The sequence below is a fragment of the Corvus moneduloides genome, chromosome 11, assembly GCF_009650955.1.
Source record: "Corvus moneduloides isolate bCorMon1 chromosome 11, bCorMon1.pri, whole genome shotgun sequence".
In the NCBI taxonomy this organism is placed as follows: domain Eukaryota; kingdom Metazoa; phylum Chordata; class Aves; order Passeriformes; family Corvidae; genus Corvus; species Corvus moneduloides.
In genome coordinates this window covers 20,028,862-20,085,989 of record NC_045486.1, presented here as the reverse complement: position 1 = coordinate 20,085,989, position 57,128 = coordinate 20,028,862, and the positions used below count along the sequence as shown (strand labels likewise).

At 46.0% G+C, this 57,128-nt stretch overlaps 4 protein-coding genes across 10 annotated transcripts; 1 reads left to right on the top strand and 3 right to left on the bottom strand.

The window, feature by feature from the left end:
• The first annotated feature begins 6,818 nt into the window (after window positions 1-6,818).
• Window positions 6,819-21,730, top strand: RAB43 (RAB43, member RAS oncogene family). Its single transcript, XM_032120778.1, has 3 exons — window positions 6,819-7,086; window positions 15,372-15,555; window positions 16,408-21,730. The coding sequence occupies exons 1-3, from the start codon at window positions 6,877-6,879 to the stop codon at window positions 16,659-16,661; spliced, it is 648 nt and encodes a 215-aa protein (XP_031976669.1). The 5' UTR covers window positions 6,819-6,876; the 3' UTR covers window positions 16,662-21,730.
• A 2,107-nt stretch (window positions 21,731-23,837) lies between these two features.
• On the bottom strand, window positions 23,838-34,754 carry LOC116449520 (haloacid dehalogenase-like hydrolase domain-containing 5). The gene is made up of 8 exons (XM_032121138.1): window positions 34,641-34,754; window positions 32,477-32,686; window positions 31,711-31,823; window positions 30,919-31,012; window positions 29,719-29,752; window positions 28,642-28,816; window positions 27,435-27,623; window positions 23,838-26,112 (listed from the first exon to the last, which is right to left on the bottom strand). The coding sequence occupies exons 1-8, from the start codon at window positions 34,752-34,754 to the stop codon at window positions 25,716-25,718; spliced, it is 1,326 nt and encodes a 441-aa protein (XP_031977029.1). The 3' UTR covers window positions 23,838-25,715.
• A 2,506-nt stretch (window positions 34,755-37,260) lies between these two features.
• On the bottom strand, window positions 37,261-46,627 carry ISY1 (ISY1 splicing factor homolog). 3 transcript variants are annotated; one of them, XM_032120551.1, is made up of 11 exons: window positions 46,540-46,627; window positions 45,248-45,270; window positions 44,533-44,584; window positions 43,649-43,714; window positions 43,180-43,222; window positions 42,902-43,014; window positions 42,590-42,707; window positions 41,761-41,883; window positions 39,819-39,922; window positions 39,193-39,279; window positions 37,261-38,053 (listed from the first exon to the last, which is right to left on the bottom strand). In XM_032120551.1, the coding sequence occupies exons 1-11, from the start codon at window positions 46,540-46,542 to the stop codon at window positions 37,946-37,948; spliced, it is 840 nt and encodes a 279-aa protein (XP_031976442.1). In that variant the 5' UTR covers window positions 46,543-46,627; the 3' UTR covers window positions 37,261-37,945. The 3 variants fall into 3 exon arrangements, with proteins under 3 accessions (XP_031976442.1, XP_031976444.1, XP_031976445.1); XM_032120553.1 differs by lacking the exon at window positions 46,540-46,627 and adding an exon at window positions 45,820-45,856; XM_032120554.1 differs by lacking the exon at window positions 46,540-46,627 and adding an exon at window positions 45,551-45,565.
• Window positions 46,628-47,507: 880 nt separating this feature from the next.
• On the bottom strand, window positions 47,508-56,857 carry CNBP (CCHC-type zinc finger nucleic acid binding protein). Of its 5 annotated transcripts, none has more exons than XM_032120555.1 (5): window positions 56,738-56,857; window positions 50,236-50,355; window positions 49,872-49,967; window positions 49,492-49,693; window positions 47,508-48,576 (listed from the first exon to the last, which is right to left on the bottom strand). In XM_032120555.1, the coding sequence occupies exons 2-5, from the start codon at window positions 50,336-50,338 to the stop codon at window positions 48,459-48,461; spliced, it is 519 nt and encodes a 172-aa protein (XP_031976446.1). In that variant the 5' UTR covers window positions 50,339-50,355; window positions 56,738-56,857; the 3' UTR covers window positions 47,508-48,458. The 5 variants fall into 5 exon arrangements, with proteins under 5 accessions (XP_031976446.1, XP_031976448.1, XP_031976447.1 ...); XM_032120557.1 differs by having other exon boundaries at window positions 49,872-49,964; window positions 56,738-56,855; XM_032120556.1 differs by lacking the exon at window positions 56,738-56,857 and adding an exon at window positions 54,592-56,208.
• Between the last annotated feature and the right edge of the window lie 271 nt (window positions 56,858-57,128).

Sequence of the window (57,128 nt, the reverse complement as noted above, 5' to 3'; positions counted from 1 at the left end):
CCCTTCCCAGGAGCTCTGGGCAGCTCCAGGAGGTGGATGCATGGCATTTTCCTGTTCTGACAGTCCTCTTTTATGTGTAAGTGTAGGAAGTAGTTCTGAATTTACTCATCTCCATGAGCTCACATTCATATCTAACCTGGCAGGATTTTGACTGTAAACCTGTCCTAAGGTGTGCTCAGCAACCTATTTAAATTAATTCACACTAAATTCGTACTAGAGACTAAGCACAGCTTTGCTCTCAGGAACAAAATACATTGCAAAGGTAACGAGCTTGTTCTGTATTTATCATTTGGCTAAGCAGCTGTGCATTTAAGGATTCAGATTTAGTGCTCGCTTTCAAAGTATTTAACTATGCAGAAAATGACTAATTCAAAGTAAAATATTTCTTTCTGTTCAGTTAAACCTCAGCTACGTCATCAGACATGTGTCACATAATGACACTCATTTTCCATTTTAGCTGCACACCTTCTGCTTGCACTGCCCAGCTATGGAACTGCATTAATAGCTACCAGAGTGACTCATCCAATAAAAAAGAGAAAAAAACACCCAAGACAAAGTTTCAAACAGCAGAAGACCAAGGATATTCCTAGCCTAATAGGACTAGAAAAAACATAGGGATTCCCTCAGATGGACAGGAAGTTTCTTCCATTTTTGAACTAGTAAACATAAACTGTAAGAACTAAACACTAATTCAATGTACAAAATACATGCAGAACGCAGTGAAATAGGCTGGTCTGAGCTGCCACTCTTGTATTCTAAATCAATTAGCCAATACACATCCATTCTCATGCTGGCTTATGTTTAAGTGCACTCTTTGGGGAATTATTAAAATAGAATTTGAGGCTTTCACAAAACTGCTGTTGTTCCTGGATTCTTAAGGTCCACACACCTGCATGTCATGATTTATGCCTGAATTACATGGTTTTACTTTCACTGCCAAGAGGTGAAACGCCTGCACTGAAATATTAACAATTCCTACTAATGGCTCCTTTGATGGTGCTAAGTTTCCTGTAGTGCTTAGTAAAGCTAAGTTTATCTCAGCAATGCAGTTTATCTCAATGCCTTTTCTCTCCAGAGCACAAAGCAATTTCCCACAGTGCTGTGGCTCTGTTGCTAGAACCCATGTAAATATTTTGCCATTACATTGACTCCAATGAAATTTAGATTACACTCAATAAAGGGGGGGTGACAACAAATTGCTCCAATTGCATAATGGCCACATGGCTGCTATTTATACTGAGCTCCTGCCCAGGGGCAACTTGCTCCTGACTCCGAGTGCCTTCCCCAGAGCACTTCCCAATGTTTATCCCGCTGATGTCACTGCAGCAGGTGCACAGCTACTGGCTGAGCTGGCATCTTCATTTTGGGTGAAAGAAATGGGATGTGCCTGACAGGAGTTTGTTCAGATTTCATTTGGCTTGGCTTGTTCGACCAGCGAGCATCGAGCTCTCTAACAATCTACAGTTATTAAAACTGAATGGTGCTGCTTTGCATCAAGACATTCCCTGGGAAAAGTGAATTGAAACCTCTTCCCTCAGAATAATATCAAGGAATAGGGCTACAGAAATACAGAACATTCATCTTAGTCCAAGGGGAAAAAATTCAAATGAAGGCCTTTCTTAAATGACCTTGATCTCTAGGGAAGGGAGTGTCAGCAGGGACGGATTGCAGCCTCCCTTTTCTCCCTGAGTCATTTCTCTTGTCTCCTCTTCAGGGGTCAAAAGGGTTTTACCTCTTAACTAATAATTTATTTCATGACAAGGATTCATAGATTGCCTCTTATGGCCACGGAGAAGGACTATGGAACCTGAGACATCCAAATAAGCTCGACCTTTGCAACCCTCTCCCATCAGCGCAAAGCAGAGGAATGCCGTGGCAATGGCCACACCACCAAAGGTTGCCCTCAAGACAGCAGAGCACTTGGAAGTGAGGGTATTTTTGACTTCCCTGAGTTTGCAAGGACACTGCAAAACCCACTAATTTAATTTTCAGATGCACTTATCAACAGCTGAATTATGGAAAGGCTAAAACTAAACCAGCAGCAGTTACAGCCTGAAGGCAAGGGGCAGCCTCAGTCCGTGCAAGGACACAAACTGTGCTCAGCAAAAACTCCGAGCCCCGAAGGGATTCTTTTGCCTCCAGTCACTGCTTTGTCCGACTGCTCTGAAACTGGACCAACATTGGCACCTAGTGGCTGCTAAAACCCAACAGGGACAGAAGTTCCCTGAATTTGTCACCCTTTCCAAGAGCTCAGTATCGGGCTGTGGTAGAGCGATTTTCCAGACAAGCTGCCAAATACTGCCAGCTCCTTCCAGAGTCTCCGTACAGGTTTTCTGTCCTGAAGTGTCAGAAGGTGCAAGACATAAATTGCTTTCTATTGACAGAAACCTGGGGTTATTATAATTCTGGGCACTGGGCAATACAACCTTCATTTGCTTTCTTCACTGGGATTAATCATTTTTAGACATGCCTGGAATTTTCTGCTACTACAACTCCCGAAGTCACAGTTCAATATTTATTTTGAAACTTGACAGAAGTTTTATTTTTTCTGTTCTCCTAAAGTGATGATGAACTTCCATGTAAATTCAAATTAGACTAACAACTTTGTACTATGGCTTCATCCTATCAAAGTGCAATAAAATAAAATAAAATAAAATAAAAATATATATATTAAGTAAAACAAAATAATGAAACCAAATCCACTTATTCCCTGCCCCTGCACTCATGAAGGTGCAGCTCCAACCAAGGTGATGCAGGTCACCAGGGAGCTCAGGGAACTGCACAGATACCCAAAACAAGGGGATTGGCTGTGAGGATTGGCCATTGGGTTTAGTTTCATCAGCCACTCTTCAGTGTTTGAGGCTGATTATCAGCTGTGTTTAAGAAATCAGTTCTGTAACTGGCATGGCTCTGAAGTGGTGTGTGTGTCCTCACAATCTGTGAGATAAAACCCGTGCAACGACTGCCTTTCACCCTCTACAGAGCACAGACAAGGAAAAAGGATGGGTGACTAAGATTGATAAAAGCCCTTAGAAGCCAAGCAGAGGAGGATTTGCATTGCATTCATTCAGAAGATGATTAAGCTCTGTATATGAATATAGTATTTCAGATGACAAAGAGGCCACTCTCCACAACTGAGTAATCTGAAAGGAGCTGCAAAGAGCTTATGGCATCTAACACTCAAAATGCGCAACTTGGAAAACTTCATGAATACAATTACAACTTTTATTTTATTCCCAGCTTGTTCTGAAACTTGGCTGATAACAAATCCGACACCCGCGCAGGGTAAGGAGCACGTCACACATGACAAAGTCACACACTTTGCTGAACAACTGCAGAACAGAAGCTGTTTCATTGCTAGGGGTCACCACGAGGGACACATTTTCAGTTTTCCCATAGCAAGGGTAGACTCTGCTGGCTTACAAGGAGAAGTACTCAGCACAAATCCTCGGTTGGAGAAGTTCTGGACTCTGATTTTTTCCCCATTTATTTGTCAGCAATTTCCTTATAACTTGACAGTTCTGCTGCCTCTTGTGCTACTACAGCAACAGAACACCAGGCAGAGGCAACATTTCTGCTAGAGTAGGTCCAAGTGGCACCACTTTCTGAGATTCCAGGGGTCTTCCAAGTGCTGGGACCACTGCAGCTCTGAAGGACAAAGGGTTGAGTGGAAAGGAGCACACAAGGCTCTCCAGGAAAAACCTATTGTTCCCATTTAAACACAGTTCTCACCATTACCTCAAAGAGCATCTCCATCCACGTGCTGCCCCCCAGTTCCTGCTCACACAGAACACAGACATGGGAAGGAGAGGCTGCCAGCAGGAATTGCTGTGTTCCTGTACAGCAGGAACATCTGTTCACTGGTGACGGGCTTCAGAACACCCATCCATTTGTGTCAGCCTTTGTGAGTTAAAAGGTCCACGCCCCATCCACAGAGAGGACAAAATGTTGTCTCTCTTAACCAAAACCTACCCAGGGAAAGGCTGTACCACATAAAGAGCATTACCACAGCAAATAACATGCCTGCATTGTAAATACAGGGACAAAATGTTGAAATTTGCTGGAAAATTTTATCTTGGAACACAGTACGAACAATGTGCAAGCCAGGCCATAACTCAAGTCATCTTGGTTTTCATGAACAGTTTTGGTGATTGTTCTACATTCCCACTGGAAGTTACTGGGAACGAATGCTTGCTGCTGCAGAGGGTTCAATAAATGTACTGTGTCCTCAGAGAGTTACAGAACTGACTTAGAACGCCTGCCCTCGGCTCCTTCAAACAGTGCTGCAGCAGAGCGGGGAACAGATTTTAGGATCTTCCTTGTGTTTTGTCCCTTTCATATGAGACCACTGCAGAAACTTATTTAGAAAGTCAGAACTTAATTAATTTCCTTTTTAACATCAAGTCTTCAGCAGCTGCTTTGAAACACAATCCAGTCCCACCCGCCCCAAAATCCAGTGTGGAAATTGCCAACAACCTGCACCCAGGGCTCTGCAGCCCAACCCATTTGGTGCAGTTGAAATTTCACTTCCCCTATTGAACTGAGAGGAAAGGAAACTGTGACTAAGGCCCGTTTAGGGGGTTTTCTACCAGGTTTTAGTGCTGTTTTCTAGGTACTACTAGAGCAGTACTAAAAGAGAGACTACTCCAGAGTGCTTCTAGCACTCTCTACTCTTCTCTGATGAATCAAGCCAAACTCTCAAATACAGCCAGATACAAACTGGAATTCACTCAAACCCATTTTGTTTTTCCTGATCTTTGCATGAAACAGGTGTTAACCCTGGTGGAGCCTGGGGATTAATCAAAGAAAACCAAGTATTTCAACACTCAAACCACTACTTAGAGCTTTCACGACGTGAGAGAACTCATCACAGATCCCTCACAGAAGCCTAACAGTATAATGTGACAATTTGCGGGTTTTGTTTGGGGAATTCTTTATTTTGAAAGCAGTTAAAGGCTCATGATGAAAAGCAGCAACAACAATAGCTCATAGAAAAATGTTTGCAATGATTTCTAGCAAGAATAATGAAATACCTGATTTATAATTATCTTCATAGAAGTAGCACCTTTAGTTTTCCATTAAAATGAGGTGATGCAATGAATTATAAATATTAAAAGCTGACATCTCTAGCACTGCTTCCTCCTAACTAACCTAAATTTCCTGAAGTGTTTTTCTCAGCTCTGAAAATATAATTAGCATGAAAGCATACAGACAGTGATGTCTTATTTCCTCTTTAACAGCTTTTCTTTCCTGGCTGATCAATATCTGAGGATTCAGTGGCTTAATTCAGAGTTGCAGGCTACCAGGAACAGAAGGCCTTTGGTCCAGCCTGATGGACTACTTAAACCTCTGCCCTTGGCTGGAAGGTTACCATGGATGACCAAAAATATATATTCAGACTTGAAAAGGAATAATCATGGAGCCACCCAAAAATAGATTGATTTCAGAGGCAATTCAAGCCAAGCTGGCCTAGTTGGCTGTGCTGGCTCAAAGATAATCAGGTTGCTCTCCTCCTGCACAACTACCTACGGGACAATTTAACTCTCACTCTTTGCCATAAAACAGTTTCATTTCACAGTTTTATAACCTGAAACGATGAGGATGGAATTTAGCAAAATTTACCAAATCTTTGGTAAAAATAACAGAGTAACAAAATGTGCTCTGACAACATATTTAATTAGTAAAGCTTATTTTTATTAGCATCTTGATTTACCATGTAACCTAAGGGAGAGTACCTGTTAACGAGCACTTGGCTTTGTAGACAGCAGTTAAAACACAAATAATTCTGGACTCTTGAGACACCCTTAACACATAGAACCAGTCTGTGGTGTAACCCAGTCACACACATACACGTGCATATGTCAGACACGTAGCAGGATGTTAACAGCTCTAAAGCCGTCTCTCAGCAGCACAGGACCTTGCAAGGGTGAAAAACCATAGCCCCGAGCCTTGGCCTGTGCCTATGGAAACAAACCACACCCAGCTCAGACCCGAAAACGAAAAGCCAGCAAGGCACGTCAGCTGCACTTCCCGGAAGGCTGAATGGCAACTGCACCTGTTTATTTCTGTAAAGGGAACACACAAACCCAGGAAAACACAATGCAAAAATCCGTCACTCCAGCAAGGATGCGGACGAGCACTGGCATGTGCAGGTCCTCGGCGATCAATGGCTCATCATCACCGCCAGAACCGCTACCGCTTCTTTGCCCACACACGATGCCTTGTGTTGGTTGGACCGCGACCCGCACAGACCCCGCGGACACGGGGGACCTGCCGCCGGGCCGGGGGTGCCCCGGGCGGTGACCGATCCCCGCTCGGTGCCGCCGGGCCGGGGGTGCCCCGGGCGGTGACCGATCCCCGCTCGGAGCCTCCGGGCCGGGGGTGCCCCGGGCGGTGACCGATCCCCGCTCGGTGCCGCCGGGCCGGGGGTGCCCCGGGCGGTGACCGATCCCCGCTCAGACCCGCCGGTCCCGGGCGGTGACCGATCCCCGCTCGGTGCCGCCGGGCCGGGGGTGCCCCGGGCGGTGACCGATCCCCGCTCGGTGCCGCCGGGCCGGGGGTGCCCCGGGCAGTGACCGATCCCCGCTCGGTGCCGCCGGGCCGGGGGTGCCCCGGGCGGTGACCGATCCCCGCTCGGTGCCGCCGGGCCGGGGGTGCCCCGGGCGGTGACCGATCCCCGCTCGGACCCGCCGAGCCCGGCCCGGGGCGGTGCCGGGGGCGGTGCCGGGGCGGTGCCGGGGCGGTACCGGGGCGGTGCGGGGCGGAGCGGGGCGGTACCGGGGCGGAGCGGGGCGGGCCCGGCGCGGTGCCGGGCGGCGGGCGCTGCGCAGAGCCGGCTGCCCTCGGCCGCGGGCGGAGGCCGGAGCACACCCCGCCATGCCCGGAGTGGCCGCGCTGGGCGCCGGCCCCGACCCCGAGGAGAGCTACGACTTCCTCTTCAAGCTGGTGCTGATCGGGGACGCCAGCGTGGGCAAGACCTGCCTGGTGCAGCGCTTCAAGACCGGGGCCTTCGCCGAGCGCCAGGGCAGCACCATCGGCGTGGACTTCACCATGAAGAGCCTGGAGATCCAGGGCAAGCGGGTGAAGGTGAGCGGCGCGGCCCCGGGCCCGGCGGGGCTCGCTCCGGCCCGGCCCCGGCGCTCCGAGCCGCGCTCGCAGCGAGGGCCGGCGGCCGGCGCGGTGCCCCGGGGTGCTCCGGGCGGAGACCCGGCTGCCCGGAGCCGCTCCCCGAACGGGCCGGGAGGGACCGAGCGCATCCATCGCCGGGCTGGCTGCGGCGGGAGCGGCTGCGTAGCCGGATCCGCCAAAAGCCCGCTGCAAACGCGCCCGGGGACACGCTGAGCCTGCCTTGCGCTGCAGCAGCAGCAGCACCCCTCTTTCCTCAGGCTTCTGGCCGTGGTCTGTTTACAAGCCAGAAGAAAGCTCAGCTGGGCTGTCGCGTTTCCAGAAAGGGATGTGGAACTGGCAGATTGAGAGAAGGTTCTTAAATTAGGCATGTTATTATCTTAAGACACTGTTTACAGGGTGTCACAGGAAGTGCTGTTTTTACAGTTCTTCTTTATAGAACCAATGAACTCTAAATTTGACATCTGCTTTTCTTATGCTGGAGGGAATCAGCTGACTGTCGGGGTTAGAAAGAGTCTAGGACATGTACCCAGTGGATGTTTGCTCAGATTCGTAGTGGCACAGATTCCCTACAACTGTGCTCACCCTCTGAGCACAGAAGTGCAAGTAAACTGTGGGGAGAAAATGTTTAAAGCATTTAAACATGCGGTTTATAAGGGGCTGCGGGGATAAATCCCATCACCAGCCCCTCCAGGACAGGGTCGTACAACTATCCTTACCCACAGTGAGACTAAAGAGCACTTAATCCAGTCACTGCCTGGAGAAAGATGACGGAATTGTAAAGCTCTTGGTGACACACAAATACAGCAATTGCAGTTAAGTTTTGGCCTGTGTTTACCAAAGTAGGTGTCAAAGTCCTCTGTTGTTTTTTTTCTTAAGAATGAACTTTGGTGGGCATAATATTAAGGTGAGAAAGTTGCAGAAAATGGAAGAAATGAAGGCTCACATTTCTTAGGAAAAGAGAGGGATGAGCAGTTCCACACCTAGCAACAGTGTTTATTTTCTTGGTAGTATCACACCTTCTCCTATCGCGTCTGGCTGGGGCTGAGGAGCTGAAAAGGAAACTCGGGTTTTCTGTTTGAGCTGTCAGTGCCTCTTCCACACTTTCTGGCAAGTGAGGAGTGGGGGTTCTCCTTTAAGGTCGAAACCCGCCTCCATTTAAATGCCGCGCACATAGAAAGTGACAAACGTGTCTGTTCCTGGTGCCAGGGGTCTCAGCCAGGGACTTGAGGAGCAGGGGAGGAGTACCCCAGGAAATCAGCCCAACTTCCTAGGTGTGCTTTTTCATATTGCCAGTACTCACACCCGAATATCCCTGGATCAGGAGGCAGTCTGTAACAAAACCTGTGTGTTATTTCTCAGTACTTCATGAAGAACAAGTAAGAAAATGCAAGGTCTTGAAGCTTTCTTTTTCTTTGGGTTGTTCTGTACTTCCACTTAGAAGAAAATTAGGAATGCACATGCTGAAGAAGAGTATTTTGAGCATTACTTTAGGGAAATTAATCCAACATTGTTGCTGATTTACCTTACAGATACTTTTGTCAGCTGCTGAGGCAGGGACACAGCTTGAATATGAAAACTTTTGCTTGGAGGGTTTTTTTTGTTTGGTCTGTTAAGGTGCAGGGGGTGTGTGAAGTCTAAATCAGACTTTTCCAGTTGGATTGAGATTTCAGAGCAGTCCATCTAATCTGGGTTAGGTTTGCTCAGCCTGCTACTGGAAACAGGAAATAAGGAAGCATTTTCTTACACTTTTTTGAGCTCCCTTACACACACTACGTGCACTACTTGCCTTACAAAAGCAGGCCAGGTAATTGTCTGCTGCTTTGATTTCATTAGGGGTTTATGCTACTCAAGACACTACTGTTTTCTATTTAGCAAGTGGTGCAGAAATGAGAAAATTCCTGTTTTTATAACGTTTTAGAAGCTCATCTTCAGAAGTTTCTTCAAAACAAAGTGTCTACCAAAAAAAGAACCAAGGAGCTCTTGGACACTACTTGTTCCACATCCCCAGTGGCCTAAGCTTCATTTTTAGTCTGGCTGAGGGTAGTGCTGCAACCCAACACCACTTATTTTGAGATTGAAACAAACAGTTTAAGGTTAAATGTGTTAGTGCCCCTTTCTGCTTCAGACTTCAGACGTTCCCGTTCCAGTTACATAATGCTGCTGAAACATTTGGAGCCCAAGGATTTTAGGTCTCACTTTCTTTTGATGTGTGTTTTTGGATAAGGGAAAAGATGCATGTTGGAATTCTGACGGTTAAGGTTCTGCAAATAACTTTTTTTTCTTAAATTATTTATGAAACTTGTGGTTTTCCTTGCACCTTGAAGCTGTATTCTTCCAGGCATCTCACGTGGTATTCCATACACTGCTGCTTCATCAGCTACTGAAGATGACTAAACTTACAGAGATATTAGTGCTGGAGAAAGGAGCTGTTCTGGACAGTCCTGACAACTGAAGCTTTCTCTTCAGAAATAAAGCAGTTTGCTGGTTCGAAAGGTTCCCCAGAGTGTGCTCACCCTGACTTGCAGAGATTTACCACTTCCAGGGAGGAAGAGTGTGTACTCTTGGCTGTGCCATCCAGACTTCTGCTCAAGACCTCCAGCTGCAGTGGGATGCATTGTCCAGGGGGATATGCAAGGGCCATGGGCTGTTGGAGATGTTGGAGCTGAACTGCTGCTGCCATGGAGCCAGGCAGGGCTTTGGCAGATCTCACACCCTGGGGTCCAGTGGAACCTCAAAGTACCTCTGGTGACCACCTTGATTTTCATCACAAAGGCCAGTTCTGGCCAGCATATATCCAGAATTTCCCCATCAGCTTTGTGAAATGTCTGCAGTCTGTGTACATTTAAAGAAATGTTCTAGCATACGCTGTTTAGCTGGTTGAAGTTGTGGCATACTGCTTCCTCTAAAAGACATCCTTCTTAGCTGGCTAAATCCTGGAGTACAGACTGCAGTGCCCAGAAGTTGGTCTTGTTAATCACTCAAAAGTGTTTAAAAGTGGTGTTAATCACTTAATGCATAGTGATTAAAGTCCTATTGATAAAATAATAACTTGTTCTTTGAGTGATAGAAAAAAAACTGGCAAACAGAACAAAGATGTTTTATAACTGTTATGTCACTGTAAGAAAAGATATTTATAAAGTCCTGGAACCAAGATTTTACATAATGATAGGCAAGGACATTCCTAAGTCCACGTCCATAAATCATGGTTAGTAGTAACAAAAGTCTTTTTCTTTCGATGAATTGCCTCCTGTGAGCTGATTAATTGTCTTTAATGTCTACTTTATGCTGTCATTTTGTAGTGTTTTACATAAAGTATTTTTTCCTCTATGTCTTAGTTTTTCTCTCTCAGTATAATGTTCAGAAAGTAGCAGAAGAACAGTTGAAAACACGTTCCTTTTATAACAAATACTTCTTTCTGTGCTGTTGCACTTCTTCGTTTACAAGCTTTTTCAGCCCATATGTTATCAAGATTATTGGCTTTGATTCAGGCCTCATGGCTGCAAACTGTATTCCTTTCAGAATGGCCCAAAATATAATGTGTCATGATCTGGCCAAATTGCAAGTAATACAAAGCTGTGACTTGTTAACTCTCTTGTCTCCTGACTGGGGGTTTAGTAACACTGCTACACAAATACAAGCAGAGCTATTGGAAGCAATATTCTTTGATATCCAGAGGAAAGTGTAGCTCTCTGTCAACTCCTTTGACACTCATAACCTGGAGCAAACGGGAATACTGCATTCCCATCAAAGAGGGATTCCTCATTCTCTGAAAGTGGTGTAGGGAAACATTTGAACGGAGCAGTTTATCCCTACTGGTCTGTGTATGAATTATCACTTGAAGTTGAAATACCCTGCCACAGAGATGTTGCTTTTGGCAAAAACTGCGTGGATTAAGTTGCAAGACCGTTTCAATAAATGTTTTTAGGAGCAAGTGGTGTGATTTGCCAGCCTACAGAAGTGTATATTATTGTTTGCCCTTTGAGATGACAGGATTCAGACACAGTTGGTCAAGATTCATTTAGCATAGTCTTTAGGTCCAGGATTTCACTACTGGGAAATCTTATGGAGGTTGTTATATTGCTGCAAAAGTGGCATTTCCATTTTTGTAAAGGAAGGTGCCAGCTGTAGGATGCACTTAGTCGTTATTTATGCTGCTCCACAAGCGAAAGTACACCCGAACTCCTGTGATACTTTAGGAGAAGCAGGAAAGTACTTAATAAATTATGTAGGAAGGAAGGGAGGGAGAAATTATTTAATGTGTCTTGTGGCCATCTGTTAAGCATTAACCTTTGATAAACAATGTGTTTATCAATGCAAGAAGAAGCCACATTTGATAATGGTCACTGACGGTGCTCTTTGGCCAACCTGTCACTCACCATCTTCAACATTTTGTCTATTTCTGTAGTTCAAAATCTGCTTCTGAGCAGACATCCCAGAATGATCTTCCAGAGAACCTCCATGAATTTTACCACCTTCTGTTTTCCTCCTTACATCCTGTTGAAACACTCCTTGTTTCAGTTTTTTTTCTGGTGTCTCTCACTGCCCTTTATGTGCCACCACGAAGAGCGTGGCTGTCCAAAAAATTCAAAGCTAAGAGCAGATCAAAATAACCAGCTTTTGTAAGGAAATGGGTATTCAGTAGTGAAACAATTAGCTCAAGAGAGGTGGCTCCTTGCCTTTGTTCCCTTTGGCTGTTCTGTCATATTTCTCCTGAGCAATGAGTGTTTATTCCCTGTTCTTTATCCTGGCCTCTTGTTCCTAGCAGTGGTCCCCCTGCAGGCCTGCCACCAACCTCTGATTTCATAGGTGTTTTTAATGAATGATCTCAAATGAATTCAGCACAATTCTCCAGCAATCCTGACTTCTCTCTCTCTTTCTTACTCCGAAGGAGGTGCCAAAGTAATTAGAAAACCAGGAACTGCTTTAAAAGGTTACTGAGTGACAGACGTGGCTACTACCATCATGTGATTTACAAAGCTGAAGCACTCAAATCAAGGAAATAAATAATTAAGAACTTTGTGTCATTTACAACATACATGTTACACTTGTACAAAAGAATACATGAGCTTATCTTTTTTAGTAGCCCATGGCTAGTACAGTCCTTTTGGTATTTAACTTTTAACTTACACTGAGGGACTTTGGAAGGAGAAATACTAAGACTACGTTTTTTTTCCAAAGAGTTTTCAATTGTTATTTCTTGTCAAGGCTTATATGCTTGTAAATATAGTTTAACAGAAATACTATATAAAACTTTTACTATGCAATAGTTGGTTAAAGTTATAGTTGTGACTGGTATTTTTACATAGTTGTCATGGTTCTTTTTCAGTAGAATTCTGTGAAATTTATCTCTGTACACAGGCTGGAGGAAATAGTATTTACTTAGGATCAGAAGTGATATTTTTGTAATTTCTTCAATTATATTTTTAACCATGTGTCAGACTGATTCATGTTATATGGAAATATTTTTCTTAGAATTTTCCAAAGATGCTGTCAAGCAAACCAGGTGTATTTTTCCTTTAGAAATACAACTTGCTTTACGTTAAGTAATCTGGTGCAGGATTTGCTTGCTTTGTCCTTGCTGACAGAATTGCTATAGCTTGGCTTCCTCAAGTCATTAACCCATGGCAGCATTAACTGACTTTGCCTGAAACAGGGGGCACTCCCCTGGCTCCTGCTGCCCCCAGAAGTGATGGAGCAGTGACAAATGTGTGTACATGCTGGTGCACATGTCTGCAAAAAAAGTGTTTAGGGTCTAACGCGTACTGGAGCCTCAGTAATGGAAGCAAAGCACCACAAACTGGAGATGGTGTGAAAAGCTGAATGACTCGGAGTCCTTGCACAGGAGGAGGGATAAGAAGGGGAACACGAGCTTGCAGTGCTTACCTGGAGGATGTGTGCTGGGAGGAAGAGTCCTGCTTGAGCTCCTGAGAAGGTCTGACCTGTGCCCTGTGCTGTTCCCAGCAGGACACTGAGGGCTTCAGCCACGTTGTACATTCAGTGCTGCGAACACAGACACAAGTGTTTGAGTAAAACATGTCGGGGAGTGCTCTGAGATCCTGCTGATGACATTTTGAGGTTGTTCTGTCAGTACTGAGAGGCTGTAGAAATTAGGAAGGACCCAAGAAAGGCAAATGTTGTACTCATCTTCAGAGAGCACAACAAATCCAGGGAGCTGCAGGCTGGTCAGACACATTTTTGTCCCTGGGAAAACCATGGAGCAATTCTTTCTGGAAGTAGTAGGTTCTGAGCCCACTCTGAGCAGCCAGTTGGCTTTGCCACCTCCCAAAATCTGTCCTAACCTCAAGGATTCTGTGATTCTCTGGAATGTATTGGTACAGGGGGTCTCAAAATCCACCACAGAGCACATGGCCCAGGACAGGCTTGCTCAGTCACTCTGCACTTTTATTTACACCACTTGAAAAGTGTAAGTGAAAACAGTTTTATTTTTTAATTAAAACGTTTCTTATTTGTCTGTATGCACAGAATCCCTCAGGCCCTTCCTAAGAGCTGACTAATCATCATTAGCCTTTTCTTGCACTTGACCTAATCAAGCATTGAGATTTAAAACTACGTAACAAACACAAAGGTCTAGTGGGAGACTCAAGTACAGAGATCATCCATAAACCTGCCCCGAATTTCCTTGCCTCTGGTAATTGCTGTTGACTGCTCTGAACCATTATCTGTTCCATTAATAATCATTGCTTTGTGGTTTTCTGAGTCCATTACAGTCCTTTCCCCTTCTCTGAGAAAACTCTTACCAGAACTGAGAAGTACTTTTTCATTGGATTGATTCCTTTTAAGCTGTGTGTATATCATCTGGGATCTAAATGCTTGCTTAGCACAGGAAATGAGATCTTATCAGCACAGCCTTTCCCAAAGTGAAATTTGCTGCTCAAAAATGCAGCGGAGTCAGAAGATACAAACAAAACACTAATGTGCAAAAGAAATAACAGGGAAAACGATTCTATATTGTTTGGTGCAAAATACCACTGGCACATTGTATTAAGCTGTTGACAACACTTTAAAATAAGGAGGTTCAGAGAGAGAGGAAACCATAAATAAAAGGTCCATACTATGGGAGGATTAAAAACACCAGAAGGATTTGCTTGTGTCCTGTTTCAGTGGAGGTGCAGAACATAAGGAATGGCACAAAAAGACAGGCACTGGTCTCTCATTTATCATTTGGCGACAGAGAAGTGAAAGTGCAACAGAGTATAAATGTATGAAATTAAATTCTATAGGTTCATTGTGACTTTATATTGAAGCCAAGAGCTTTGAAAGATTCAAAAAGGATTAGAGATTTATATGGAGGATGAGAACAATGGATGGTAGTTTAGATTAAAAGATCCTGGAATATAAGGCATAGTGTTCCAGGACATTAGACAACCTATAAAGCAAGAGGATTTACAAAGAAATTCCCTATGAGCAGGATATTGTGTTTGTCCGCTCTGAGTTATTGGGTTTCTTCCTCTGGAACATCTAGTACTGGGAACTCAAACTCTGACACCAAACCCAGAATTCTTATGCTGCTGGATTTAGGCAAAAGTATGTGAGCCAAGCATTTCTTCTTCCTGCCCAGATGTAATGTCTATTTTACCACCCAGAAAAGGACAGGTGATTAGACTTACCAGATCCTTGACTGACTTTGTTGAAACCTGGGATTGCTGGCATTTTGTTTACATGCTCTTTTGTCTGTATTCTTTTAATTGTCTCGTATTTCCTTCTAAAACAGAATCAGTGCTCTCAGATTATGTGGCCACATCCTGCTCCCTTTGTTCCTGCCCCTGGAGCAGAGCTGGCAAAGCCACGTCAGTGCCACAGGTGATGTGGTAGTGAAAACCCACCTGCAGTTTCAGTGACACACCAGGTGACCTTGGCTGCAGGCTGGCATCTTGTTCCACTGGCTCTGCTGCAGAGGGTGACAAAGGGCGAGGGCTGGGCACACAGGAGGATCTCAAAATCTGCCACAGAAGGAGCTCGCTGGCAGGAAACCAGTGAGATACAAACTTGCAGCAGCCAAGTTCTCAGCACAGATTACATGTATATGTGTATAAATATATATGTTTATATCCAGGTTCTCAAGGATATAGTCTCATCCTTAGATCATGAACAAAAGACTAGATAACCACGGGGCTGGAGTGTACTGCATATACAGGAGCTTTGGATCAAGGCTCTTGGATCACACCCTCTCTCTTGGTTGAGGAGAGCTGCTCCTGGTCTCACTCTGTGCTGTTTTCCTTCAGCTGCAGATCTGGGACACGGCTGGCCAGGAGAGGTTCCGGACCATCACGCAGAGTTACTATCGCAGCGCCAACGGGGCCATCCTGGCCTACGACATCAGCAAGAGAGGCTCCTTCCTGTCCATCCCTCGCTGGATCGAGGATGTCAGGAAGTATGCTGGCTCCAACATAGTGCAGTTACTGATCGGTGAGTTAGAAATGGCAGTGCTTGTTTAGTATGGCCACAGCTTTGGGTTTGGGATTGGGTTTGGGTTGAAGTTCAGGTGTCTGCAATGGACCTGACTGGAAGCCTTACCAAAAGCGCTGGTTCACCAAAGCAGGAATGTTCTGCTTTGGTTGGCTTCTGTTAAGAAGTAGACAGCTTCAAGTCCTTTGCATCTCCCTTAGTGGAGAAGTGGGATGCCCAGGATTTCCCAGTCCTGAGGCACAGCTGCTGTGGAGTATTTCAATATAAAGATCTTCAGGTTTCCAGGGCCCAGGGAGGCTCCATCATAGCAAACGGATGTGTTTTGGTGAGTTGGAACACACACATGCTACAGCAGACAAGGAATTGTGGAAGGACTTTGGGGCAATCAGGATCTGTCACTTCTTTGCTAGAAGTTCTGCTTTCCAGCCCAAGTGTTTTGGACTCAGATGTGGCTCTTGGGGCCTGTAGAGCTGCTAATACAACAGCAGTACCACTGTAGATTTCCCTGGGAACCAGCAGACAGCTGCTGTTTTCATGGAATGGTTTTAACTTTAATTTCTAGCCCATTCTCTTCTGTTAGGGTCTACAGCCACCACTCCTCAGTTACTTTTTCTGTTCTTTATGGGTAATACAGAAATACAGGTTGGAAAGGGCTGGGGAGATTATCCAGTCCAACCTCCTGCTCGGAGCAAGGCCAGAGTCAGGTTGGTCAGGGCCTTTTCAGTCACATTTTGAAAATGTACAGAATGGGAATTCTGCAGCTTCCTTGGGCAGCCCGAGAACCTCCTGCCAAGCACCTCCTGTGGCATAAACAGCCATTGTGAATTGCTCTGTTGTTTCCTTTTCTTCCAGGGAACAAGTCTGACCTAAGTGACCTTAGAGAGGTTCAGCTGGAAGAAGCTCAGAGCCTGGCTGAACACTATGACAATATCATCTGTGCCATAGAGACCTCTGCCAAGGACTCCAGCAACGTGGAGGAGGCCTTTGTGAAGATGGCTACGGAGCTCATGATGAGGCATGGAGGGCCCATGTTCAGTGAGAAGAACACTGACAGCATCAGGCTTGACAGCAAAGCCCTTGTAGAAGGCTGGGGGTGTGGTTGCTGATAAGAGCTAGGTGATACCCCTAACTTTACTGGAATTTAGACGGTGCTTCACCCTAATGCTGAGTAGCATGGTAGCCATATTCTCCTCCTCCTCCTGTGAAACCAGCAATTTTGTAGAAGTTAGACACAATCCTGTTTGCTTTGGTGTCTTATTTTTAAAAAGGGGCTTTTGAGAGGTAGTCCTAAAAGTCAAACCCTCTGAGAAACTTACTCAACGTTTGTCCCCACCATTTTATTTTCTGTAACCTTCATACGAGTTACAAGAACGGAGGAAATGACTTTGAACTTGGTATTTTGGGGTGGGAAGACATTTGGTTGGGGAAGAGACTGATGCAAACCCAAAGGTCTGTAAGCATTTTTAGCATGGAACTGCTGGCAGAGGAGGTCACTTTTGGAACAGGCAATCTTGATAGTGTCTCTTCAAATCCTGAGCACTCCACTAGTGACCAGAAAGTGACAGTGTCTTTGGTAAAGCTATTTCAAGGGCCGTAATAGCCAAGGTTTTGATTACAGGACCAAATAGCAGTCACCTGTCCTAGGCCATGTGGATTGCTAGTTACTACTGGGACAGGCCCAGGTGGGGGGAGCTTCTCTCAGGTTTTGTTATCATTTGAAGTTAGTATTTTAGCAGAAAGCAAAACCAGCCTGAGCACTACCACGGGATTTGCTGTCAGGCAGGATTAGACCAGGGCAGTGATTTAAAACAGCCTTGAGGAGAGGGTGGATGCATTTCATTTGCTATTGTTTGCACAGTGATAACTCCTTTTTCCAGGTGGAAGTATCACTGAGATTTTGCCCTCAGGTCTCATCATTTCATTCCACAAGTCAAGACCTGCACCACTGGAAACAAACTGGAGAAACCTTGAACTGACTGTAGCCAAGATCTCTTGCCATGTGCCTAATGGTCAAACACAGGGTTCATTCTGGCCATCCATTTGATGTTATGTTACCAGAGTGCATAAGGGGCATAAGTGGATTTGATTTTTTTATTGGTTTTGTTTTTTAAACCACCTCCTTAAATACTACATGGGCATATAATGGGGAAGAAGACCTCAGAACAGCTGAGAACTGCTTGCATTGCAACTTCTTGGTTGTAAGAAACAAGTGTCTTTTTGAGTGATTCCCTCCCAGCTTTGTACCCAAATGTTTCCCTCTCCCTATCACAAGTTATCTGTTGCTTTTCATTTCTTGAAAACATTCAGCAGGAAAAATCTTCCATAGTTGATCAAAAGTCTACATTAAGTAAAGTAGATTTCAGAATCCAGCTCCATCCAGTTCTTTCAGATGCAGCTCTGTGGGGTATCTTGTAGATGCAGCTGAGGTACTGATGGCAGCAGTCCTCTGCATTTACACTCTCAGGCACCTTACAGAAGTGGATTTGCAAAGAGAGCAGGAGCAGCAATATCTCTAACTCTGCAGATAAAGCAAATGTGTTCAGGGATGGCAAGTGGTTTCTGCAATCCTGACAATTTGAAGGAGCTTACTTTGAAAAAGCACTCATTCAAAGTGAAGTCACTCATCTCTTTGAAAAATCCAGATCAAAAAGGACTTGAATTGTTTTGCTACTAGGGCTGCACCAGTTTAGTCATCCAACATATCCAGTGTCATAAAAATTAGGAAGATTTAGGAAAGGGCTAATGGATACTAATTTTTTAATACTATTCATCTTCCTGTAGCAAATATTAAACCATTCTCTGCTCTTTCTGTTTTTTAAACTGTGAGGTAGATAACTGAGGAATAATGTATGCTTTGTAGCCTGTCTGCTTCTACCTAAGGGGTTAGCTTTCAAATTTTATAGTTGTGAGAATGAAAAGGCCTTAAATTTTTCAACTAGTACAGTTTTCACAATTCTAATGTTTTCTACAGAAGGGCAGGCTGAGCTGCAGTACTTGGTAGTGGTTTTGGATAGTTTTCCAGGATATTCCCAGCTCTCCTACATCCAGAGATAACAGGCAGTAAATGTCCAGCTAGACACTGAAAATGAGAGTTGTCCAAACCTCAGAGCTGTTGGCGTATTCCCTATATTCTGCTCTCAGGAGAAACTGTGAAGACAGTCCAAGCTAAAAGTCAGTCCTGGTGACTGCTTTTCCTGCTGGTGAGATGGTCCTTAAGGTACAGAATATTTGCAAGCATTTGACTTTCTCTCATGACACGTGGCAGTTTACATGTGGAGGTCATGGTTCTGCTTGAACAGGGACCCCCAGATGAGCTCAGCCTCCCTCTACCTGCAGGATTAGTGCCAAATTATTTAATGCTGACAAGAATTCACATGCGTTTAAGAGCAGTGTTGCTACTACTCAGACTGAAATCCATGGTTTACATAGTAACTCATCTTAAAACTGGAACAAGAAGCAAAATGAACATAAATCCTGCTTCCAGTGCAGCCAGTGAATGATTGTGTTTTTACAGTAGATGGAGAACTGAGGAGTTACTGATCCATTTGCTTAGTTGTGAGTTTTGTTTAGTAAATAAGTAGAATTAGACCAGGCACTACACTTTTCATTACAATTTGCCTGGATGTACCTCTTAAACTAGGCTTGAAGGGTGAGGCTCTGTCTGCAGGTCAGTCTGCTTCAGTCAGAAAATGTGCAATTCAGCAGCAGTGATTTGTTTGCTGTACTTTAAATGAAGGCACCGATTCCAATTAGTTTTCATTTGCTGCAGAAAACTGGAACTATGGCTTTAAATCAGTTTTGTCTTTTAACTCTTGGCTCTTCTGTGTTGTAACAAGTGTAGTACAAGTTTGCATGCCCTGCTGACTGAACAAAAGGGAACAAAGCAATAGCCTGAAGACCTGGTTTATCTTTTAGGTTAGCAGCAGATGTGAGTGATGGTGCTTGGGCTGTCAGTAGTTAAAGTTTATTTTGATTACCAAACCCTGCCTTTGTTCACTGGCAGTAACACAGTCCTCACTAGGCTGGGAGCTTCTTGACCAGAAATAAACAGTAAATGTGGAGCTTTTCACTGCCCTGCTGAAGACTTTATTAAACCTGTGACTCACACACAGCTGTGGAATTCAGGCATTAGGAAGATTGTTGGTTTAACTCCATTAATCCTATTGAAACCAAAAGGATACCTGGGTGAAGAGAGTGAGGAGCAATAAACCTGTGATTTACGGGTAAAAACCTGACTTTCAGCTCTCAGGGTACAAATGGGCACTGATGTACATCGAGTGAATAATTCAGTAGTGCTTGTTCAGAGTTCACAGCATAAACATTTGCCAAGAAACCTGTTCACTGCCAGTTGAACATTAACAAGGCCATGGTGCAGTAATTGCTTTTAAGCAGATCCCCTTGGCTGATCATGTATTTGCATTAGTATTTATCATTTATTTTTGGCAGTGCCAAAGTGTGCAAAAATATTACAAAAGCACAGAAGGGGACATTGAGCTCTGCCTTGTGACACTTGGGAGTGGAATGCAGAGGCAAATACTGAAATGAAATCATCAGCAGAATGTGGTTCCCAGGAGCTTGGCCTTTGTTACCCTTTGTATTGATTTTGCTTTAAGCTAGTTTTATCTCCAGTTTCTCATCCAGTCCATCATCACGGATGGAACTTGTACAAATATCTGTAATTATGTAAATATAAAGCCAAATAAATGTCAGCCCAGAAACCTGCTGACGTTTGCTTTGCAAAACAAAATTTTGAGAAAAGTCCTAAGAACAGAGGAGAAGTCCTGATGATTTTCTTACTCTCACTTTACCGGAAAGCAAGCTTTTCTAATGTCTCTTTAATGACACATTCTAAAACTAAATGAAGCCCAGCTAATACCACTGACAGATTTCCTATTAGCTAATACTGGTAGATTTCCAAGAACTTCACCACAAGTGGAGCTATTGCTTGTTTTGGGTGCCTAGAGGATCTCATGTGAAAACCAGGATATGGCAGATTGTCCTTTGGGCATGGCATGCAAACTTGTCTTGAAAACTTGAAGACTTTTAAAAGTGAGCCGAGAGCTGGATTTTCAGAGACATGAAAGCTGCAAACAGATGCCTCCCAATGTCTTCAAAAGCATCTCGGTACCATTGCAAATGAAGCACAAAACTTGTATGGAAGTGGTTTTGCACTGAAGGGAAATAGTTACCAGAGGAAAAAAAATCATTAATGTGAAAGGCAGAGCATCCTGATTATTCTGCATTTTTCATGTTCATTTCCTATTTCAATGCTGTGCATAAGTAAGATTTTTCCCTTTATAAATGATACTAAAATAGATAAAGTGTGAAAAGTAGTTTGATACTTGACAAAATAAATGCTTTCTTGGGAGAGTGATAATACTGATGAGGAGAATAACTTTGCTAATAGGGTTTGGTGGTGTAGTATCAGGGATTCCCCATAGGGTTGTGTTGGAATGGTGTGACACACAAACCATTCCCAAAACAGGGCAAGCCAGTGGGGGACAGCAGCCCCTGTCCTGCCTGCCAGACAGGAAATAGAAGCAGGCATGTACTGAGCAGAAGTTCTTTGTAACTGTTTTTAAAGATTTCTATTTTATAAGTCTGTAAGGAGAGATGATTTCTGATAGTCAGATATGCTCTGTGCTGTCAGCCAGCTTTTCCCTCTTCTGTGCCTCACTCGCTGAGATCTGACAGGTAAAAACCCCACAACTCCAGAGAGCAGGGAGCATCCCAGCCAGTCTGGCTCACACACACCTGTTGGGGGGAAGGTACAAATCTCTAATTCATATTGAATTCATTCACACTGCATTCCAAAATTACTTGAGGGGTTTGGATGATAACAGTGTTAAAATGGTTCTGCATTTTCTAGGACAAATCTGTTGCTTTTCAAGGTTTCTTCGAGAGATGCAGGCTGTACATTTCTAATCATCAGTAACTGTTTTGCTTTTAAACTTTCTTATCACGATACTGACTAAATGGTTTGGAATTTGAGGAGACAAGGGAGCAAGCTTGCATACTACGGTAATTTTTTATACTTTACCTTCATCTATTTATGAATTTATTATGAAAAGTATTTTTAAACATGAAACCTGCTTTTGTCGTGAATTTTAGCAAAGTAGTGGATACATTGTACTGTGTATCATTAAAAAGGTTTAATTAAACATTTGGCAATTAATACCTTTTGTTGTTATTTTGTGCATGTACCTTGTGGTGGTATATGATCAGAAACAAAATCAAGTTTTAAGAAATTATGTATCCTGTCCTACAGTGATGTATGGTCAACTTTTACACAAGATATGACCTAATGTACTCTTAATTAAACAAATGGTGCTGAACTAACTTCCTCTTACCCTTCCAACTGTCCCTCACTTCCAGAAATGCATGCACTTTCTATTGTTTCCAGTTAGTAAACTCTCCAGCAGAGCTGTCTGGGAGATTAAAAATGAAAACCAAACTGCTCAGTGTTGGAGAAGTGCAAATAACTTTTTCAGTGCTTGCAATTAAGTGTAAACAATGTAGTTACAACTGTACCTCCCCAAGGGAACGTTTAGATCCTGGATTTTATTGAAGTGCTGTAAATTAAACAAAGCAGCACCCCTTTCTTTTTGCTTGGCTCTTTAATGCCAACGTCAGCAGATGGGTATTTGTGATCCACAGGAGCCAAATATTGAATTACTTGGTTCTGCATTGTGTGCTCCTTCAGTAGCAGCCTCAGGTACCAGAAGAGCACTGAGGAGTTGCCAGTGCAATGGCCTGGCTCTGAAGCTGGTTGCTCGGAGTGCTGGGTGGGGCTGAGCGTGCCCCTGAGTCTCTTTAGTGCCAGATTCTCTTTCGTGCCCCTGAGTCTCTTTAGTGCCAGATTCTTTGCTGCTCAAGCCCTGTGGCTGCCCTGGCACTGTGCAGTGCTCCAGAGAATTGGTGTGAGGGGGAGGAAGTGCAGGTGCTGTGATAAACACCTGCCTGCTCTTGGGAGGGACTCACCTTGCTTTTCTCACGTGTTCTGCACATTTATACCAGAGTTTCTGTTTTCTAAATCTGCCCTTTTAGTGGCTTGTTATAAGTGCAGGGGATGAACACTTGGAAGTGACTTTCCATTTCTGGGAACTCTCCCTTGAATTCTCTAGGAATAGTTTGGATACAAGAGATCTACACACACTACAACCATTTTTCATTTGACCTTTCACTCTGTAGCTTGTACCTGCAAAAAAAACCCCAAACCCCTGTATTTTTATAGTCAAAGTTCACTGAATATTTTTTCTCCACATCTATGGGCAGGAAGTTAGCTGTTACACAAGCAGAAAGCATTTTCCCAGATACACTTCCATAAAACAAGACACCAATCCCAAGTCTATTGAAAATCTGATTCTGAGATTCTCACCCATACAACAGGTGCTGCTTCTGCTTCAGGAAAAAGTCAATAAATGAGCCTGTGTAAGCCCTGCTGGGTGTTAAACTGTAAGGCATGTTTAGCACAAGCCTAGATTCCAGCACTGGACTCTGAGCTTGGCATACAAGACCAACACAATGCCAGGAGGAGAACTTTTAATTGGCACCAGCTGAGTCCCAGGTGGTCTCAATTAGAGTAAACCAATCTTTACACGAAGTAAACCTACCTGTGCTATTTTCAGTATGCACTCAATTGTTTTATTCCCCAAGTGGCTGCAGAAACACTCTTTCCTGAGACTTTAAACGTGCAGCCTGTTTCTGTCAATGCTGAAAACAGGGTATATTTCATCACCCAAGAATTCATCCTCGTCTAGACAAAAGGTTTTAATACAGACCACGTGAGCTATGCTGTGATGCTAACAACTGTTAGTACCCATTTCAAGTTACAGAGCATACAAGCACAGCACTGAGTTTCAAAGGAACTCCTGGAATCCCAGCTTCTCCCTTTTACACTGATGGAAAGAGATTTCCACCTCTTTTGGCAAGTGCCTTCTTATCAGTGCACTGTTATCCAGGTCACTATTTCTACCTTCCTTTAATTCCTTCATCTGCTGGATTTTTCAGCATTTTGGCTTTTTGAGGGTCTGCCAAGCCCACAGTGCCACTCTCCAAGCTGGAGTTCAGTTCATGGAGCTGGAGAATCTGGAAGACCCTGAGGCTTGGAGGACTTTTACTAGTGCTGTGACAAAGGGGCTGTCTTCCTTTGCTATAAACACATTTTATGTTAATGTTTCCAGGAGGGATGGAATTTAAGAGGTATACACACAGTTCCTTCATGAACTTTTTGAAGTGCTCATACATATTGTAGAGAAAAATAAGGAGAAACAGACGGAACATTTTCTGTTCTTCAGCAACTTCCAACATTTTTATTCCTTGCTTCACCGATTCTGGTGAAGTTAGAGAGTGCTGCAACATGCTTTAGGACTGAAACAACGTGACTTCAAATCATCCTGGCCTTACAAAATCACAATCTTTACTTAGATTTGGCATTCTGTGCAAATACTTGGTATACTACAGAAAAGTGCTAAAGAAATAGGTAGATCTGGTTATTGTACCAATAAAAAGGCAAGAATGTGCTGCTGTAAATACTTTTCCAGTGAAGAAACAGGAAATAAACTGTTGAGAGCAGTGTCCTTACACTGGATCCAGCGAGACACGTTGAAAGCTGCTTAGGAGACATTACAGGAGATGAATCAACAGTCCTGACAGTGGAGAGGGGATTACAGTGCTTTGCAAACAGAGGAAACACAACAACAAAATCTGACTTCACAGCAGCTGTGAGCTCTCAGAGGTTGCTGCTGGGATCATGAGCAGTGAAGGATTTGGCCAGGAGGTCGTTTCACTCCGTGCCACCATGTCTGTCAATGCTTTCAGCCAGCCCTGCAAGAACCTGGGAGAAATGAACACCCAGGCTTTTCTTTGTACAATTTGAATTTGGAAAAAAAAAAAACTAACTAACTAAAAAAAACCCAACCCAAAAAACCTGACTAGCCCCTAATGTGAATTGATCTTTGTGTGTAAGCTGACTTTGGTTTTAAAGCAATTGATTGGGTTATGTTTTCCAAGCTTATGTCACAAGTACAACATACACTGTGTTACAACAAATTAACACAGAAATATTTTCAAAGACATCTTTGGGAGGAAAACTTGAGAAATATTTTACAAAAATAACATAAAATAAATTACTTTTTTTTTTTTTAAATGAACATCTATAAAATCCATGAACCAAACAACACATAACATTGACATGAGATGAAATACATTACACTAAAGGCCAGTTAACTACCACAGTGGTATGAGACTTCAAGTAAATTATGAGGCACTTTTTGGCCGAGCAGTAGTCACTGATTCATTCAGTGGTAAAGTCCAACTTACAGAAACACCTGAAGCAAAATTGCTAAAGCTTTCTAAGGTTCTAAATTCCTAAAAAAAAAGAAAAAAAGTGCAGATAGAAAGGCAAAGAGCAAAAGGCCACAGAGGGCACCCAGGTCTGCTGCTCTCCTTCCAGGCCTGTGCTCAGTGTGGTTGGAGTTCCAGCAGAGTGGGAACAACTCAACCTTGCCCACCCCACAGAAGGGGCACTTCTGTTAAGGCTTCACACGTCACAGCAGAGAGGAGCAATAAAACTCCAGGGACATGGGAAAACAGACACAGAGAGAGACAGCAGCAGGTTACAGGAGAGCAAGTCCAAAGTGGAACAGATTGAACTCCACTCTGGTTGAAGAGAGCATGCAGTACTTGCAAAATGCCAAGCACTAATACATGTTGTGCTCTGTACCAGCCCATCTGGAATGGACTGAGTGACCCCAGCACCACAATCTCAGATTCTCAAGATCCCCAACACCTAAAAGCTAAATGTTCCAGCAAACCAAAGAAGGTACTGTCATGGAGGGATTTAAGTACCAGTACATGAATAGGCTGCCATGAAATATTGCTATTAGAATACCTAATGTAACAAAGAGGAAGACAATAAAGGGCAAGTCAAGCCAGAAATTACGTATTTAGAAGCACTATAGAAAGCATTATTGATATTTAATATACTTGAACACAGTAATGTGTACATGTACTACTAATAAGCATACTTAATGAAGATTGTATTCATTTAGAGGTTAAAAAAATTTAGAAGACAGAGGTTTGTGGCACTCTTGTAAAGCACAGTGTGTTTTGGGGAAGAAAAGCACAGCACTGAGTGGTCCTTAAGAAACCATGTCACCTCAATTAGGTGCAAAGTTCTCCAGCTGGAAGACCAGGTCTACAGCAGCATCCACATCTGGCACAATATGGTCTGGCTCCACTAGGCCAGGGTCGAACCTGAAATCCCTGTGGCCGTGGAACACGGTCTCAGCTATGCTGTCCCTGGTGTCCAGGGGCACCTCGGTGTGGGGGTTGTACACCCCAGTACAGACCAGGACAGACCTGCAGTGGGCAGCAGCCGCAGATGCCAGCTCCTTCTCCCACCTGAGGCCTATCTCATCGTCCTGAGGGAGCGTGGCAGGACCTCTGCCACCAGCAAGCTTGGCCTGGATGCGGGCTTTGGAGCCTTTGCTGGAGCTCTCCTCCAGGTAGCGGTTGTAGAGGTTAGCACCGTAGACATCCGTCATGAGATTGTCCCTGCGAACGACAGAGTTCAGTCAGCTCTGCAGCTTTAGTTGTCAAAAGACATTTTTACAGTTTCCATTTAACAAGTTTGTTCTGTACTTCACCCAGCTTTATGTGGAATCAGGCAGATGGGAAGAAATCCAACCCCACGGCTATTTTATTGCACCATTTTCATGAAGCGTGACGTGACAGAAATGAATCGCTCTTCATATTGCAGATTGAGGTGAGGGGAGAGAAAATCAAGGTATGAGCTGCCTTTGAATGAGCTCATTATATTTCCAAGCATCTTGGAGATCCTGGAAGAGTCTTTAATACAATACAGCTTTATCTCCTTCTCTGAAAAGGATTCCATGATGTGGCATATGACCAGCCTAAACGACCTCAGAGACAAAGTCTAGCTCTACACTCTCTAACTGTCCTTTGCTCCAAGCCATTTGGTGTTACACCACTAAACCTAACAAAGCAAACACCCATGCAAACCCTTTTTGTCAGATTTACACAGCCTATTACAGAAATAAATAAATAAAAAATCAGGAGAAATCTTAGTTGTGTATAAAACACCTTTTGTGCTTCTATAGAAATTACACATAAAAAGAGCAAAGCATTATTAATTTTTAAGATTAGAAACATGATAAAAAATACACCATAGCACCAAGAAAGCTAGATGCTCTTAATGGTAGGAGAAAGAAACTGGGAAGAGTTGTGTGCTTTTTTTTGGCTGGCATTTACACTGTGAGTAATTTCCTGCTGTACCTGTGGGACTCAGCACACCTTACCCCACAGCATAGAGGGTCTGGGATTTCCTGCTGTACCTGTGGGACTCAGCACACGTTACCCCACAGCACAGAGGGTCTGGGGTTTCCTGCTGTACCTGTGGGACTCAGCACACCTTACCCCACAGCATAGAGGGTCTGGATGGGCTGGGATTTCCTGCTGTACCTGTGGGGCTCAGCACACCTTACCCCACAGCACAGAGGGTCTGGATGGGCTGGGATTTCCTGCTGTACCTGTGGGGCCCAGCACACCTTACCCCACAGCACAGAGGGTCTGGGGTTTCCTGCTGTACCTGTGGGGCTCAGCACACCTTACCCCACAGCACAGAGGGTCTGGGGTTTCCTGCTGTACCTGTGGGGCCCAGCACACCTTACCCCACAGCACAGAGGGTCTGGGGTTTCCTGCTGTACCTGTGGGGCCCAGCACACCTTACCCCACAGCATAGAGGGTCTGGATGGGCTGGGATTTCCTGCTGTACCTGTGGGGCTCAGCACACCTTACCCCACAGCACAGAGGGTCTGGGGTTTCCTGCTGTACCTGTGGGGCCCAGCACACCTTACCCCACAGCATAGAGGGTCTGGATGGGCTGCTCCCAGCTCCTCTGCAGGGCCTGGGCTCGGATCAGGTGCTCTGCATACTGGTATGTCAGCCTGCTGGGTTTGCCCATCAACGCCTCGTACTTCAGCTCTTTGCCAGTGATCTTCTTGTAAATGTTCTCCAAACAAACCATGAATGTTCCATGCCCAAACCTACACGGGTATTCAACCAAATCAAATTACATTAAGTGTGGATTGGAAACATCAAACAAGGCTTTTTTATTTCATGATTTTTTAGGAATAAATCCTGTCCTGCAACTATCAAATTGCCCTCGGCATGCAACACTTCTGCAGCTGGTTCACTGAAAATTAAGTGCTGATTAGCTGAACAACAAACACCACAATAAACCCACATTGCTGGGGTGGAACAACAGATTTATCTAATTTTAGAATTGCTCACTGGAGATATCCTGGCTGCCTTGCTGTAGCCTGGAACTATCCACATGTATCTTTTCCAATGTGCCAATTAGAGATGGCTTTTGCTTCCAAAGACAGGTATCTGAGCAGATCTTTGACCCAGGACTGAGGCTGCAATCAAGTCACAGTAACAAGTTTCTATTTCAGCACATCTTCAAATGACAGACTGAGGGCACAGAAGGGGACACAAACCTATTAAAGAAGCACCTTCTACTGAAAGCAAAATCAAACCAAACCACTCTAAGAGGTTGTGCCACCTTGTTCTGCATGTTTTACTTGTTTTTTCTTATGTTCCTTGAAGAGCTCACTGCATTGTCCTCAGCTCAAAAGCACTCACTGCTTTCAGCCAGCAGGGTCAGCCCTTTACCCTACCAGGAAAAGAGAAATACCAAAGAGGGACCTAATGAAATGAAACAATGGCCTTGATAATTTTTTTCATTTTTGCCTTTGAACCGAGGCTCTGAGGCCCTCAGGAAAAAAGCTCTCTTTCCCCACTGTTCTGGGAGTGAGGAAACAAAAGGGTTTAGAGCTTTAAAACAGCTTTTCTCCCGAGTAACTGATTTCCTGGACGCAGTAATGCAGCCAGCAACACGGCAGCATTAGCTGGAAGTGCATTAGAGATGTTGCATTCAGCCAAGGCCTGCTGTGAAGCTCCACCAAGCATTTTGTATTCAAGTGTCGACTCTGAATCCTACTGGAAAAATGAGGAAGCCCCAGATATATCCCAATTATATGAATGCTATAAAGCACTTACCTTGGGGACTGTGCCTCAGCCACCCACATCAGGTCCATGTTACAGGCAAGCACAGGAATGTGAGGGTAGTTTTCCTGCTCATAGGGATTTCCAGGATAGCCACTTGTCAGCAGAACATCTATTATCAGCTGCAGGCTGGTTTCCCATCTGACTGGCTCCCCAAACAGCACCACAGCTGTGACAACCACAAGCACAGAACAGTCATGGAATTGTTAACAGAGCACTGAATCTCTGACACTTGGTCTAAAACTTGGCCTAAAGAGACTGAACAAATAATTTAATATAACCAGGAATTGACCAAATAGCCACGCTAACTTTAATTTAGGGTTTTAAGATATCACATGCCTGTCCATTCATAGAAAACCTCAGAAGTAACAAGACCCCACTGCAAAATCTACAGTTTTAGGAATTTTGTTTTACTGGTGAAGTTTCTCCAGAAGTTACAATATTAACTTCTGATTGTATTTCTAAGTCTTCCATAACTTGTGAATTCTCTGTTTACAGGCAGTATTTAAATACTCCACCAGAGATGTTGATTTGTTCATCTTAGAACAAAAATTTGAATGTTGTTTTTAAAAATTGCTTTGGTCTCCAGCAATAATCTGACACGGATTTTTTTAAATCCTAAGGTCCAGTTTTTACTTTCCTGTAGTTCAGATGAGACGAGAGTGAAAACAAGACCCTTCTCATACTACAACTCCATCCTGACTACTTGTAAGAACAAGACCAACTATTTCTGAATAACAAACATCAGTTCATTCCTCATTTATGAAAGGAGGGCAACCATAGCCTGTTAAAGGCAGATAAAAAGAAAAGGAGACCTCATGTACCCTTGAAACTTCAGAAGCACATGGCTGAAAACTGCACACATTAAAAAGCAGCTTTACAACACACGATGCTTTCAAATTAATGACAGGTGTCATTAACAGGGAAATTTTAGGATTGTCTCAGACAAATTTCTAAAGTGCCCAACAATCTAGAAATAATTTCTAGATTATAAAATAAAATGATTATAAAATAGAATAAACACATTTCATTTATTAATGGAAAGTTGCAAGTTAAATAAAGATAACTGACCCTCAATCTTGGGAAGCTCCACAGCAGAGGGGGACTGCAATAAGAAAAAAGTGAAAATTTTCTATAAGATTGAACATCTACTTCTATTTTTAACACAATAAATTCAAGCACAGCTCCCACAGCTGCCTCCTGCAGCTCGGACAGGAAATGCACTCCCTCTGTGGGTATATACCTGATGTCAGTTCACTCAACTCACTAAAACTTGTGTTTCCATCCTGAAGTGACACCTCAGGCACAGGGACAGCAGACAGCGACTGTGCTGTACCTGCACGAGCCTCCTGCTTCTCCTGAGCTGCCTCTGGCAAGCCTCAGAGCTCCACTTGTTTAAACAGCTCGTGTACAAAAGTATGGATGTTTATTCTTCCACAGGAGCAAGAGGCCTCCAGCAGTACCAAGACATTTGAAAACCAGCTTTTGAGATGTGTTTCTTTACCACTGCTAATAAAGAAGAATGCACTGTATAATGGGTAATGTGTTTGTAAACAATTAAGAGCTTGCACTTCATCATTTACTCTCCGTGGTGACAAACACTTTGACAGGTTCTTGAGCTTCCCCACCCACATGGGTGAGAAGCCCAGCAAAAGGTGACACACCTGAGTTTTGGATTCTGTGAGCCACAGAGAATGTCCTGATCACAGGTGGGGAAAATGCACTCTGTAGGCTGGCCCTGAACATAGACAGTGCACACAGCTATTCACTTCTGCTTTAAATTCTGCACAACACAGCTGGAACCACTGTACCTACTGTTAACATTTAAATAATGCTATAAACAACAAAGGGAGTCCTTTGAGGGAAAACGATTTATCTTCAAAGCCTGCATTTACAATCAAAGCAATCTCACAACTTAGAAACAATACCAACACCATCCCCTACGGCAGGGAAAGTCTTGTGTTATCTTCCACACTTTCTGAGGAAGCTAATCAGCTTTCCAAGACAGATTTTGCATTAGGTATCTGTATTAGATTGTAAGTTTTCCCACAACAGTAGGTTACAAAATCAAAGGCTGGGTTAAAGCATTACTACTGAGAGTAAAGAGTTGTTATTGAAAATGCTGTGACAAAACAAATAAGGAAGCAGAAAAGCAAAGGCAAAATACAACGTAAGAACAACGGCATGAGCTTGGTAGTTAAATATTGACCCCTGATATAGATGTCATGCAATGAGCAAACAGAGAGGTTTAAAACAAAAATCTACACCCACCAGGATGCTGGGTCTCCTGTCATGGTCAACTGCATCGAGCAGAGGGCGTTTCTCCCGCAGGGTGTCAATGGTGATGGGCTGGCAGAAACCAAGGCTGGCACACACCAGCTAAGGACACACAGCTGCTCACAGGAAAAGGTTTACAAACTGCTAATTCCATTTTAACCAGCTGAATGCATTCCATTTACAAATTATTTAGGAATGAAAGCAACATCAAAGACAGACTTTTGCTTCTGTGAGACAAAAAGATGATCATCCCACTGCTGATAAATGAGAGACCAAGGTTCTTCTATTTTGTTTTCAGTCTTCTCATCTACTTCTCTCTTAGCCAAGCCTAATGAACTTTGACCATTAACTGGAATGGTCCTCCAATACCTTTTTCTCAGTTCTGTACTTCAAATAGAGCTTATGCTTAAAAGTTGCACATTCATTTTTTACAACTTAACGATTTACACCAACTTCAATGCAAATCCCACTAAAGGAAGAAGTGCAGAAGGGACTTAATGGAAGCATGAGCAAAATTCATGCAAAAGTAAAGGTTATTAAGTTACAGTTCGAAACTTTGATACCACCATGACACCAACATAATTCAAGTTCTTTGGGCATTTAGTATAAAGCCACATTCAAAACATAAAATTTACACCATATTAAGAACTACCATTACTATTTATTACTGCATTTGTAGGGTTGAAATATTTGGTTTTCACTTGATCCAGAGGATCCCCTGAACCTGATTAAGGCAAACACTTTGACAGAAAGTTGTTGGTTTTTAAATTTTTTTTTAAAAGATACTCTTGAGCAATATCAAGAAGTGGTCCTTGTCCAGATACCAGAACACATTTTTCATGATAACGCTTGAACATCCGCAGAGGACTGTGGGACATCATCACTTGATCTTGTGAAATCTGTTTGGGATTTAAAAGCAAAAGGAGTCTATTGTTTTTCAGAGAAGTTGGTTATACACAGATTCAATTAACAGATTCCAGGAATTATGAAACAATCAGCATTTTCTCCTTTCGCAAATGATGTATTGGTAATATGCCAGAAAAAAAAACCTTACTGACAAATTATACATCATACCCCTTTCAGCTTCCAGATCTATTCAACACAAACAAGACTTTCTCTCTTAGTTATATAAAATCGCCTAATTAGTTTGGAAACAAACAGGGAAGGAGAATCAGAACTGCCCTGGTTCCAATCTTGGGCCCTTTGATTTAATTGTACCAGATTATCACCTTCTTTTAGCTTACATATCCCCACCCCTTTGACAGGTATTAACCAGTAAGATTATTATCCTGGAAAGATGCTCCTGTGAATCACTACTTACCACCTTTGCAAAGAAATACCTTTAGCTTTACTATTGGAAAAATCAGTACCTTTACCAGTGGAAAAGCCATTAGCTTTGGGCAGCGTTTTTTACTTTCTAATACCTCCAGCAAAGCATGTCAGGGGCCTTAAGGGAAAAGCAGACTTGTTTAACCGAGCAGCATTTAATGGAAGGTAATACATCTGACACATTCAACACGATAATGAAATAAATAGGATTTAAGGGACTCACTGGAACTCCCAGCAGGTGAGACAACTGGTCAGCTTTTTCCTGGCGCAGGCAGTTCCCCGCATTGGTGACAAAGACCACGGGCACCAGGAACTGTCCCTGAGAATTCACCAGCTTTCGAAAGGCTGTTCTGGCAGCAGGAATGGGGGTCTTCCCTCGGACCAGCACCCCATCAATGTCAAAGAGAAATCCAAAGGATGGCAGCACGCTGAGCTGTAAGGAGGGATGAAATCAAAGGGTACATTAGTTATGCCTGTACTTACACACGTTCAATAGAGTTTCCAGCAGCTATGGCCCCCTGAGAACAGAGGCCTCCAGTGAGAGCAAGGGATATTTAACTCTGCACGTTCTAATGTGCACGTTGACACAAGGAGCACCACAACTCCCTCTGCCTTATGCATACAGACTCATGAGCGCTACTTTGCCCTACAAATAGTACCAGAACATTTGAAATGACAGGAAAAAATTAAGTTAGACTGATCCCAAGAGGTACAAAATGCATGCTGCTGTGCCAGTGAGCCTCGCTTTAGATTGGCTTGACCCCCACAGAATACTAACAAAATATACAAAAGTAAATCTTTCAGTGGTAGGCAGGTCTTGGACACAAGTATTGTACTTGGTTCGTCCCTTTCAAGGTGTTTATGTAGTAGAACTGTTCTGTTCCACGAGAGGTTTGATTACAGTGTGATTACATGTGCTGTGCTCCTGCACATGGCTTCAGTCCTAGTTTTACATAGGGCAGACAAAGGTGCTGCTCGAGTTACTAAAATAGATCGCCTTGCCTGCCTTTGAGGCCGTGATGAGCTGGACCTGGTGAGCCCCGGAAAGGAGAGAGAGGAAAGATGAGCTGGGTGGTAAGGCCAAGGAGCAGAGACACAGAGAGGACTGCTGAGCAATGAAACTGTTTAAGGATCAGGCTGGAAAAGTACGGAACAAAATCTGTCATCGAAAGTTCATTTCTCTCCCGAGCCTCAAACAGAAACCAGGAACCTTGGGACTTACGATCCCCTCTGTGAGTGATGAAAAGGAAGGGGTTAAGGGCCGAGAGTGAGCGTGATGGAGGGAACAGGCACAGAAAGGATCCAGCCATGGCAGGTGGGACAGCCTTTGCCACCGGAGCTGTCTCAGGGCACGCACCCACAGCCACCGCGTCTCCTGTGCAGGAGAAGGGCACTTTGCCCACTTCAGCAGCACTTTGTTCCACATCAATTATCCACCCGCCACGTTTTCCTGCAGCGGGGACAGCAGCGGGACAGGCACTGCCACCGGCACCGCTGGGCACGGAGATGCAGCTGCCGGCACACCCGGGCACGCTGCCTCCCGCTGCTGCCGCTTCTGAGCCCACGGCACTCAAACGCAAATCCGCTCCCCTACACAGCCCGCTTTAATAACGTTGGGGTTTTTGTTCAGCTTTACATGCAAGAACTCCCCCTGAAGCGCTCTCCTCTCTCCTCTGTAGAATCATCACCCTTTTATTTTAAAGAACAAAACCCCTGAAGCCCTTGTCCCCACATAGCACGCACCCGTTTCAGGAATGCTATGTCAGAAATAACCCAGCTGCTGCAGAGATGCTGCTCAAGGCTTGCTAATACATGGACAGCAGTCTTCCCAGGCTTTGTAAACTGGTATAGGAAATTGCGGAAACTACAGTGGCATTGGAATAATTGTGTAGCAGATGCGATCCTTTACGTTAATTTTGCCACATATAAATAACAGATGTATAGACAACAGATTACAAACGAGAATTTTACACTGAGTAACACTAGCAGGAAGAAAATTAAAGTATTACGGGGGGAAAAAAGCACTAAGGAACGAACAGGGAGGTAATGAAGCAGGGAGATAGTGAAGTCAACAGCTCTTTTTCCCTTTTGACCCCAAAGAAACTGTTGGTGACAGGAGTGCTCTGCCGCGCTGCTCAACCAAGGGGACGGATGGAGCCGGCAGCGGTCGCAACGAGTTTCCCTCGCTCCCTCTGGGAGACCAGGAGCACACGCAGCCCCAGGACAGCAGCTCCGGCCGGCAGCGCCCGGGAACCCCGTCCCGGCGTCCCGGGGCAGCGAGGATCCCCCCCGGGCATCCCCGGCCCCGGCGGGTGGCCCGGCCGCGCTCCGCCGCGCCCCGCGCCCGTTTCGCTTTCGCTGGGCCCGCCCGCCCCGGCCCCGCTCACCGCGCTGTGCCCGCTCCGCTCGGCCGCGGGGCCGCAGCTGTGCCGGGGCGCCGGGAGCCGCGCCGGGCGGGCGGCCCCGAGCAGGGCGCGGAGCGGCGGCAGCGCCCGGCGCATGGCGAGCGGAGTGCGGGGCCGGCAACCGCCCCGCCCGGCCCGGCCCGGCCGTGAGCTCACGGGGCAGCGTCACACGCGTCACGGGCCAACGTCAGCCCCGGGCCAGCGGCTCCGCGCCCTCGGAACTCCCCCGCCACGCACCCGCGGCTCGGCCCCTCCGGCGCACCGGGGGTGGCACCGCGGCAAGAGCAGCACAACGTTCCGACCGAGGAGGTAACTGTTTTTTAGTTTAATGACAAACCAGAAGAAGCATTCTCTCTGGTTCTGCCTGGCCAGCGGATGAAGGGAGTGGAGCATCTCTCTTACGAGGAAAGGCTGAGGGAGCTGGGCATGTCCAGCCTGAGAGGGGACCGCACTGGGAGGGGTGACAAGAGGACGGACCAGGCTCTGCTCGGAGGTGCCAACCACTTGGACAAGAGGAATAGGCAAGAACTGATGCCCAGGAAGTTCCACCTGAACACGAGGAAGAACTTCTTCCCTGCGCAGTGACTGAGCACTGGAACAGATCGTCCAGAGAGGGTGTGGACTCTCCTCACTGGAGATATTCCAGAACTGTCTGGACAAATCCTGTGCCCTGTACTCTGGGATGGCCCTGCTGGAGCAGGGAGGTGGCACCAGATGCCCCACAGTGGTCCCTTCCAGCCTGACTCATTCTGTGATTCATTTTTTGGGAAAAAGCCTACCGTGCACAAACACCACAGTCCCTCGGCTCTGCACTGCAAAGGCATTCCCCTGCAGTTGGACTTGAAAGTGAGACAAGCAGCACAAAATGTCATTAGTTAATGGATACTCTGCAAAGCCATCTCTGTTTATCTTGCTCATCTGCTAATGCAGATTAGGTAAATCCACTTATTTCCTAGTGCTGCCAGCAAATATTCCTCACCACCCCTCTGACCGCGGGGAGAAACCGATCCTTCAGCGATGGCATGGCGCTCACCAGGGCACAGAACAAGGAAGGTGGCCTTCGATCAATGAAACACCCAAATGCATTTCTAAGAGACAAAAACAGGCCCAAATCAATGCAGCAGACAGAACAATTAGAGTTTATCCCCTTGGTGCTCAAGCCAGGATCACGCCCAGGGCAGAACGCTGAAGCAGACAGAACAAGCTACATGTAAGAATCCATAAAGTACTTGTTCTATAACCTGGATGTGTTTAGGGCTGAGGCTCTGCAGAGATGGTATGAGCCATAAGCCTGACACCACACACACATCCAAGCACAGCTGCACACTCAGAGTGAAGGCAGAGCCTGCCCACTGCTCCATTCTCCAGGACAAACAGGATCAGTTTCCTGGCTGTGGCCACAGCAGCTTCCCCACCCTGACTCCATCAGCAATTCCACAGCCTGGCAGGACACGGGCATTTTGCTATAGGCCACTGTGGCAAATAATTACTCTGCAATTTGTTCCCTCAGATGCAGCCAAGAGCACTCAGCTCAAAAATGCTTCACACTCAGAGCTACAGAGAGAGGATCTGGCACAGCAGGGCCAGGCAGCAGCCAGTTTGCCTTGCACAGTTACACACTGCATTTTTGTGCATTTATTCCATTACTGTGTTGGTTGGCAGAGATCAGCCCTGTCTTATAAACTTCCCTTTTACATGATGATGTTGGTCATACTCCTTTGAACATGAATGTAATTACAATTCTGTTGTTTTTTTCTCATTCTTTCAGTTCATTCTTCTTCTGTGTTTCTGTTACCATCACTCTGTCCCTGATCGGCCTTTACCCTTCTGTCTTCTTTTATCTTACAGATTCATATAGTGACAGAAGGGATCTACCACTGGTATTACCAAGCCCTCAGACTGTATCAGGCCATAAAAACTAGCTGGTTTTTTTCCCCTTTAAATCTAGTTTGGTTATCTCCACCACAGAGTCTAGCAAATCTACAACGAATTATTACAAGCCATAAAACCACTGTTTGCTGCTTTATTACTAAGCAGAGAAAGCTGCACTGCTGACAGGAAGAGAGAAGAATGTGTTTGTGGTGTTAGTTGTTTGCTTGCTACCAATAATCGAGCTTTTGATTTATTCTGGAGGTTTTTTTAAGGTTTTAATTTGGCAGCTATGCTTTCCACTTTTTCAATTCAAAATTTTTTATTTGATCACTTGCATCAAGTAACACAAAGCTTGTCTCTGTAATTTGGAGCTTTGGTTGTTCTGGAGTGGATGATTCACAATAGATTGTAATAGATAAATACTGACAGCATCCAGAAATGCTGAACATTCCCAGACTTGGCTGTTAAATACTCTATTCCTTGGACAGAAGCACTCCATGGCTGCAGATGTCCAATTTCAAATGCTGTTCATTCAGACCTGTACAACAATGTCAGTCACCCATAAGACTCTGAACAGGCTCTGCCTTGCCTCTTGTCCCAGGATACACGAGCCAAGAGCAGTAAGGGATGCAGAGCTTCAAATCCCTACAGGGATGGCTCTCTGTGATCCCAATCTTTGGCTACCATTAGGGAATCACCACAATCCTTTGAACTAGAATAAAACAAGGCATCATGTTTGAATTAAGTTTTACTAAAAAGACTTGAACAAGGTATTGCAAAGTTTTTTACAGTGGCTGCTGGAATATCCAGCATTTAAGCAGTTCATCCAGGCACAGTTACAAACCACAAAAAAGGTAACAGGTTTTAGACATTGCATGTGTTTTAGAAAGAACCAAATCTCCTCCAAAGTCACTCGTAAGATCTGCCTTCGAGGTACCTCTAGACAGGTTCCAGGTTAATCCGGTAAACTAAGCAGGTGTAATTGTGTAATTGTTCCTTCTCAGCTCAACAAAACCCAGCGTGAGAAGATGTGCACACTTACAGTCAGGACAGAGCAGACACGATGGCAGGAACACCATGGGTTTTCCTTCAGCATTTAGGAGATCACTGGGTGTGGTTCTACCTGCAAGAGGCCCCACTGCACAGAGCCTTTCCCAAACTGAAAGCACTGAAGACAGTTGTTGGGTGCAGAGACAAGTTCACCGAGGTTTGACCTTTTCCAGCACTGGAGTGAATGCAAGTCATCCTAGCGGAGAAAGCAGAATGAGGCTTCTCCTTCTGCACACCACACTGTAATTCCAGCCTTTTACTCCACATCCAAAGGGACTTTCAGAGCTAAACCCATTGCTACCAGAACTTAGGAACCTGTTGCTTTCAGAGGGATTACACACAAACCAGGCCATGCTGGTGCAATGTTACAGTCCTAGAAGTGTCTTTGCCTCCTCGCTCTGTGCCAGGAGGGTTTCACTGGCGTACTTCTGGAGCAGCTCCATCTTCTTTCTCCGTACAAGAGCTTCCTCAATCTGCAGAGATAAAAATAGGATGGATTCAGCTCAATTGAGATGCTGAAACCTCAGATGCTCAGCTATAGAAAAACACAGGAAGGAGAAAACCACAGGAAAGAGCCTGTGAAAGTTGGAGCTGTGAACTGGTGTCAAAGCAGAGGAACTAAGATGAGTCAGGAGAATCTTTTTCAATACTCAGCGGAAGCTCTTGGGAGTCAAAAGAAGCAGTAAAACAGATGCCTCCTCTCTGATCTCTGCTGCCACCCTTGTTACTCAGGGTGTTTGTTAGCTGCCATTCCATTCTGATCTCAGTTCAGTCACTTGGGTTTTGTTCCAAACAATTCTCTCAGCTAGAGCTTTAGGAAATGCAGAACACGTGGGGCTATGCCACAGAGCCCACAGCTCTGAAGTCACAGTTAGTGAGTGTGCTCTTCACATCAGCCACAGCCAGGAACCTCTGCCCTGCATTTTGCCAGAAGTGCCAACATGGTTCTTTACGAAGCACATACTTCAAAGATCTACTAACAACAACCTGCAAGACCTGTTTGAACTCAGTAATGTTTTACATTTGTCCAAACTGCACACAGCATCTCTCACAATGAGTGTGCTGAACCTTAGTTTTTAGTAATTTAGCATCTAGAAGGCATAATCCTGTAGGCAGCAGGTATGGAGTGATTTGTCACTAAGAAAGAGAATCAGCTAAGCAACTCCAGAATATTTTTGCCTGAATTATTCTTCAAACAACCTGTTACTGGTCAGGTAATATACACCCTAGAGCAATTTCAAAATATTATAGTCAGTTCAAGGTCATGCCACCAAAATAATTTTAGAAAACTGATGAGAGCAAACCCTGCAATTCAAAAATCATCCCATTAAATTACAAAATAAGTCAGACTATCAAAAAAAAGGCACAGTCCAGATGTAGTAGGCAATCCTAGTTATTGATAATAGCACCACAGCACTTCCCAATTTATGGAACACTTAAGAAGGTTTTGGAAATTCTCAGATGAAAAGGGTTGTAGCATTTGCAAGAGCTGCAGAGTTGAGTCACAGAAATAACAAATTTAGGGCACTTTGACTGATGACCTGATGTAAATTAAGATGTGTCTTGCAAAAGCAAGTGTGCATCTCTGCAGCTGAGTGCTGTTATGTCTTACCTCCTGTTGAGTTGGCACTGGAACATGTGCAATAAATTTCTGTTGGCCGTCTTCACCTTCTCTCTCCTTGCCACCTTCCTCATCAGACTAAAAAGTGAAAAAATCACATCAAATTTTTTTTTATATAGAGATAATAAAAAACCCACATTTTTCACTTGCTTTGCCAGAAGGAACCTGAGCATGGGAATGGGTGAAGGGGATCCAGCACCACAGGAACTCGACAAGGATCACATGCAGATCCTGCTCCTTGACATTTTCAGCATTACTGCTTCCATTTCTAATATGGCCTTTGCTCTGCTGTGGCATGGGCATGAATCCTCCCCTTCCATAACTGTGGCTGCCACAGCGAAGCTGTGAACAGAAGAGGAGCCAGCTAAGCAAGAAGACTGCAAGTGTTTCTCACTCCACTGAAAGGACTTCCAGCTGCCAGCCTCCAGCACTTCCTGAACCTGAGCCATGTGCACTCCCCTCCTACTGATTCTTACTAAACAAGGACAACTGTGTAGTGGGTCAGGTGGAGAGAGGGGCAGGACAGCAGCAAACAGGCCTTTGGCAGAGTAACACTACGTCCAAGAAGGGAGCACAGAAGACACATGAAAAGTCACATCACCTGAGCCATCCCCTACCTCTTCCTCGTGGACAGCATAGATGTTCTCTTCCTCCTCCTCCTCACCTCTTGCGAGTCGTGCTTCTCTCTCCATCTTCCATTTTTCCACTGCTTCTGCTATAACTGGGGAGCAAAGGAAAATGGCAAATGTAGCTGAGAGCCCATTAGAGCAGTATGGTCTTATTGCCAGAGCTTTTCCAATGGACTTAAACTTCTTGCCTAAATCCTCTACATCAGTACCACACCCTGTAGAACCTTGATGTAGTATGTAATAAAATATATCAGTGTATGCTGATACACTGTCACAGTGTGGTACTTGCTAATGCCTTCATTTGAGCACATTTTGGACTCTAAATGTCACAGATAAATACCAGCCTACTTCCTGACCTGAGCAGCAGGGTCACATGAGCAGGCTAAGTGGCTCTTACAGCTCTGTAGCCTGTCAGCAGCTACAGGGGTGCTGATCACCGTGAGGCTAATTAAACATGATAATGCTCCTTACACTGACCACACACAGAAGTCTCTTTTTCCATCTTGGAGGGTATTTCTCTTACTTTTTAGCACAATCCCAGTTCTGTACCTTGCTGCTAAGTGGAAGCTGCCAGGCTGCTGCATCTCTATTACAGCAGAGTGACAGTAAGAGCACTAAAACAAGTTTTAAGAAGCTTAACAAGTGACATGGCCAGTGCATAAGATGCTACAGAGGTGCCAGATTAATGCATCTTGGCAGTAGGAAATGCCTACAGCAACAGGAGCCAGCAGGCATTCCCCAAGCTCTCACAGATCACACATTAAAATGCTCTCCCTGAGAGGGCAAGACCTAACCAGTGGCACATGGTTTGTGTGTGGTTCCCTACGAGAAAAGGAACCCCAAATTAAGAAATTTTTTTCAATACTTTGTTTCACAAAAACTTAACAAGGTAAAAACCGCAAGCTCCCAGACAAGCAGGATGTGCAGGACGGACCCTGAGTGGGAGCTGTTGGGACTCTCACCACACAACTTCCCCTCCTGCACTATGGACTGCCTGCAGCCAGCTCCCCTTCCCAGGCTTTAGGGCTCCAGGCTCTGCTGCAGGACACTGATAAGTGAAGCATTTCCTTCAGCCCCCTTCCTCCCTGCCCTCCCATCTAACCAACAAGGCATGACCTTGAATTCTGTGAATGCCTCACCCATGGAGAAGGGATAACTGTGAGGATCAGCCAGTGCTCAGCAAAAGCACTAAGAGAACTACTTAGGAAACTTTAAAACTGGTCTGTGCCCTCTTGCTTAGAGCTACACAAATCCCAGAAAATGGCACACAGTGCTGAGTTTTGAAGAGAGTTTCAGGAACTAAGACTCATAATCCTGGTGTCTTCACCAGGGAAGTCAGTAGAAACAATGCTAGAAAACTATGTGAGCAGACATGTGGGTAAGTGTTATCTATAGAGAAAGAAGAGGTTTCAAAGGAAAAAATACTCAGATGTGAGGGAGCCCTGATAGAGATGACATCGATAAATTAACACAGCCCACCTACACTGCAGGGTTTCCAACAGGCCCCTCTAATCTCCCAGAAAAGTAACCAGCTATGTTTATGGATGAATAAATAATGAGGTGAGACGGGAAACAGATGATAGGGTCAGTTTTCACGAGGGAGGGAGAGAACTGCTTAGGCTCCACAGATCTTGCTGCAACGCACTGTTCTACATTCTGAAGCACGAAAAAGGAGGGGAGGGAAGGAGTTTTTGCTTCAGTAGTGAATGACTTGCTAAAATATTAAATCATTTACAGTAGTAAAGGTGAAAGTCAACTCTAAAGCACCTGCCCCCTGAAATGCCTTACAGTGATTTGGATATGGATGTGACAAAGTCTGACAGCTAAGCACAAGACAAGGCCCACAGGGGAAAGAAAGAGGTTCCTTAACTTCAGAGTCCATCATCACCCCTTCCTGGGCTGACCTGTGCAGCTCTGGAATGTCACATACCTTTCTTCTCATGTTCCTGTTCCAGGGGCTCCAGGATCCCATCATCCTCATCCCTGTAGCCGTAGTACTCGGCATCGATGTCTTTCATAAGCTCAGCCCGAGTCTTCCGTGGGGGTGGCAGGGCTGCAAGAACACCACTGTCACCCACCCAGGTCACCTCCATCACCTGCTCAGTGTCCCCAGCCCCTCCCCAACCTCACAGCATCCACAGCTGCCTGGCTGCAGCCAATACCCCGCACGATGGGACTGCTGCCAGCACTGGGAGCACTGGTGTCACCCTCTGGCCCGCACAAGCCAGTTCCAGTACACGACCCAATGCTTCCACCACATCCTGGAGTACTTCCCATAATTTGTCTTTGCCTCACTTTCAGGCCCAAGCTGTTCCCACTCATTCCATGACCAAGTTTCATCCCCCTACATTGTTTTTTCTGTAATGAAAGCTGCTTCTAAAACGATGTTCAACCCAGCTTTCCCTCTTTCACCATTTTTTTCTGGTCCTGAACTCCAAGTACTATTTACAGCTTCTCAATAAAGTTCGCCTGTTATGCTGGGAAGTTCCCATAGGACATCAGTCCTTATCATTTGGAACTCCCAGTAGAAACCTTTCTAAACCCAGTTTACTCCTTTCTAGATTTCCTTAATTGCAAACAGCCAAGGGTGCTCTTTGCCCAAAGAAAAAGCACTTAATTAATTACCTGTGCTCAGTGTTTCATTGAGCTAGGACGTTCAGAAATGCTGTTACCAGCACTCCCCACAAACTACAACAGTATTTTACTCAAGATGTCCTACTACACAGATTCATGTCTGGGAAGAGCTGCTCTTTACTTACGTTCCTTTTCAAAAAGCTCTCTAACTCCTGGCAAATCCTTTGCAGCCCCAAAGTATTTGTAGCCTCTGTTTCCTGGAACTTCTTTCCCTTCATGATCTAACATTTTCGGGCCAATTCGCTGGAAAATAAACAGAGTTCATAGTTTAAAACTTTGTTCTAACACAAACAAACATTTTTAGGGGCTGAAGAAAGATCCCCTCTAATAAACACTGGCCAAGCCATCCATGGGTAACTAAATGTTGCATATTTTTCTCAGCAGTCATTTCGCTTGTAAGCAGAACAACCATGAAGTACAACATATTCCACACTTACAGCATAATCAGGACCTCCCAGCTCCTTTATTCTGTATTCCCAGTGTCCTTTCTCCCTCAGAAGTTTGTTTATTTCATCATTCAGGTCCCGAATTCTGAATTCACCCAACCCAGCTGTCAAAGAGGAAAAGGACAATAAATCAGGCAGCTCACAGAAGCACCAGAAGAATTTCAGAATGTACTCAATGGAAACAGTGTAGTTCACACGAAATGGGATTTTTACTGTAACTGCTTATGACTGGAGATTCAAAAAATAAAACATAGTTAGAAAAATCTTACCGTTTTGAATCTGTGCCACTTTCTTGGAAATCTCCCCAATGATCTGGTCAAATAAGAATACAGAAATTCATTTCTAAATTGGTGGAGGGTACAGAGAAGACAGAGTCAAATTGTTTGAGAAGTGCATGACAGTAAGACAAGTACCAGCAAAACACAAGTTGAAACTGGACAAATCCTAATTAAATTCAAGGGTTATCTTAAGAAAACCAAACACTGGAACAGCAGCCCCAAAAAGCTCGAATCCAAATCCCTGAAGATGTTAAAAACTCAGCTGGACATGGCCCTGGGGCAATCTGATGTGCTAGGACCTGCTCTGAACCCTGAGCTGTACAGTCTTAGAAGATATTCTATGATTTAACTGTCAGGGTACTGACAAGTGTGGAAAACCCTTTGTAAGCAGGCTGTCTAAAGAGGAAGTGCTGAAGTTCCACCTCCCAACAGAATTAGAAAATCCACAGGCTGACATTACCTGTCTCCTCCATTTCTCAGCTTTGGGCAGCTCATTACACTCTGATGCGAGGAAAGGCCTTCGCTCCTGTTTAACAGAAAACCACACACCATCGAATTCAGCTGAGCACTGACACACAGCATTTCACACAGGCTTTACTGCTCAATTAATCCCAAATTATGCTACCAAGCTCCAAGGCTTTTTAGTAAAAAAAAACCTCTGAAGCTTTTTTTTCTGTTCCCATGGATTTTTAGTAAGTGGAAAACAATAATGATTTACAGCCCTGACAAATTAAACTATCACAGACTATAAAAACCTACTTAAATCCACTTTATCCAAACCAAAATATCTCACCTGATTTTTTTTTAAAACACCCTACAATTCTCTCCAATGCAACAAATGTTCCATTCAGGACAGTTTCAACATTTTCAGCACCCACCACCTGCTTAAGGTTAAGCCTTTCTCAACTGCTACTACTAACTAATGTAATTTTTTCCAGTTTATACAGAATACCTTCTTCACATTCCAGTGGCTCGCTTACACAAACTAATACTTCATGTTGCTTCTAGGGATTTGTGTGCAGTTATTTTGTCCCTTTCCCCTTTTATTAAAAGGCTCTGCCTTTTTACTAAAAGCTCTACCTTTTATTAACAGGTATTAAAGCCCCTTTTTCTGCATAATATACAATATGAAAGAGAAAAGTAAAAAAGTTCAGAGCAACTGTAGTGGAGAAGTTTCCTGGTTGAGTGACTGTGAAAGGCAGTCAGACAAAATATTTTCCTTCCAACAGGAGTCAGTTTCCTACAGGACACCTGGGCCTGGCCTGTGGCCCAACACAGCTCTGAACAAGGCCTGCCTTCCTCCCTGACTTGAGCTACCAAACCTCCAGAGCTTTTACATCTCACCTTGACTTTTCCTTCCTCAAGCTGGGCTTGTCGAAATCTTGCCAAGGCCGTCCTAAAGAGAAGAAAGCACATTTACTTTCACCAGTCCACATTCCAACCAGAACAAGTTTTGCTCTGGATGTTTATTATGGACTTAATCACAGTCTGTACAAAACAAAGGCTTGAACACATTCTTTGAGCATCCCTAGCTCTTCCAGCTAACGACGTCTCAACACTAGAAATCCTCAGTGGTTCATTTCTCAAATAAAGCAGCGCTGACAGATTCCTCCTATCTGGCCTGGCATACCTGTTCCCAAAATGGGAACTGCCTAAAACCACAAGGGTCCTTTACAACATATTTCAGTGCACTTATCCCCCAGCCTGCAGGGGTACAAGTACACTGCTCCAAGGTCAGTCCTGCACAGAACCACCCAGCACAGCTACAGGAATTCTGCAGCACCAGGCACCTGTGTGCAGATGCCCTCCTACTCCCACTGCCTGTGGACCAGCACATGAACAACCAAGTACCCAAAAGCATCATTAAACTGTCAGTGCTTTAAAAGAGGCTGAACAGCGAGTTCTACGGGCCAGCCAGTCACAGCCAGCAGGCACAGATGTGTGAGATCAGGTACACCCAGCGGGCACGGACGTGTGAGACCAGGTCGAGCCGCAGCCTCAGACGAGGCGACCCCCGCCGCAAGCGGAGCCCGCCCTGCAGTGCCCCCGCCGCACTCACATGGCCTTCTCCGCGTTCCGAGCCTGCAAGACACAAACAGAGCGGCCTCAGTCACCCCCGCCCCGCCGTGCTCCCCGCCCTCAGCGGTCCCAGCCCGGGGCCGGTCCCCTCCGAGCCCCTCGCCGGGCAGTGGCACCAGGGGACAACACATGCAGAGCGGCCCCGGAGCTCCGCACTCACCACGGCCCCACCGTGCCCCGGAGCCCCGCACTCCCCACAGCCCCGCCGTGCCCCGCAGCCCCGCACTCACCATAGCCCCGCCGTGCCCGGCAGCCCCACCGTGCCCCGCAGCCCCGCACTCACCATGGTCCCGCCGTGCCCCGGAGCGCCTCAGTCCCGCACTCCTCACGGCCCCGCTGTGCCCCTCAGCCCCACACTCACCATGATCCCGCCGTGCCCCGCAGCCCCGCACTCACCATGGTCCCGCCGTGCCCCGCAGCCCCGCACTCACCATAGCCCCGCCGTGCCCCGGAGCCCCTCAGCCCCGCACTCACCATAGCCCCGCCGTGCCCCTCAGCCCCGCACTCACCATGGTCTCGCCGTGCCCCGCAGCCCCTCAGCCCCGCACTCACCATGGTCCCGCCGTGCCCCGCAGCCCCTCAGCCCCGCACTCACCATGGTCCCGCCGTGCCCCGCAGCCCCTCAGCCCCGCACTCACCATGGTCCCGCCGTGCCCCGCAGCCCCGCACTCACCATGGTCCCGCTGTGCCCCTCAGCCCCGCACTCACCATGGTCCCGCCGTGCCCGGCAGCCCCGCACTCACCATAGCCCCGCCGTGCCCGGCAGCCCCACCGTGCCCCTCAGCCCCGCACTCACCATGGTCCCGCCGTGTCCCGGAGCGCCTCAGTCCCGCACTCCTCACGGCCCCGCTGTGCCCCTCAGCCCCGCACTCACCATGGTCCCGCCGTGCCCCGCAGCCCCGCACTCACCATAGCCCCGCCGTGCCCCGGAGCCCCTCAGCCCCGCACTCACCATGGTCCCGCCGGGCCCCGCAGCCTCGCACTCACCATAGCCCCGCCGTGCCCCGCAGCCCCTCAGCCCCGCACTCACCATGGTCCCGCCGTGCCCCGCAGCCTCGCACTCACCATGGTCCCGCCGGGCCCCGCAGCCCCGCACTCACCATGGCCCCGCCGTGTCCCGCAGCCCCTCAGCCCCGCACTCACCATGGCCCCGCCGTGCCCCGCAGCCCTTCAGCCCCGCACTCCCCATAGCCCCGCCGTGCCCCGCAGCCCCTCAGCCCCGCACTCACCATGGCCCCGCCGTGCCCCGCAGCCCCTCAGCCCCGCACTCACCATGGTCCCGCCGTGCCCCGCAGCCCCTCAGTCCCGCCGAACGCTCCGCGCACGCAGCGGCTCCGAGCCCCGGAACTGAACCCGGCCCCTCTCCCCAGGACGCCTGCGCGCCCCGCTCGCAGCGCACGCGCAGAAGTCAGCGCGTGACCCCGCGCCGCGCGTGCGCGCTGCCGGGAAGCGCCGCGAGGGCGCTGAGGGGACCGTGGAAGGTGCTGGGTGCGAGGGGACCTTACGGACCCTGCAGTGCCACCTCTGCCACGGCAGGGACACCTGCCGCTACCCCAGGCTGCTCCCAGTCCCGTCCAGCCTGGCCTTGGACACTTCCAGGGACCCAGGGGCAGCCACAGCTTCTCTGGGCACCCCGTGCTAAGGCCTCCCCACCCTTACAAGCGAAGAAGCTCCTTGTATTACTTAATCTAAATTTCCCCTCTTTCAGTTTGTACCCTTTCCCCCTTGTCCGGTCACCCAATTCCCGATGAGCAGTCTCTCTCTGGCTCCAGGCAAAGCCCAATCTTCCCAGCAGATGTTAGGACACCCCTTCTCCAGTCCTGCCTTACGGTGAAGCACTGGTCAGCCAAGAGCTCCTGCACGCCAACTCTCTCTTCACTGAGTGAGTGGATGTGCAGATCCACGGTTCATCAGCTCCTTTTTCAGCTGTGTAACTTGCCAGTGTTCCCTGACCCCCAGTGAACCAACACAGCACAACCACGGACACAGCCAGTGCAGATGCTTGAAGTTCTCAGTGCCACTGTGAAGGCTCAAGAACTGCTGGACAGGACTCAGTACTCACTTTGGAACTCCCTGCACCTTGAGCAGCCCCTGTGCCTCCTGTAATGGTTTTTCCACAAAATGCTTGAACTGCACCAGCACAGATGTACTCAGCCCCCCATCCAGACCCCACTACCCACTGCCATGAACATCTGCAGACAGGACCTTCATATGAGACAGCACAAAAGAAAAGGCCAAGCTGAACCTCCACATACCCCTTTTAATATGTTATTTTGCACTGTGTACAGGAAAACCAAAAATGAACAAAAGGAACTTTAGCCAAACTCCCCTTCCTCCTCCAGCTTTATTGATAGTTTAAAATTACATTTTCTATGTTCTAGGACTTCAATTGCTCTTACCATCTTACTTTAAAAACCGATTACAAGCAAATGAAACTCAGTTGTCTAAGTGATATAGTATACAAAAATAACATCTTGATTTCTGTGAAAATGCATTTATTTGCAACTCCTGAATAGCTCCAAATTGTATATGCTATGAGCACTGATGTCTGGGTTTCAGATTGACTTTGAGATATTTATTCAAAAGCTTCCCATTACGTTCTGTATCTCCAACATTAACGTTCACTGACTGAATTACTGTTACTTTTAGATTTATTTCGGATTTCTCTCTCTCTCTCTCTCATGGCCATTAACAGGCATGTGCATCTTGTTTGTTTACTCCCACTCAGCTATATGCTCTAGGTAGGGCCTGATGCAGATATCACTTGGTGTTAACAGCTACTGAGGTCAGACAATCCAAGGCCATTGTAGTAAAATAAAAGTTATGAGGAAGTTTAGACACTTCCAGAATTTCTTTCCTCCTGCATAGGATCACTTCCCTGTAACCCAGAGAGGGTTTTTGCTGGTCTGACTCAACTCTTCCCACTCATCAATCCCTATTCACCAGTGGCACGGAAAGGGGGTTCTTTAACAAAGCATTATACATAACACCTCTACCAAACTAAACATAAACATTTTTGTAGTTAAATGCAGAAAGTTGATTTTTCCACCCCTTTCCTCCTTTTACACGGCAAGTAAAGCTCACTGGCCTGGGAGTAGCCTCTATCTGCCAACCTTTGGCCAGTGAAGAGGATTCAGAGAAAAATAATACAACCATCAATCAGAAAAAGGAGGGGCGACAAAGGAAAATAATTAGGCTGTAGCTTCAATTGTGCATTCCCGTGCAAGGTGCCCTGACTCGCCGCAGCGGTAGCAGTTGACTTCGCTGGTCTTGCTGCAGTTGATGGCTACATGGCCAGTTTCACCACACCTGCAAAAGCAAAGCGTGTGTCACAACAGCCACAACACTCAGAGGAGCAATCCTACTGTTAGAACACTGTCTACTTCAATTTCATGCAGCACTAGTTCTGCATTCAAGGCTTCTGTGTCTGTGTTCCAGAATTCTCTAACATGAGGCAAGTTTGTCTTCAGCAGAGCCATGAACTGCTCCCAAATAATCAACTCACATTAATCACTGAATATGCCAAAATCACTGTACATCATCAGCTTTGTGTGTCTGCAGGTTTTTTTCCCAACTGTGTACTGGGTTTTGCCTGTTCCCAATGCTTATGCCTACAGTTTAGCCTTGTTTTGAGAATAATTAGTTTTAACTCAAATACACCATGTTCTCTCTCCTTCCTCCACAGAAGGGAATGTTGGTGGGGGTGAAGAATACTGCTCTCAGGAACGTGCTGTTTCTGGTATATGCCTGCATTCAAAAACCAGACAACACTCTGAAGATGGCATTTCAAGCCAGTGTAACACCCACTTCTATTCACTGTGCCCATTACCAAGGCATCTTAAGTGCGCTCCTGCCGGGGCTGGCTGTGCCAGTCAGCTGGGCTGTACAGCTGGAGTTTGTTAGCTCTGGCAGAACACACAGGGTACCCAACTCTGTGCCATAGCCAAGTACCTCCTGCTACCTTCTGCAAAAGGACACAGCCCTTTCTCCTGTACAGCTCAATTGACTGAACCTGCATTGGGTGGCCATCTAGAGATGCATCATGGAATCTGTACTCCACCTTGCCAATACGTGTTTAAGCCTCAGTTTTGAACAACAGTGGGTAACTGTTCAAAGAAACTGGTACCTAGTCACAGTGTGAGCTGTATTTCCTACCCAAAACCAGACACAGAATGCATCTAGCACCTGAGGCGCATCTCGCAGCTGCCTCCTGCCAGTCCTTACCTATAGCATTTCACTTTGGTGCAGTCTTTTTGAATGTGCCCGAACTCTCCACAAGAATAGCACTTCTGCTCGTCTGCGTGGTCGCAGTCGCGGGCCAGGTGGCCGGGCTTGCCACAGTTGTAGCAGCACTGCTCCCTCTCCCTCTTGGGCTCCTTGCAGTCCTTCGCAATGTGGCCACCTCTACCGCAGTTATAGCAGGCTTCCACAATAAGAAAAACATACCAAACAAGACTATAAAACCTTGGTAGTGCAAGGGGCAGCATGCTGTGAACAGGGCACATGCACAACCTGTTCCCAGGGAATCCCTGTACCCACCCTTCTCTTCAGCCACAGAGCTCTGCCTGTGGCACAGAAGAGATGGAATATTTAGTGATACTTACCATCCTCCTGAAGATCACAGTCCTTGGCAAGATGGCCAGACTCACCACAGCGGTAACAGATATCCGGCAGAGACGAAGACATGAACTGGAAGCCTGCTTGAAATAGGTAAAATAAAAAAAAAAGGCATAAATATTAAGTTCAGAATACTTTTAAGAATTAATCACAAACTGAATTGACAAGTTAGCTTCATTCTCAGAGCCCCTGGCCAAACTCTTAGGTCGAGGTAAATTTCACTGGTTCTTATTACCAATTTGAGTCCCAACTTCTTCACTCGGGTCTGCCAGAGCCAGTTTTACACACTACACACAGCAGCCAGCTGGAGATCACTGTCCAAACAAACAGAAAAGCACAGCCAGCACTCACCTCTGCCACGGCTCCTCATCCCACGGCCACGGCCCATCCCAGTGGGGCACTCCCGGGCCCAGTGGCCAGTACGGCCACACTTGAAGCACTCGTTGCTGCTCATGGCTGCAGATCACCTGTCTGAGCAAGAAAGACATTTCTGAGCACCTTCTCTGCCCCCAGCCAAAGGCTACATTAAAATGAGAGATTTAGAGGTTTCCCAGCCTCCCAGCAAAGGCAATGCAAACCATACAGGAGTTCCAGCTAAGTCAATGCTTTATTGTATAGTATCATGACCATTGAAACCACTGCTGAGGATAAAAGTTTGCCTCCACTTTGCTTGGAGCAAGACAGCTTTGAACAGACAGTGTGCTATGTAACTTTTCTTTCAATTATTTTGTAGCCAACCTCTGGGTCAAGAACTTGCAAAACACTCAGGGAAAGGGAAAAAGAGAAGGAAATTCCCCAAACTACTGTAGTACCAGCCTTAATGTCATCATCCCTTTCAGTAAAGCACCTTCTTCCTTATGGCTGAGAGCTAAACTCAAAAGCCAGTTACTCAATTTCTACAAGTTACTTACTCCTGGTAGTTGTTACATTTTCTCTTGAAGCATCTCCCTGGCAGCTACTACCTCTACTGACTAACCAGGCTTCACTCTGGAAGCTAAGTGTAAGAATAGGCAGTATTAATCCAAAAAGCATTCAAAAGCCCTTAGCTTAATATTTGAAGATTTCAGGTCTTTTATGACCTTAACAGCAGGTAAACACTGAAAAGCAAAATTACAACTTGTCATTAACCTACAGCTCAGGATGCATATTCCACTCCAGGTATACATGAAAGAAAATGTTTTAAGATGTTAAGACAGCAGACACTTGCCAACTATGTAGAAGGCTAACTGGGAAAACATCCCTAGAATGCTCTGGAAGCATCAGACAGGCAGGTCTGTCTGACACCACAATCCCTGCTTTGCCCATATTGGGAATGGAGGTCAGCACTGCATGAGCAAAGCCAGCCTGCAGAGCCCACTGAGGATGGGACAGGTTCAACACTGTGCTCACACTGCCACACCTCCCCTGAGCTGCAGGACACTCACACAACACTTCCAGAGCCAGACAGAAAAGAACAAGGAAGTTACACATTTAAATTGAAGTCTTTTTAAAAGTGTGCTTGAAGAGAAGTTTAAAGTACACTGTTCTAAAAATACACTTATCAAGCTTTGTTTTGATGAAGTCTCCTGAAGTTTAAATACCTCACATGCTCTCTCCCAGTTCATTATTCTTTACCCAACAGAAGTAGAATCATTATCTGGCATGCCTGGCAGTTTACCTGATCCCCCTTCAAGGAAATCCCCCTGTAACCCTGCAGTTTATTCACATTACAGAATGTTGCCCCTCCTCCCAGACCCTTGGCCATCCCAGATTACAGAACATCAAGAAGTTGAGTCTTGAAGAAAGCCACTACAGGAGCAGTAGAACAACACATGAGCTCCAGAAGGAACCAGAATTAGCATCCTGACATTTAGCTCTTAAATACAGAGTGCGTATCTAAACTTGAATTGTTACTTAGCTATTTCCAAAGTACCCCAATGTTTCAAAAATTTACTGTGGCTTTTTATCCACTCCTCTCTCCAAGCAGTTCCTCTCTCTGATGGACTTCTGCAGAGAAGTGATTATTCCAACCACAGCAGATGGCTGAGAATTTAAAATACAAGAGATACATACTTTAGCATGTTATCTCTGTAATCCCACGTCTAACTTCCAGCTGGACCAGATGATGGTTTTTGCCCTCAAAATGAAGTTCTGGAGTGAAAGGCTGCAAGAAGATCTTAAATGCATCTAAACAAAGTTAAAGCAACTGGTTGCTGGAGCACTTAAAGAGTTTCACTTGATTTCACACATTACAAACTCAGTCTTCTCTGCTTCATCTCAGCGTTCAAGATTTCCAAGCGTCTTCTGAGGACACCCAGGGCTGAGCACTGCCTGCTTTGCTGGCAGCAGCTGGCACTCACTGTGCCATTGTTTATCCCTGTTTTCATAGCAACTGTGTTGACACTGCAGAACAGGAAAAACACAAGCAAAGTCAACTGCAGGAGCTGGGCTCAGGCACCACAGTGGATGCTGCTGCTTTTAGTTTGCAAGAGGGCCAAGATGGGGTCTCTAAATTTTACATATATATATATATATATAATATATATATTTATTATATGCAGATAAAGAGTTCATTGCAACTCTTTTAAACAGTCCTCACATTAAAACCTTATCAAATGGCAACATAAGATCTATTAAAAAGAGCAAAATAGTAGGCACCAGCTGTAACAGAACTGCAGCACATCAGAACAGACTTCACTCCCAACCATGAACCTGAGACTCCAGCACGACGTGACAGGACTGAGTCCTGCTGGCAGCACCCCACATAAAGCACGAGAGAACCAGTCAGGTTAACACATGGTAAAAGACAAGTATCTGACAGGTGAGCCAGACCTGCTTCAGATACACAGTGGGTAGTTTTTATACCAAGATTAATGGCAGCCTACAGCTAGTCTGTCCTTCTGCCAGTCCGGGTCAGGAGCTGCAAGATGGACAAAAGCTTACTTCTCACTACCCCAAAGGAATGTCAAAGAGAAGTTTTAAATCTGATTTAAGAGTTTTTTTCTTTTTAACTGCCCCTTCAAAAGGAAAACCTCAAATGTCTCTTTCTCTGCTATACAGCAAATTGGTAAAGATTACACAAACTGAACTAGAAATCTAAAGTTAAACACCAGTCTCTGTGTAAGGATTGTTCAAGACTGAGATTTATTTAAAACCCTCTATCTTCAGAGGCCCCTTTTCCCCCTGAGCTCAAGAGCAGTGGAAGGTTACAGCTGCCATACAAGTGTGATTACAAAGCATGCTGCTCCATCCTCAGACACCTTAAAGACTATCCAAACAGTTTGCCTGAAGTTTCTCTTCACCAGTATTTCCATCTTGCACTTCTGCATCCTTCCTGTAAAGGATCTGGAAATGCAAATGGTTTCACCAGTGAGAGGCAGCTGCAGCTGACACTGGTTTTACTTGCCTGCGCTCTAACAAGCCTAACACAGGACGAAATTCCCCAGCAGCGTGAACTGTTAGGATTCAGTTTTCAGAGAAAGCCAACAGCCACCTTCAAGGAGCAACATCCAGAAAAGGCTGGTTCAGAAGACAAGTCCTTAAATGGAGAGCCTCCAAGCACTTTGGACACCACTACAGTTTTCAGTTACTTCCAAGAGAAAAAAATGAGTACAGTAAAAACCACTCAAGTTCAAACACTTCTCTATTAGTCAATACTCCTCCATTTTGTCATCACAGGCAAGTTTCCAGCAGTTCCTTTTATCTATCAAGGCCACCTTAAGTAAGCCTTCTGCAAGAAAGCTACCTAAGTCTTCTTGGAAAGTTTTCAGTCACAGCTATCACTGTTTTCCGCAGCTCAGATGTGTTACACAAAGCGGCCTGTCCTGTCTGTCCGTGTGTCATCGTTCCCTCCCTCCTTACATACCAGAACCAGATTTTTACCTCACCAGGGCAGGAAAAGTAGTAATGGAAAACAAATCACAACTATGGCCTCATCTAGCATTTCTGAGACAAGTCAAATTTTGCAAGATATAGCAAGGCACTGCGTCCAGGATTAGCTCCCAGAACTTGTCCAGAAACTCGAGTCTAGTTATGCTTTCTCATCTCAAACCTTACCTTTCTAGAAAGGGGAGAAGGCAGTCATTTAACCTAAACTTATCCTACAGAGCTCTGTAACTGCAGTTGGAAGCTGAAACATTATTAAGATTGAATTTTAGACCTTGTTCTGTGATGGCCCTACTGCTAAACAGCAGGGACTGATGACAAAGATCCCTGTGACAAAGATCCTAGGTCACAACTGAAGCTTTTGAGTGCAACTTGAGCACCAAACTTCAAAGTGAGTTTCTTTGTGATTCTCCTGGTTGTAGGAGACACCTCTGACACAAGAAGTTTCTTGTCTCATGCTCTGAAGGGGAAGACTGTGTCTTTCTGCAGCTTTACAGTCAATACATCTTCAAGACTCTTAGAACAGGAGAAGTGCTATTAATCTCCAGTCTTCATGCACAAGATTCAGCAATATTCAAATCTGTTTTAGTAGCCCTTCTAGACCCAATGATGTAAAAAACTGCCAGAAAACTCCACTGTAATACTCCTTATTTTATGGCTTTTAGCCTAGATGCCCTCCAAGGAAGAAGTTAATTTAGCAAACTGAAATACAACTCAGGCTCCTCATAGTAAAAAAGAAGCCGAACTTCACCTCTGAGATTATGCAGGATTCTTCTGGATACCACCAGCTCCTTAGGATTCAAAAGCACAACAGAACAGGGCAACTCTCTTCACTCTACTTACCAGTGCTTCTTTTCACCTACAAGCAGAGCACTCGCAGTTGGTATCAGCAGGACTTCACTCCTTCAATCAAAGGACAGAGCAGATAAAAGCCACTGCTCGAGCCAGCACACATAAAGCCCTTCAGCAAGGCAGCTCTATCAGAGGCACGCGTTGGGAAATCAGCAGGATGTTCCCAGGCTGTTGTGACCAACCCACGCCACCACACCTGAACTGGACAAGCCAGCCCAGAGCTGAGCATGCTGAAACCCCAACGTGACAGGAAGGACAGCTCTGCTGTCCTCTAGAGCACTGAAAGGGCAGAAAGGCCTGCTAACCCTAAGTCTAGCATTTAGTTTCAAAAGAGAAGTCAAAAAGCATTACTCATTTTACAGGAAGTACCATATATGAGGAGTTTTTGTTTCCCAAGCAACATGTAAGAATTCTTGAACACAGGACACATGACTGTCACCAAAGCCACTCAATATTTAGCAGTTAATTTCCACGCTGTAACCTGAAAACCTGCTACCACAGAGTTAGTGATGCTCCTGTCTCCCTCTTCTGTTCTTACTAAAACAAGATACAAAATTAAGTATTCTGAGCAGCAGATAACAATACTCCAATTCTGAAAGAAACTAGTTTAAAAATTCAAGGAAACCTAAAGAAGTGAAAAGCCAATCCCTACATTCCTTTTGGGACCCCTCAATACATTTCACAGCTAAGCTGACCCAGGACTGCTGAACATTAACTAAGACTCAAGAGGAACCAGAAACCAGGACAAAAGGACACCATGACTCCAATTAGACAAGTAATTCTTGGCTATCTGTGTTGACACAAACAAGAAAGAGAACAAAAGTTCATCAAGAAGTGACTCAGAAGCACTTTCTGCCTATCCATACTCGTTAATATGGAAAGGGATAAACCTTATTTACCAAATATGCACATTTTACCACCATCCCCTTTAATTTTTTCTGTCTATCTGTATGAAATTTCAAACTTAAAGTAAACACCACGAGCAACATGTGAGGCTTTAAACATAAAAATCAGCCCAGACATTAACAAAGTCAGATTAAGCGGCAGGTTAAACCTGTAACTAACAGAATTGTTACACAGCCCGGGTGAACTTATTTAACCTCTTCACTTTGAGGACAGATGTAGGATTGCTTGTCTAGGCAAGTCTGCACTGAAGAAGGAAAGACGGACGAGGCAACCCCAGTGCTGCGTAGCAATGGGATCCCACTGAGTGTACAAAGGAAAGCAGAACTCACTATTAGGTTTAATAAACCGTTGTGACAACGCTGGCTCCTAAATGACTAACAGCGGTTACTTGAGAACTACGCCCGACAGGAACTCAAATAAAAGGCCGCCTCACAGCCCGCGATCTGCAGATGGCACAGGCTGTTTTTCCTATCCATTTATAGGTCACATTTGGATTTAGAGCAGGCCACCGTCCGTGCCTGTGGTCGGAGCAAACAGTTGCGACACCTCGACCCTCTCGTCTCCGGCAGAGCCTCACACGTGGGGAACCACGTGGTGCGCGGGCCGCGGCCCCGCTCGGCCCCGCCGACGGGAGTTTAGCGGAGACTCAAAATAAAATGCAAAAAAGAAACAAAACAATTTAATGAATAAAAATTTTAATTCCAGTCCCTTCTCCGCAGTCCCCAGACTCACAGAACGTTCTCTTCCCCGAACTCGCTGGCTCACGGGCGGGCGGGCCGGGCTTCCCCTCCCCACGCCCAGGCGGCCACGTGCAGTGCTGCCCCGGCCCCGCCGCCCCCCACCCCCGGTCAAAAGACCAAGTGTGAGACCTCCCTGGGCCGCGCCCGGGCGGAGCGAAGCGGGCCCCCCCTCGCCCAGCGCCCCGGCCTCCCTCCGCCGAGCGGCGCAGGCTCCCTGGGCTCTCCCGGAACCCAGACCTGACTCACCCGCCGCCGCCCGCCGCCCTCTCCAGGCCCGCGGTCCTCTCGGATTTAGCGGCCTTCACGGACCCCCCCGGCGCACCACAGTGCCGGGAATGGCGCCCGCGCCCGCCCGGCCGTACTTTCCCGCGCGCTAGGCCGGAGTGCGCCAGCGCCATCACCGTCCTGTACGGTGCCCTCACTGCCGCCCCGGGGCCCCGCAGAACCCCCGGCCGCTCCCCTAAGGCTCCCTCGCGGCCTCCCGGCCGTACCTGCGGTCCGGTTCCCCGCGGCCGCGGCCCCCGCACGACTCAGCTCCGCTCGCCCGCTCGGCCCCGCCGGTCCCGCTGCCTGCGCCACACGCGGTGTGCACACGGCCCGACGGCTCACCCCGCCCCGCCGCTGTGCGCACGGCTCGCCGGAGCAGCCTCGGCCAATGGGCGCAGAGCGGCGCTGCGGGCGGCCAATGGGAGCGGCGGACGGGGACACCCAACGGCGGCGGCCGGACGGTGGGCGGGGCGCGCCTTCCGCGCGCAGGCCGGGGGCGGGCGGGGCGGCCATGGCGGCGCTGGGTGCGCGCTGCTTGCCCGTGACTCACCGCCCGCTTCTACCCGCGCTGCGCTCAGCGGAGCCCGGGCACGGGGGAGCCTCGGAAGTGGCGGC

Excerpts from the sequence above, each read along its gene's own strand:
- LOC116449520 (XM_032121138.1), bottom strand. The coding sequence starts at position 34,754 with ATGCGCCGGGCGCTGCCGCCGCTCCGCGCCCTGCTCGGGGCCGCCCGC. Across the intron at positions 28,817-29,718 it reads GGAGCTTCCCAAGATTGAGG|CTGTGGTGCTGTTTGGGGAG; the intron begins GTCAGTTATCTT and ends TGGTTGTCACAG. Across the intron at positions 27,624-28,641 it reads GCTGAGGCACAGTCCCCAAG|GTTTGGGCATGGAACATTCA; the intron begins GTAAGTGCTTTA and ends ATACCCGTGTAG.
- CNBP (XM_032120555.1), bottom strand. The coding sequence starts at position 50,338 with ATGAGCAGCAACGAGTGCTTCAAGTGTGGCCGTACTGGCCACTGGGCC. Across the intron at positions 49,968-50,235 it reads GATGAGGAGCCGTGGCAGAG|CAGGCTTCCAGTTCATGTCT; the intron begins GTGAGTGCTGGC and ends ACCTATTTCAAG. Across the intron at positions 49,694-49,871 it reads CTGTGATCTTCAGGAGGATG|AAGCCTGCTATAACTGCGGT; the intron begins GTAAGTATCACT and ends TTCTTATTGTGG.
- ISY1 (XM_032120551.1), bottom strand. Across the intron at positions 41,884-42,589 it reads AGAGCTTTTTGAAAAGGAAC|CCCTGCCACCCCCACGGAAG; the intron begins GTAAGTAAAGAG and ends GTGTTCTTGCAG. Across the intron at positions 38,054-39,192 it reads CAGTGCCAACTCAACAGGAG|ATTGAGGAAGCTCTTGTACG; the intron begins GTAAGACATAAC and ends TTATCTCTGCAG.
- RAB43 (XM_032120778.1), top strand. The coding sequence starts at position 6,877 with ATGCCCGGAGTGGCCGCGCTGGGCGCCGGCCCCGACCCCGAGGAGAGC. Across the intron at positions 7,087-15,371 it reads TCCAGGGCAAGCGGGTGAAG|CTGCAGATCTGGGACACGGC; the intron begins GTGAGCGGCGCG and ends GTTTTCCTTCAG. Across the intron at positions 15,556-16,407 it reads CATAGTGCAGTTACTGATCG|GGAACAAGTCTGACCTAAGT; the intron begins GTGAGTTAGAAA and ends CTTTTCTTCCAG.